At 48.5% G+C, this 72,089-nt stretch overlaps 1 protein-coding gene across 1 annotated transcript; it reads left to right on the plus strand.

The window, feature by feature from the left end:
* The first annotated feature begins 18,949 nt into the window (after positions 1-18,949).
* LOC149350839 (uncharacterized) lies at positions 18,950-32,806 on the plus strand. The gene is made up of 2 exons (XM_089575571.1): positions 18,950-19,169; positions 26,052-32,806. Exons 1-2 carry the CDS (start codon positions 18,950-18,952, stop codon positions 26,543-26,545), a joined length of 714 nt encoding a protein of 237 aa, XP_089431697.1. The 3' UTR covers positions 26,546-32,806.
* The last annotated feature ends 39,283 nt before the right edge of the window (positions 32,807-72,089 follow it).

Genomic DNA, 72,089 nt, shown 5'->3' on the forward strand with positions numbered 1-72,089 from the left:
ACTGTGCATTAACTGTACATTAAAGCTTTGAAGCGCAAAAAGTAATATTTTTTGTGCCTTACTTGAAAAGCCATCGTCACCGCCATCAATTCCGAATGACACTTTATTTTTCCGCGTAGCAGCACGCCCCGAAAGTGTCACTCGTTCTGGAGAAGTGCACTTCGTTAAAGTGTCACTAAACTTGCCCGTGTGACAGGGGTATAAGCTTTCATTTTTGTGAAAAATGAGGCTTGGCTCTTAAAACTGGCACATGACGCAAGTAGTGCTGTCTAGCTCAATTGGAAAGTTATCACATTCGTTCAAGGATTCTTGGACCTCAGTTTTAATTATGAGGAAACTCTGAAACATTGCAAGACACTGTTATGGAAATATTGAACGTGATGATCCATTCTTCCTACGCATACCAAAATCTTTCTTTCAAAGTTTGTCCCTCGCTCGCACCGAGTAGTGAAGACAGCCATAGAAAAACAATGAGGAACGGTTTTGACGATAGCACAACGTTACTAGAAAAAAAATTCGAGCCAGCCAGGGAAGATGTGCGAATATATTGGCTGTTATTGTGGAATCTTAAGATATATGAAAAAAAAAATGCATTTATAATGTAAATGCTGTTACCCAGAATTTCTGGGTATGTTGTTGCTAAAATAAACCGTGTTGGAGGAGTTTAGTCCGACCAGGTTGAGCCTGAAGCGATCACCATCAAATCGCGTTAGACTGTACACGAAAAAACAGGCAAGCAGCTGCGCAGACTATGGTACTAATGCAGGGAATGTCGTATATCACGCGCTCTTATGCACGATACCTGAATCTGTTAACTGCAATTCGACTTCAGGAAACTGCGACATCCGAGATACCGAAGTAGCAACGGTACAGCTAAACCTTGAGCAAGGTTTAGCTGTACCTCAGTACCCACCACATGCGTTTCGAATTCATGTCTGTAAGGACAAACGCATCTGCCACCGCAGTCGTGCAGATAAATTGTTTACGCGGCAACAAAGCAGGATTGCTCCGCCGATCAATATCTTCGCGGTGTTGTCGCACGCGGTATCTGTTGCCCGCACTGTGGCTTGCAGCGCGCTGCTCTGAAAAAGCAGTCGACGACGAAAATAAAATGCAAAGGCAGGGACGACAGCCACGGATGCGCTCGAGTGGAATTGAGGAACACCTCGGGCATTTAGTAATTAGTAATGGTAATTGCATTTGTCTGCCAGCGACGAAGCAGAGGCTTGTGACCTGCCCTCTTGCCCTCCGCCTCCTTGCTCCTTTGCGCGAGACGAACGAAGCGATCGTGTCCTTGGGGCGTGTGGACCACCACGGTGTCCGACTGCCACTCGGTCGTCGATGCCGCACGTGTCGTTCGTTTTCTGCGGATACAGGTTGCATTAATTAGCCGGTTCCTCTAATTATCGCCCCCGCCAGGGCGGCGCTCAGAGCTGCGCCTTCGTCAAGCGGGCTGTGCGGTTCTGCGGGTCACCCCGGGCGCGCCTTTCCGCGGTAATTAATTGGATTAAGGCGAGAAAGAAGACGGCCGTTAATTTGAATATATAGCGTGTCATCCCCTCTCCTCGCGCCGCCATCTCTCGGTTGCTCAGTGGCACGCGCGAGAGTTTGGGCACGCACTTATGCGTGAACCCATACTTCAGCGCTGCAGTTAGGCTTGCTGTGCCGCGCGTTCCCTGCCTGTAGCGCTTCGTTCACAGACGCACTCACCTCCAAAGGGCCGAGGCTCTCTCCGGCTAGATTTCCGGCTTAAGTAGCGGCAATCAGAAGCCGTTAATTCATTTGGAGTCTCGGCGATTAGCGAAAGTCTATTAGCGAAAAGGGAAGGATTGGTAATGAGCGACCTTACTTAGCGCGAGAGGAGCGCTCCCCGTAGCGGCAGAGAGCTGAGAAATAGTAGCTGGAGAGACCCCGGCTCGAGCCTGCTTTCCATTGTTAACAACGATCGCAGGCAGGAAAGAGGGCCGGACTTACCAGATGTCCACGGAACCCCCTTTATAATTTCGTGCACGGCAATTATCGAAACGTGTTACAAATTTATACTTCAAGGCCTTCCCTCTTCGCCAACCAGCTGTACAGCTACTTGACGTTCTCCTTCTTAGCGTGTGCCTCCTTTACGCAGATCTCCCCCGGAAAGAGAAGTTCACCTGAAAAGTCGCTTTGTAACAGTTACTGGTATCGCGAGGCGCATGGCCGCTCCAAGCGCAGAGATGCTATTTTTAGGCCTGATAATCGCTGCAGTGAAAAAGCGAACTCTTTGCCAAGCCTGCAAAAGTTACTTAAAGGTGTATAGACACCAAATTTTAGGTTGCGTGTTTTTTTCTTTGTGATGAGGCGCCGCATTAGTATATATATATATATATATATATATATATATATATATATATATATACGAGATACTCGCCAAAGACCGGTAAATAATTTACCGTTTAATTCCTTCTTTCACCTTTTTTGGTTTCCGTTTCAACAGCTGAGCAATGACTATGACGTCAAAAGCCAGTATAGGTCACGTGAGGCACGAAAGGAACTGCAATGTAATCGCCGCTTTGTCGTTTTAATTGACTCGAACGCTAAAGCCAGACTGCTTCAGGAGACCGATCACAATGAATGAAGACGCAGCGAATATATTGGAGTTCCTTTCATGACTCAGGTGACCTTTACTGACCTTTGATGGCGTAGTCATCGCTCAGCTGTTGAAACCGAAACTGTAGCAGGTGAAATAATAAATATTACTTTTAAATTATTTAGAGGTCGTAGGCCAATTAATTCGTGGTGATCCATATATAGCAAGGCCTTACGCCCTATTATAACGAAGAAAACAGGCAACCGAAATTGGGTGACTATACGCGTACAGCTTTAAATGGCCCAGCTGGAATGACCCCCACTGTGCTTTGGTTTGGTTGCAGGGGACATAGCGCAGCAGATTTCGTTTTCTCTCCCGATAGAATGCGAATGATTCAAGAAGCGTTTTCTGCGAACGAGCATGGTTTTTGCTTTGTTTTACCTTTCATAGAGAAGGAAAACAAGGGCAGTTTGGTAAGCGTAAGATGGAGGCTTATTAGCGATACTTCGGCTGTTTATTCACTGGAACCCGCAGCAAGCCGCATAAAGATGTACGTATACACACACGCGCGCACGCACATGCGCACATCGGAGCGGCATGTTCGCTAAGGCGAATGATTTAAAGCTACAGTCGAGCACAGCGCCGCGCGCGACAAGTACATGTCACGTTAAAGGACCCAGCGGGCGCTCAAAGCGAGCAGCCGGGCAGCAACAGTTGCTAGTAGGGAGGACACGGAAAGCTCTCCTGCTTCACGCTTCTGAACCCTTCATGACAGTTAGAATCGAATGATATATGCAGCTGGCAGCAGGCTTCGCAAAGAGCACACGTACGCTCAAGCGCACCGAGAAAGAAGAAAGCAAACAAATAAAACAGAGGGTCTCAAAACAGGCGCGGAGCAATTAGCTCCTCTTACATTTAAAAGAACCGACAAGCAATGGGGGAAGGAAACGAAAGAAAGAAGGGGGAGGAAAGAGGGGCACATAGCCGGCCGGGAAGGGGAAGAGGCGTGCGGGTGTTGAAAGAAACGCGCAGCGTAACCAACAAGGGGCTGCGTCTCGCGCTAAGTGTTGGGCGACCGGGAGGAAAGGGAGACGTCGCCAATTAAAGCGGCACGAACAGTTTGTCCGAAGCAGTGTGCTCGCGCAGTGTGCTAATTATTTGAACGAGCGCGTATGCGCGTCGCGTCGCCGTCTCTCGCCCCGCTCCCTGCCCGTGTTTGGCCTTTTGTCTCGCGGACCCCATCGAGCGCGACTGCTCGCTGGTTATTTGGACACGGCGGAACAATGCGCGACGCCGGTAATGAACAACACGCGTCGGGCTAAGCTCCGTTTAAGCCGCCTTGGCGACAAAGGCCCTGCCTACGCTGCTCTTGCTGCCGCTGCTGCCGCTGCTGCTCGACCCGCACTGTGTCCTGTTCTCTCTCTCTCTCTCTGCCTGTCTTTATTTCTTTTTGCTTTCGCTCTTGGCTTTGATTGCGGCTCGCCTGGCGTTGATACTGTTTGGGAAGGTGCGGGGCCCGAGAGGGACTACCGATCGCGTGCTGTTTGCGCGCAGTTAATTGCTGGCCGGACCCGCGGCTGGGGAGAGACAAAGGGCCCGAGAATCGATAAGGGCGCGGGAGAAAGGCCGCTCGTGAGCGGGCGTCGAGGGCAGACGGCACGCTTAATTGATCGGATCACGCGGATTATGGCCAGGTGGTAGTTTGCGGAGGGCTTGTTTGTCAGGAAACCCCGGCTGCGCTGCGCACCCGGTCGAGGGCCAGAATTGACCGGGAGGAAACGAGGAAAAATAAAGAGAAGCACTGGCTTTGAGGGGCCTTTATAGCGGATGTGCTGTTTAGCGCCGCTCTTTCTCGTCGCGGAGGTGAAAGGTGTGCGGACTCTGCGAGGCTGCCTTGAAATCGGGCGCGAGAGTTTCTGGCTGGACCAATGAGCCCAACCACGACGCTCGAATCAATCTCATCGCGGGCGGATTAGTCGCCCCTACAAAGATGGATCCTGCAGGATGGTGCAACGCAGGCAGCAATGCCTGCTGCGTTTCCTTCACGACTGTTCTTCCACTGCAGGCTTTCGTGAACGAGTTGAATTCGAGGTTTTTGGTACGGTACAGATTTGAATGCAGCCGAAAGAAAGAGACTTTTGTTCGCCGTTGGTTCGCCATTCTTTGCTTCGCCACTTTTTTCTAAAAGAATTTGCGTCCTTATTAGTACCGATGCTGGAGAGAAGAGAATCAAGGACGGGAGACAAGCTAAACCGCTGATATCTACGATACCAAATATGAAATCCGTGAGGCGAGATAACTGGTATGGCGCGTGCTTTTCAAGGTATACCGAATCCCCACCTATGCTCTGCGAGATGCCATAGTGGAGGGCCGTGATTTGACCACCTAGGGTGCTTAACGTGCATTGACGTAGCACAATAAGCGGGCACTTTAGCATATATCGCCTCCATTTGAAATGCGGCCTCCGAGGTCGAGATTCGGTCCGCGGCCTCACGATCGGCGGCAGACCAGCCTCCTCTCCTTCGCGGCGGGTTCTGGTGAAACAGCTGTCCCACATCATTGAATGTAATCAGTCAGCAAAGTTACGCTTATAAATTTGAAGATCAGAACTTGGCTTGCGTTATGTGTTGGAAAAACAGCTAGCTCTCTGATTCACAGCATAACTATGATAAGGCTCACAATGAGGCATAAATAACATTGTCAAATATACTCTGCGGTCCACGTAAATGGAGATCTGGGTGAGGGTTGTGAATCCTCGTGGTTTCACGCTTACTTAGCAGCGTGCAGTTTTGACAGATTTGGTTTGCGAAAAAGAACAAAGGAAAAATTTCACGGGAGGATCATACATCTGAAGCGATAATTCTGCCAAAGCAGGCAGCCCCCTACCTAGAGGGATGGGGTGCAAAGGCGGCTGGTGGGGAGATGGCTGGGGGTGGTGCTTCGGGAGGGTGGAGGCTTTACTCTCTGAAGCTACAGACGCCGGCTTTTTCGAATAGTGACAATAGTACTGCTTCGCAGTAAAAGGTATCAAACAGGCGCCAACAAGGTTAATGGTAAGAATACATGCGCGTGCATGGCACCCAGTGAGTGACAGCCTGACTGCCGACCTTGTTTTCTGATTAATGATTAATGATAATGATGATTAATGATTAACCTCTGCGCACAGCCCTTTTTTTTTTCGAAAGAAAGTACGTTTCCAAGATATTAACGCTACACTCACGACGAAGAACTAAAGGAAGTAAATGACAGTAAAGGAGGAAGAGATAATGCTGCAGGCTTGGCTGAATAGATTTAATATACTAAATGATATTTGATTGACATGGTGCGAAAAGCAAACTGAACTTTTTGGGCTCAGTCATCGCAGCTTGTCATGCCCGAAAACGGCGCTGTCCGGCCGACCTACGACGTGGTCACGGGCCGACTCGACGGGAAGTCGCGCGCACAAAGGTCGATGCGGCAAGAGACAGGAACACAAAGGTGGATTGAAGGGGAGGGGACAACCCATCAAATTAATTTCTAATTGTGTCGATATCGCAGCCGGACATCGCGAAGCGCTGCTCTCGCTGACAATGCCGGTGATTATTTTTAATTAGGCTGAGTAGGCTAAGAGGGGGCGGGGCGTTCGTTGCCCGGGCTGGTGCCACAACGGTGATCTATGGGCGGTCTTCGGTCGGCCGCATTCGGGGTTTACCAGATGAGCGGCTGCAATGCCCTTCAGCTTGCTGACCGGCAGCTACGCGTGGCTGCCCTCGCCTTCGCTCGCGTGTCAGGCTGTGACGCGTCATCGACAGGCGACATGCATTACCAAGAGCGCAGCCTTCCCCGCCACAAACCAGAGCGTTCAGTCACACACACGCACTCACACAACGAAACCAGTTTTAATGATCACCGTTACCTGCATGTGTACAACTGGTTACGAGAAACATCGTGCCCCCTTCAAACGGGACGTTGCGCCTTCTTATAACGCTTGCGCTCCCGACATTTGTATTAAGTAATTGCGCAGAGTGAAAGAGAGAGCGTGAAACATCGATCGCATTAATTCCTCTTTATTACCTTCCCGTTATCAGCCCAAGCGCTGCCGTTGTCCCTCGCCGGGCGAGCCTGCCCGAGATTCATTACTCAAGCGTCGCCGTCCCTCACACGCGAGGCGCCCTACTTCTCACGACGCTCTAGAAGTGCGATAGTGTATCCATGGAGTGAGAGCAATGGAGGCGTTCACGCAATACACTCTGCTCTCCACACCCACGTCTTATTTTCTCATTGTTCGTTAAGCTCACATGATCAGGGCCTCAAGCTGCACATGGACGGTGTTAAAACACGCCACTTGACATCCAGCGCTCTCGCTCAACGAGCAAAAACCTCAGGCCGCGAGATAAATTAGCGCAATTGACGCACACTTGAAAACAAAGAAGAAAAACCAGAACAAGAAAGCGCTTCTTTACCTCGAATTTCTCTCACTGAATAAATACGCCCTCGACAAGTATATCGCGCAGGCGACAAGTGGTCAATCGCGCGAAGTGGTAGCCACAAAAACAGGTTTCCCTCTTTGGCTGGCGTGCCCGTTCGTCATTTCGGCAACCTCATGTGTGACGCGTTTCCGGGAGTGAAATGTGGCTACGAGTGTACCTTAGTTCTAAAGTGAACTGTATACCGTGCAAGTGTGGGGAACAAATACCATGCGGCCGAAAAACAAACATTACAAGACCGTCACTCTGATATGCCGATATAGGCAAGTAAGCCGCGAGTGACCCTTTCTGGTGGGCTCGGGCCAGCGCGGAGAAAGCAGGAATGAACATTTCAGTTACGAACCCAGCAAAAATAAATATGGAATGAAAAGAGAAAAAGGCCCTTGGAACGTAATATACTCCTCGGGGTGTATAACCATTTCACCCTTAATGAGTACAGGATAATGAAGAATTTGAAATTAGCACGCCATCTTTCCTTCGCCTCGCTGCCTTGGCGCTGGCAGTGAATGACGCCAGTCATTTATAGCTTCATTACTCTTTGTGATTTTTAATTAGGGAATGAGTGGGGCGTAACGCTATACTTAACGCCCTAGTGGTGTCTTCGTTATCTTTTTTATTTCTTTATTTATCTAATCATGGCGCTGAAAGACACACCTAGTTCGCTCAGTGATTGCTTCAGGTATGTAACTTGTGATTTCAACACAGGATTTATAGGGATTTTACATTAGAATGAAGTCAAGGCAGTATGCCTTGAAAGAGAAACGAGGAAAACACCCGCCCAAGGTATAAAAGGCGTGGGAGAAAGAAGAGGGAAGAAACGATTTCACTTCGCGGCCGTATAATTTATTCGTACCGGCGTCGTCGAACTCCGCGCCTCCAGTTCCTTTTCTAGATGCCGTAAGCCTAACATTCGCTTAAGGACGCTCAACGCCCTCGGCATTGATACGGCGATGTACAGGTCATGAAAAAGCATCGAAGTTCCGAGAAACGATTCTGACCCAAGTGGCGGGAGAACGAACAGACATTATCAAGAAGTAGATGTCAAAACAGATGCTTTGCAGCAGAAGCTGAAAACTAAAAAAAAAAAAAAAAAAATTCGCGCGGTAAGCGTCTGCTCGAAGAATTTTTGTATATACTGCTACGCGTATGAATGATCGTTGGAAAGAATGGCAAAGTAGACACTGCTACGATCATATTTATAGATGGATCCTTGCTCGTATAGTTTCGGATTCAGTGGTGAATGCTTTCAAGAAACTTCATGCTCAAGGCACGTTATCATTCTAGCTTTGCTGCACGCTGCCACTTCGGTGTGAGCTGCGGGCGGCAGTAGCCTCTATGTGGTCCTTTGGATAGCGTCTGCGGCCCCAGCATTCTATAGAGGGCTAGAAAGAAATTCTGCCGGAGTCACAGCTAAGCTGTGCCTTGTACAGAGCAGCTGACGACATATCTGGACCGAAGGGTGAAAGGTAAAAGACTGCCAACCGAGCTAGAGTGGTACCTACCACTCGGCGCTTCTCGGCCGATTGTGCACCACGCAGGTGATGCTTGAGCACTGCTGTTGTTTGGCCATGTAGCACAGCAGATGCCGCAGTTCACGTGCAGTGAACAGGCTTCTTACTGTCACCCGAAGTAAAGAACTCCGGTAGCTGGAGCTACCGAAAAGGCGTATTCTTAAGCATGAATCAGTCTACAAACACTATTCTGGCTCATTTGGGGAGAGAGCTATGTCTTCAATGGTCAGGATATGCTGCCGATGGACGAAAGCTCCGCCAAGATGGCGGCCAGCCTGATCGATAGCAGCCAGCGCTGTTTACTTTGTTCTCTGGAACCATAACGACACTACGACATCCTGAATTTTTGTGACAGGGGTTGGCAGGGAAAGGGCGTGGAAGCTGCCCTGTCGCCACGAGGACGAGAACGTCCCCTGTGTTGTGTTTGAGCATCCGACAAGTATCACATGACAAGCCATCTACTGCACCGCGGCTGCTGGCTAAGCCGTAGCTGACCAGCCAGCTTGCAAGGTAACTAAACGTTGGGAGAGGGACATTACGATGATGGTTTCTTCTTGCGCCGAGACACATTGCAGGCGTAGATGGAAAAGGGACACGCATGGCACATCGGGCTAGCCCTGTTTGTTTGCATAGACAGCTCTGTCGCTGCTTTTAGTTTCCCGAGTCCTTCTTGTCATCCTTTACTTTCGCTTTGTCTTTTCCCAAAATGTGAACCGAAAGGGATAGGGTGGCGCGTGGACCACGCGATTCGAAACCCGACGTACGTATACCCCCGTCAAAAGTATACAGCCCAAGGGGTTTGCTTCGAAGCTTTTTAGCGTGGCTCCCTGGCGCATCAAGCAGTCCGAACCTGGAGAGGATTGAGTACGCAATGCCTTTCCTCTTTCGACTGATCACGTTTGCTGAGGATGCATAAATGCTGCAGGCCTTGGGTTGTATGCTTTTGACGGGGGGTGTACTTGAAGAAAATCAGCATCTCAGTACTTCAGTCTAATGAACTTTTCACCAGTGCTTAAAGACGAGTAGTTCTGACCGAATGTGCAGGTTTGAGCGCACCACAGATAGCGCTGACAGTGCCTCTCAAACTAGTCTCAAGCGAAGGAGTTCGTAGCTACGCTAAGTGTGCAAAGCAACGACTGTGTGCCGTTAAGCGAAGTGCTGTCTTGTTTTTTTCTTTGCGTAGGGCGTGTTTACAGCCAGAATAAGGAAAAGAAGGCGCCGCTAAGTAGAGAATGCTCTTGCTGATGGAGATTTATGAGCAGCATTTCACTGCGCGCAGGGAAGCCACAAAATGGCAAGCGCATCCGGCCGCACCCTTCTCTTCGAGATGTGCTCCGCTCTTTGTTCAATAACCGGTTGAGCGTCGTGCGCCACAAAACCGTGAACGCCTCCTAGCAGCGTACTCGCATTTAGTTGTTCTTTGCTGGACAGAAAACAAAGACGAAATACTTTTTCAGCACGCAGTCGTCGCAGTGGAGCGAAGTACGGCTTCACCTTTACCGTGCACAAACGGTATCTTTCAAGAATAGGGGACCGCTGAGTTAGGTACGATACGATTAAAGAGTCTTGTCCCCATATGTTTGCAAGCCATTTTTCTGCGCACTTAAAACAAAAAAAGGCGAAATGAAGTTAGGCGGCAATCGTGGGGTTAGTCTTGTTCCCTCTCCCTTTTCCCTTTACTGCGTAGTTGATGCCTGCTTCCATCTCCTCACTAAGGGGCGGCTCCCACCAATTTTTCCTTTTTTTTTCGTTCTTTTCACCTGCGGTCACGCGCAATTACGTCCTCTTTGAGATGCGAAGATGAATCGATGCTTTATTAAGGCGATGCAGAGCGCTGCGGCGTTTTTCTTTTCTTCATTATTTATTTTTTAACTTCCTAGATTCTCCGCTTGGGTTTCAGAGGGAGAAGAACCCTGTTTACCGCGAGCTGGCTAGTCGGCGGTAGATATGCACCACGTTATGTGGCCGCGCGCGTTGTCCGGGTAACCAGACGCCACTTCGTAGAAGCGCCGCGGTGGTGCAACCAAGCCGATGCCCCGGCACCCGTGTAGCAACGCGTCGGTTCCGCCGAGCGTCCCCGGCGATTCTCCGTCATAATCACCGCAGCCGTTTCATGCCCCGCTCTCTGCCTCATTCACGTCGGAGCCGGAGCCGCGCATCGTCTCCGAGTGCCGTGGTCGGCGTCGAGCGGGCGCTCACGTGCGCCGGCGCCCTTTGTTTGCGCGTGGGCGGGGCGGGAGCGACTAATGAGCGCCCCGTTAATTCGCCCCCTAACGAAGCCCCGGCGAGAGGCCGCGCGTGGCATCGATCGCCCAGGGGCGGCGTCGGTGTCCCCATGCCGTGTCGCCGAGAACAACAATGGCTCGTCCGGCGCCTCCCGCCAGCGCTTTCCCAGATCCGGTCCGGGGGCAATTAAACTCGGCCGAAGACCGACGCCTGGGCCCAGCGGCCGCGCTCGCTGGCCGGGATAATTGTGGCGTCGGCAATCACGGCCGCCTCATTATGCGGGCCGCATCGCCGCAATTAGCCCAGCTGCACCCTTTGTTGATCCCGCCGCTCGAGACGCGTCCTTTCGGCGCACGCAGGCGCCCCACGATCGGCCGCTTAGTCCCTTTTAATTGCGGGAAACTCGAGACCCCCTGGCCGCCGCGATGATCTGCGCGGTCCGAATGGCGGCCCCGCCGTCTGCCCCCGGCGGAATCACTGTCCGCGTCACGCCCACGGTGGCAGCGCGGCTGCTCACGTGCCCCCCTCGGCCACGCGCTCGGCCCGCGCCGATCGATGGCCAGCCCTGCGTGACTGCGCGACCAGACTCACGCCACTGTTTTCACTCCCTGGTCATGTCGGGCCGACAACCAACATGACCACCGCCAGCCATTACAAGCGGCCCTGCTCCGCATCTGAATAATGCCTCCACGCTTGGCGCCTAACGACTCGGACCTCCACAAGTGGCGCACTGCTTGTCCGCAGTGACAGGGGCGATGCTGGAACGTTAGCACCCCGTCTTCCCGGCACCGGTGTGGAAGCAGATTGCTCTGGCAGCTACAGGGAGAATAAATCGCTTCTATTAAACTTCCGCTCGCACGATATAGACACCGATGCGTAGCCAGAATATTGTGTGACACATTTTGTACTCGCCCTTGTGCAGAGTGGAATACGGTTTTCTTCAAGTATTTAACGAAAAAATGGAGGGGAGACTTAGGCTCCGTCTTAAGGGTACGAATGTCCATATATACTTAATTGGTCATTATCTACTTTACATTCATAGATCCCTGGAGTCCTCATACCACTCCAGGCGCAGTATATTGCAGCGGTTAAGTGATGCACCACTGCCCTGCGATGGCACGTGCTGTCACCGGTGGGGCTTGTGCGGCCCAGATTGCTCTTCCCGAGCAACCTCTCGCAACCAATCGATAAATTTAACTGCCACCTGCCACAGTGGTCAGTTTGCTTAGAATCCGATGGACAGGTTGTGATGACGCCACAAAGTAACGTCACCTAGGTGGCCCACCTAGGCTGCTTCTCCGGGGATTTTTCGCTCACAACACCGATGACGCCGACTACGACGACGGATTTTCTGCCGAAAGCGAGCCTTAACGCTACCGCGTTAGAAGGAGCCTGAAAACAAGGGCCTAGTGAGAAGCCAAGCTACTGCGCACGTCCTTGAGGAACTGTGCAGAAAAGCATTACGTTTTGGAATGTTTGTTAGGCTTCAGTTTAAACAAAAAAGAAATGCCAATAAAGCTAAATTGGGTACGTTTGTTGCGGTGCCGATTAGCAACCCGAAAGCCCACCGAGTATTTAGACAGCCTAACGCTGGACGCCTAATGCTGCGGATGGCCGCTTGTTACTCCTTGCTGTGGACAAAGAAGGATGATGTGATGAACCGTGGTTGAAAAAATTAACCCCCGATTTACTTCGCTCCTGTCCTTTCTAACTGTACCCTCACCCCTTTCATTTAATTTCTACACACTGCCTGCTATCTTTTTATTTTCGCTGCCCCAGCTCAGGTGCTTCCCGTAGCGATAGCAGATGCTGGGGCTAGCAAAAATCTTTTCCTTCCATTTATTATGTTTTATTAAACCACTTACTACTACTACTTACTACTTCGTTAAACTAGATGGCACGTAGGTGAGCTTGCACAGTAAGTATGGACCCTTCGGACAAGTTATTATCAGGGTTTTACAGACAACGTAAGCGGCAGCTGACGCGATGCGGCTTCTGCATTTACACTCAGCCGCAGCTGCCGCGAAAGCGGCTGCAGCAGACGTGCTACCCTATGTTCTGCTTTGCTGCAGCTGGCATGAACGGGTTTCGTCCTTTCCACGTGGCTGAAGCTGCCGCGAATCCGGTTTTGTTCCCTAACCAGGACAGCACCAGGTTTCGCCAGGACACATTAAAGCTTTTTCGCTAGTGACCCACCTAGTGCTAGAGTACGGAAAGGAAAGGGGATTTCCCTGTCTAAACTTTGCCACTCGAAACCCGTCGCCTGTCATCCTCTCTTTGTCTTCCCTCCTCCACTTGAATTTCTCCACCTCTGAAGAGCGAGATTGCCCTCTCTCCACTTTGCCACCTGCCAACCGTGGCAGCTGGCAGGTGGAGGCTCCACCAGGACACAAACGGCTTTTCCCCCAGCGAGGCATCCAGTGCTAGTGCACTAAAACAAGCTGTGTGACACGGTCGTTGACCTTATCCCATCTAGAGAATCCGCCTTTTTCCCGCAGGCTCATCGCGCAAGCACGCCTCTCTTCCTTTGTCCTCTCCTGAGGTCCACTCGCTGAAAACAAACCACTAGCATGCGCATTCATGCTGTGAGAGGTGCAAGCGACAGAAGGCGGCGGCTGTCAAGCACGCACCTGACAATTCGTATGCGCAGTTGGGAGCGTTGTGGAAGCGGATCGCGCCCGCGTCGCCCGCGTGCGTAATCAACCAGTTTTCTGGCTAACAGGCGCATTTTTGCGCACTCACCAGAGGGCGCCAGGTCTTGCGAAAAAGGCGGATTCAGTAGCCGTAGTTTGTAGGTACCAAGCCAGCCTTTTGTTTTTGAATCTATTAGAGCGCTGATACAGGGAAGCGATTTCCCAATTTTCCTCTCGGGGATGGCCGTGAAATACGATCGCGGTGAGGGGTGAACGCTTAGAGCGATTTAGCGTAGTGCGGTCTGCTTCCGCGGGGAGGCCCTACGCCTGCGCAGATCACCCTTAGGGCGCCATCTGGCTCATAAGCGCGTGTGCACTGGCGGCGCGCGGACGCGGATCGCGCTATAACTGCCCAACATACCGCGTTCGCTTAACCAGGGCCACTGTCACCGCTTTCATTGGGAAACTATGGAACCAACAGCATTCTACAACCATGTCCCTATAGCGAGGTAAGCGGTAGGTAACTTGGAGAGGTTACTTCTAATCTGTTATCATCATTACAATTATCCATTCCGAGAACCTGCGGGGGAAGCACATGGAAGGAGCCATTAAAAAATACTCTGAACGACTGCCAGCATAAGGTGAACGACGGCTGCTTGGCCCCATTAAAAACTTGCTAAAAAGCCACACAGAGAGAGAACGGAGGCACAAGTCAAAGGCAAAGAAAAACAAACAAACCGCATGACGGGTTCGATAAGCTCGGCAATGCTGTACACGTGGCAGTCCTTCTCGAGTATTTCATCCTTTCCCTCTCTTGTATCTGTTGTGCCAGTGAACTCCTTTGTAATCAAATGTCCAAACTCGTCGCACTGTGTTGAAGCGGAAGTGTATTTTTCTGGACTTCGTGTAATGTCATAAGCATAAGCGACAGCAAACGTTAGAAGCTGGAACTGCCTCGCTTAGAAGACGTTCACGTCCATTTACGGCACTGAGCACCGAGTAGTCCTGACGGGGACGCTCGGTTTGGTCTCGTTGTAATCCACAGGTGTCTGCATTGACAGATTCACTTTATTTTTATTTGGCTCCGCGCTTCTTTTTTTAGCCTCAATCCTAGGGCGCTCAGTACCGCACAGGAAGAAAAGAGCCGCTGTCCCAGTGATCCCTTCCCCTCCAGGTCACTTCCTCTTGCACTTTCTACATCTCGCCAGTCCTCCCGCTGGGGCTGATATTCTTTTCTTCGTTGCTTCATGATGTGTCGTTTTCCTTTTTTCCTTGCCACTTTAGTCTGGGGCCTGCTCCTGTGCGAATTGAACGATCTCACGATATAACGCCAGTCGCAGCAAGACCGCGTTCCATAAAATTGATATATTCTCCCGGCAGGACACGTCATCCCGTGCTGGAGGGAAAGAAAGGCAGCGGGTGGGGAGGACGGGAAACAGCTTTCTTTTTTCTATGCACTCGTTGTGTTCTTTCTGTTTGGGTTTTACCTCCCCCCCGTCCCCTACCTCGTTTACTTTTTTGTTTTGCTTTCTCCTATTATTTGTTCCACAGCGCACCCAGCGTGTACAAGGAGAGCCGACGCGAGAAGATTGGGGAGAGGAAGCCCTATTTCTGGGAAAAAATGGCGTATGAGACAGTCGGGGGCGGTGTCTATGCTTGGTGGGCTTTGGCTAAGCTCGGGAAATACTTGCGTAACGCGTTCCACTGCGCGCGTTTCCTGCTGGATCACTCATAGTCGTAGATATGTAGATGTGTTGCAGAGGGGAGAGGCGCGGCGTGTGTGCACTTTAATGTTCTACGAAGTATAGGAAGCGATTATAGCCATTATGTTTGTCGGTCTCGCTTCTTTTTCTTCCTTTTGTTACGTCTAACGCTCCCTTTTGACTATAACATCACTAGAATGGGGTCTCCGAAGCTTGCCAACGTTGACGACAGGCATCTGTACGGGGCACGGACATTTACGCCCGATATCTTTGCGCCAGCAGAGCCATTTTGTACTCATCTCTCCTTTCTGAAATGTTTTTGGTTTCCTCCCTCTCTTGGAGAAGTTAATGGAGGGAAGCAATAACTGGGGCCTTCATCTTCATATATAACGCGTAGATAGCACTGATCCGTTCCTTCTGACGTTTTTTTACAAAAGGCAATCGATACCGAGGGGGAGCGAGAAAGAAAGCAAAATGATTAATAACAAAGACAGTGGCGCTCCTTGATGCAGTCACCAAAAAATTGAAACAGCGGTTCGAACGAGGTACCACTTGGCAACACACGAGTTTTTGCGACGTACGGATTTTTCTCCTGTGCCTCACACAAAAAGTAGGTGACCCTTCACAATGTCGACGTTTGACGCATGTGGAAGGAAAGAAAATACTACGAAACACTAGCGGCTACTGTATAGATTTGAGGGAAGAGGACTGACACTAACCCCACCATCACGAGGCTAGCTGGAATCATCCCACAAGCCAGTATAGGGCATTCAAAAATCCCCAGCTTCAGACCGAGAGCATAAGGTAGCGGGTAAATATGGGTAAGGAAACAGCGGGGGCGAGGCTAACAACTTCCACATACTAAGGGGAATGCTGGGCAGTGGGCCGAGAACGCGTCGTAAGCATTCCCAAGCATCCGACCAAAGGTCACCGGGAGGAGTATTGCGGCTGCGCTTGTCCGAATGGTGAGCTTCAGCGATAGTCGCCCTTGGTATTTCACCGTGAAACCGGCTTGACGACGCACTGTAGCTCTCGTTTACTCCCAGTATCATTGCTTCCCACACCCTCAGTGGACCCTTGGCCATGACGACGATAGTCGATAGGTGGCGGTCGCATCGTTTAAAGACTGCTAATTACATCTACGCCCCCACCCTCATAACGCGTTGTTTGCCTCTAACCAGCATGTCCACGCAAGCTACAGCTATGTGACGAGGTAAAAGTTTCACGCGGCAGATTCACGCTGGAAAGGACAAACAGAATGTACATCAAGAAGTAGATGGGCTACCGCGCTGCGTTGCAGACGCTTGCGGAGCCTATATTCCACATAGACGTCGCCAAAACCTGGTGAAGGCAGCGCTTGGGCGACGAACCCCGCGGTTTTTCTTGCCGCTTTCTTCAGACCTCCCTCTAGCCAGCCACATTTTTTAGTGGTTGTTGCTTCTCAGCAACGTCTGCCCGCTGGGCCTCCATTCTTCTTCCGAGCGCTGTACCCCGAACCCACCTCGGCCATAAATTACGGCCAACGCGGTGACGTTTTGGGGAGGCGCTGATCCACTCGGGTAACAACACCACCGCGCAGGTAGTCGCAAGGTAGGGGAGGCTCGCACGATGCGCGCGCGAGATGGGCGGCGGTGGGTGGAGCGAAGTGGCTCTCACCGCGCGCTCCCGACCGCACGGACAGACATAGGCCGGCTCCTGTACATCATGAATGGCAGCGCCTTGACCTCACTCGTAGGAGCGCTTTTCGCCACTTGGTATCGATCATTTGCGCCCGTCAACGAACTGTGGTATCCGACTATGCAATTTTAATAGTCTGCTTTTTCCAGCTAGCCGAACTTATTCGACATGAATTCTTTGCTTGTTTAATATTAGTAGGTAAGGAAAACTGTTCGCGCCATCGCTTGTGATAGCAAGCGCATCCTCTTTTTCCTGTGCCTTATTGTTATGTTATTATAATATTTTGACCAACATAAAGCGCTGTATCAGCCTGTCAGTATCACAGTGGAACCTTGTCAACTGTTTTCGATTGCCGAAGTCGGACTGCGGACTGAGCTTTAGACAAGTGGGTAACAATGCCGTCAGGAGTAAGTCCCTTTTATCGACTTGATCTCGCCTCTGTAACGCGAGTGCGGTGGTTCCTTAAGGTTAACAAGATACATTTTGTAACTGTTCTCGTTTGCTTTCGAACGTCTCTATGCCCTGTTCTTTCTTAGGACCCGTTGTCCGCAATCCCAGCGGACACCTTCGGTCATGTCGCGACAGCCGCACCGGGGCGCGCACGGCGAGGGTAATCTGGAGATCGGGAATGCGACGGCAGCGCCGCCGCCGCCACTGGCGCTACATTCCGGCCGCACACCTGCCCCGGCGAAAGTCGTCGGCTGTCCTCGGGCAGATTTGTGCCCCGGCGCAGGCCCGGCGTCGTTATCTGGGAGCCCGACACGACAGCGAGCAGCGACAGGAGCGACGACGCCGCCGGAGGGCGGCCCTTCGATCCGTCTTTTGTTTCTGCGGGGAGGCGAGTCCGAGGCGAGGAATACCGCCGAGGCATCACTCATCCGGCCGACGGACACGCGCGGCCCTCCGGGGCCGATGGAATGCCGTTTGCGTGTTTGACAAGTAACTAATGGGAGGAGGGCAGGCCAAGTTTGTCCTTTGCCAAGCAAAAAGCGCCAAGCGCAGCGGCGAGGAGGGTTCGTCAGCGCGCCGCGCGGTGGTATATTTGTACGCAGCTCGTTGGAAAACGGGCGAGGGGGCCGCCGAGGGGTGGTCCATAAATCTCGCCGGTCCGAGAGCGCGACAAGAGTTCAGCGATCGAGCGTTGTCTCTCCGAGAGCCTGCCGGGGTCAGCCCAGCCGGTCGCCGAGGTCAGGGCCGTATCGCCTGCCACGGGACGGCCTGCCACGCCAATTAACAACCCGCTGAGGTAGCCAGCAGGAATTCTGCCGCTCGCCCGAGGTGTGCCGGATGGAGTCGCCTGTGCGTGGGCTCGCTCGACTTGCCCGCCGATGGATTGGCGCGCGCGGTCGTAATTGCGGAAAACGCCCGCTGCTGATCGATTCTCAACTGGTGCTGCCCAGCATGGGCACCAGACTCCTCTTAATTCCGAGGCTGCATGTGCAATACCGGCCGCCTGTCTCGCCGGCCCGGCACCGACGTGTCGCCTGTCTGCTCGCGCGCAACGAGAGCATGCTAAGCGAGGGCTCGCCCTGCTCTGCGCCTGACCTCACTCGCCCTCGCACTCTTCTACCGCTGTTAGCTGCTGCCTTGCGCCAGGCAATCGAAAAGATGGCTGCACAACCGAATGCACCAGAATGCGAGATTATTCGGTGCTCGGCATTTTCACTACGGCTCGCACACTTCTGATTGCGCCCGTACCATGTGCTTCCTGTCATGTGCGTAAGCGTAACGTCATTCTTCGCCTTGTTCTGCCTCCCACTTTTATCCCGTTCTTACCCTCCGCCTTTTCCGGGCAGCCAATCGACAGCCGTTGAGATGAACTTCCTTGCTTTTCCTTGCTTCATCTTTTTTCTTCTCTTTGCTTTGGTGACCGGAGAGTTAGATGCAAACGCGAAGAAAGCAGGGAAATAAATGCTACAGAAAGCCACCGTAAGCGAGGGCTATTTCGATAAGGATGTAAAAGATCTGAACCACCGCGATGCATCGTTGAAGCGTGATGCCCAACAAAGCCACTAGAGGGATGCAACACAAACGCTCGTGTTGCATCGTCCCTCTTCTCATGTAGTTGCGCTTCGGGCTTCTTCAGAGATGAATGCCACCCAGCTCGCACACCCTTCCATCCTATAGCACAGTCAGTGAGCTGTTTTGCAGACATTTTTGTCACTTGACCATGGTCGACCATGACGAGACGCGCGTCGTGGTCACGAACCAGCCAGGCGGAGCACACGAGGGGGGCGCCACTGTTCATGGGCGCCTCCCCCCGCTCAAGTGGCACGAGCTTCACCTGAGCCGGCTAAAGAGACGTCGGCGGCCGTGCGCCGTGCATGCTCTGAATACTAGTTTTCATTTCCTGGAAGACCAGGTGAGGGTGTCGGTGGCGGGCGCTTCAAGTGGGTCGTTGGCCGCATTCAACCACACTTCTTTACCCTCCTTCACGTGAACTTCTCAAGTGATCTCCGAAGACAAAAGAAGCCCGATAATGGAGCTCGCGCTTCCGCGGTGGCGCGCAGGGAAGGTGGCCTCGATGACGGAAGAGCTGCTGCTGCTGGCTGCGCCTCTTTTTCTCCGCTGCTGGCGCCCTGCTCGGCTTTCGCTGCTTGGCTCAGCGCCTTTTGCGCAGTTTTTTGTTTGACCCGCTCAAATTTATCTCTAAAGCTGCTTAACGATCTCAATTAACAAGTCAATGAAGTTTGGACGTCATTTACGGAGAGCAAATCTCCCGGTATGGCGATCTAATTTGCAGAAATTAATGATTTTTCTTGTGCATCTCAGCCACGACGCAGGTACGGAAACCTACGTCGTTTTTTAGAGGTATTTTCCTTTCTTTTTACCACTTTGACGCGCGTACTTGCAAGAGGTTTTAATTGCTTCCATCCGCGCGAAACAATAAAGAAAGGGTTCGACGTTTTGGGAGCAGGATAATTAGAGTTCTTTTTTTTTTGCCCTCTTTCTCTCTCTCTCTTTGGCCCTTTCTCTCAGGAGAAGATGAAAGAAGACAGAAATAAAAGAACCGAGAAAAGCGCTTTAATAAATGCTCTTTACAACTATACAACAGCGAAGTGCAGCATTCAATATGTAGCACGTTTCCACTCTGGTCGACCTTCAAATTTTTTTTTTGCTTTGTGTTTGCCTCGAAGATATCTTTTTTTTGAGCTACTTTGTGACGGCTTCTGCAAAGAGGGAATTTCAAAGCAGTCCCATGGATATTTTGCTCCAAATTTTATAGCTCTTATTTATTCAGCTCTTTGAGACACCAGCGTTTTTTTTTTAAACGGTATAGATGAAGTGGCTTCTACGTTGCATGCAAATGAGATATCACCGAACTTTTTATGACTTCCTTCTGATATGGAATCGCATGACAGCTGATGCAGTCTGCCTGTTCGCTCTGATACTGTACCAACAGAGTTCTCTAGTGGTTAGATAGATGTTCTATCTCTCTGTCTCTCAGCACCCCCCCCCCCCCCCCCCCCTTCCCCCGCACACACACACACACAGGCACGCGCGCGCGTTTGTGGAGGGTTGGTGGAGGGGGGGCGTCTGTGCGGTACCAAAACTTAGAAGTAATTTTTTTTTTCGCAAACAGCTTTTGGTTTGAAAAATACTTACTGGCATTCAGACCTCAAGCTCCCAGCGTCCCTTACTACCACCCCTCTTATGTAACTGTTCTTTAAAGTACCTCCATATATTTGATAAATAATCGTTGGTTTTCTAAGCGCAATGGTTGATCGCATTTTCTGCCGGTTGAAAACAGGCTAGGATACCACGGATTAAACAAAGACTCTAGCTCGCGCACCTGCGGATATACTATATGTGGCGACCTCTCTCTCTCTCTATTTTTTGTTCCTAGTCGGGGTAACTTTTTTCTCTCTCGCATCACGAGGCTGCCATCTCCCAGTTGTGCAGGTTAAAGTCTCATGCCAGCCTTACACGGCATCCCATCCGACCGCAGAGACGCTGGCAAGAGGGCGGCGACGCGGAAATCCCGATCGCGGCTCGCATTCCAATAGCGCCATCGGACACGATCGTTTGGCGTTCGTTCCTCCCGTGGTGGCGTACGCGCGCTGGCCGCATGCAGCTGCGGCGGCCAGCGACCGCGGCGTCCTCCGTTGCGGCCAGTGGCGCGTCAGCTGCCAGGGCTGTGCTCGCGTCAGTCTGCCTGAATTTAAATAACTACTTAGCTTACAGATAATTACAAACTGGGCAGAGGAGCAGCGCGCAGGATGACTGTCGGCCGGCTGCCAAAAATGCAGACGTCTTGCTTCGAGATGCCTTCGCGTGATGGATTATGACGCATCACTGGGCCACTGGAGATGCTCCGGCGAGAGATATCTGGACGCGTATAATGTGGAGCGTGCTTATTGCGGCGCCGCCTCTCGCCGACGACGGGCCGACCTTCACGCCCGCAGCAGGTGGACACGCTCGTGGGGCGTTGAAAGCGACGGGATGCCTCAATTTCACCTCCGGCCGCGGCGGCGCAATTAGCGGGGCTGGCTCATTTACATGGTAACGAATTTGGTCCGATCGCGTTCCCATATCCGCTTTCCGCGGCCGCCATCCATTCGGCGCCGCTGTCACTGGGTGTCCGCGGCGGCGAGCGAGGCGCGCCGCTCCGCCGCTGCTAAACAGGATGCTTCATTAGTTAACCCCGCGCATGGTGCGCGGGGGTAATTGATTGGGCCGGCTCCTTGGGACCGAAGGTGAGGCCGAAGTGATTAAGCGTCCCACCGCTCGCCGCGAACTCAACGCCGCCCAGCGGGCTTGCGCGTTATCCTCTCGGGCCGCTCCAGCACGTGTCTTCGGCTCCTTCGGCTGTTTGTCTTAATTACAGGACCTCGCACCAAGGGTCGCGCACCGATGGGTCGCGGTGCTTCCGCCGGAGTCGTGGCGCGTCCTCGGCGGCCGCACTGAGGCTGCACTCCGCGGGGCTCGACTGCGGCCGAGCTTCATTTTGGGCGTCGGCTGATTCGAAGACAAAGGCGAGCGGGGGCTAAATCGAGATGCCTCCGTAGCGGGCGTCTCGCGGCCGCTGCGTGAGGCGACAGCTGAAGGAAAAAAAAAGAAAGGCGCCCGAAATGGAAAGAAGTAAACACGGCGGCGGCGGCGGCGAAATAATCGCGGCGGCCGAGGCAGCAAAAGGCAAAGCAGCCAGCGACATTCCCGACGATCGGCATCGTTAAAGCAAATGCTTCGTTCACGACTTTCCAAGATTGCCACCGACCGTTCCATCATTTCGAGCTCATTACGCTCTCTATACGAAAGCGAAGAACGTAGAAGAAAATCCCTTGTCTCCGCCTTTTGTCCGTCCGCAGAGGACCGGTTTCAGACTTCACGGGATCCGCCGCCGCGCTGCCGGACGTCTTCTCCTGCTCGCCCTTTCCTGCCGCGCGCGATGCCTTTTGCGTGGTACCGCGTTTGCCGATTTGGCATGCCCCCGCCTTCGCGCGTATTTGCTGCTGCACGCCCGCTGAGGGTGCGTTCTTAATTCTGGCCTTTTCCCGCTTTCTCTTTTACGCCTTCGCCCTCTCCCCCAGGCACCGGTGTTTTCGCGTCACAGCCCTTTCATCCCCGTCTCTGGTTTGAGTGTCACTAGGTATCGAAGAGTTCAGTGCGTCGATGGAACGACATTACATGTTGCAATATGACCAGATGCGTTCGCGTGTTTCGAGATTGTTTAAGAATCAATAAAAGTTCACTCACTCACTCACTCACTCACTCACTCACTCACTCACTCACTCACTCACTCACTCACTCACTCACTCACTCACTCACTCACTCACTCACTCACTCACTCACTCACTCACTCACTCACTCACTCACTCACTCACTCACTCACTCACTCACTCACTCACTCACTCAATCAATCACTCACTCACTCACTCACTCACTCACTCACTCACTCACTCACTCACTCACTCACTCACTCACTCACTCACTCACTCACTCACTGTGAGTGTCTTAGCGACGCTCTAACATCTCGTGCTTCACTTGCGGTTAAAAAACGGAGAGCGAACGAATGCTGCTGACATAGTTGAATGAAATACGCCTGCCTTCTGAAGCTGTGGGCATGCTTCTAGAAAATAGGGATGATGACAGCTTGCATGGTCAGATTCGCAGCATGAGGACAGAGGAAAAGAGAATCCATAATCATCACAGCCACGCCTGGTAAAATGCAGAATATATAATAAATACTGAGTTCACACCTTTTCCTAAGGAACACCCAGAGAACATTTCAGTAATTTATAGGCAACAGGAGACACAGCCACGCGCTAAGTACTTTTAGGCAGCTCCTGCGCCTAATTGATTTGACGCCAAATCACGACGAAACTGTTAGCGCTTCTGGACTTTGCCACAACCCCAAAGTTCCGGTTCAGAATCGATGAAAGAAAAAGCACAGAACAAAACCGCGGTCGTCGCAGATGGAACGACGATGACGGCCAGTCTTCAAGCTCCATCTGCATAACAAAGCGAACCGAATGCTCACTGTCCAAATAACGCGAGGTCCGAAGAGTGCAGCGTCAGACGAGAAACCTGTGGGAGGAGAAGGATCGATCACGGCTAATTTTCATTACCTTCTGGGCCAATATTATCCGGTCCGTGATCGTTCGTTACGGAGGCGAATCGGCGGCCGCGTCGTTGGGGCCTGGCACAATAATAATGACAACGCAACGGGCACCATTTTTTCCTTGTTCGGTTCTGTTTTTCATCTTAATAGCTTACTCATAAGGCCGTAGGGATCATGTCTAATGGTTCAATGCGTACGTAATTGATTCTTCAACCGCAGCGAGGCTGCACTTAAGGAACGCTTTAATGGACGAAGGTTCCTGCCTTAAGCCATTATCTGTTCGTCAAATTGGCTAGTATCAAGTAAAAGTGGAAGGAAAGGAGATCTAATGTTGATGGGCGATTATTTTTCAGCCAGAATTACGAGAAGGGAAACGAAAATGTCTCTTTCGGGGCGTTTTCCGAGTTCAAGGAACCAGCTCCGTCAGTTAAGCATATACACAGCGGTGCAATATCTACGCAGTGTGCTATATGCAAAAGATATACTTATTGCGTGCCTAGAAACACTTTAGGCGCCCTAGTGAAGAAACGCCTGGTTGATGATGATGGTGATCAGTGGAGAAATGCGGTGGCATCAGCTGAGCTGCAGTGTCATAGAAAGCTGTGCAGTCACGTGTCACATGAAGTGTGACCGTGCATCATTCTACACTCTGATTTTGTCGCTTTTAAACGCTCGATTGTGTGGCCCCGTTGGTGTTGTCGACCAGATCATGAAGAGTGACCAGACCTCAACACTGAACTGTTTCAAGAAGAATCCAAAATCAAATAAGCTGCTAACTTAGTATACGCTAGCCGAAAGAGCGAGCTGCGGACCCCCCCCCCCCCCAAAAAAAAAAAAAAAAAGAAAAACGAACACCCCGTGCTAAGAAAATGGAAGAAAGAGGGGGAGGGAACGATCTGCGATCAGCTTCAGGAATTACAGTACGCAGTGGACCCAAGCATGCGACATGATTAGAAATTACTACCAAATAAAAACTTGGTAAGATAGTGCGTTTAGCCGGACATACGTGGTCTGGACGTGTCGAAAGCAATCTACACCTAAAAACGAAATATTCCTTGGTGAGGCTATGGCGATGATGACATTGCACACCAGTTATTTTGCGCACTGAGGGTGTGCACGAAGAACTAATGCCCTGCGCCTCCAACGCGAGTTCGGCCATTATAGCTACGTTTGAACTCGAGCCGCCGTTTGCGTCGCATACAGTGCGACAAAGTAAGCCGTAATAAAGCAACTCAACATTTTCAGGCACTCGCCCAGTGCGACAACGCGCGCCGGTGATAAGTCTTGTTGGTAGCTTATTTCCGCCGACACTCTGAGCGTGGCATGCCGTCAGCGTTCCTGCCAGCCCGACACCGCTGCGAATGCGACGGCCCCCGAGAAAGCCGCGGTACGAACAGGCGGAATGCATAAGCTTCCTGTCGTGTCACGCGGACTGGAAGAGGGTGCTCTGAAAGTGCGCGAAGTTTCTCTGCAGCATTGCCCGATCTGCTTCCATTTTTGTTTCGACCAGCTATTCGCCGGCCGGACGGCGGCCCCATGCGAATGGGCGTCCGAAGAAAAGGAGCAAAAACGACCGTCGGCCTGCCGGCCGGCGTTTGTTTGCGCCAACTAAGCGCCGGTCTTCTCGTTTTCTTTAAATCAACGAGCTGCCCGGTGTGCCACCTCGGAAATGCAGAGGCGGAGGGAGCGCGACAGACGGCGCAGCGACAGTGGCGGTCCTCGCGGCGCGTCACCGCCAAAATAAAGAAGGGCAGCAAAAGAAGGAGCCCAGGAGATGGCGGAGGGAAAGAAATGAAACGAGCCGGGCGGCGGTGTGGGGGTTCGCAAGGATGAAACCACCGGCACATTTGTCATGTTCGTGTGACTGTCATATCAGAGAAGGGAGCCTGGTAGACAGGGACAGCGGGACGCAAAGCAGCCGGGGCTCTTCGCGGCCGCTTCGGCGGGGAGTTGGACGCACGACGTTCTGTCGTTTGGCTGGGGCGCATGATCTTCTCGGTCCAGTCCCTCCGCCGAGTAAGGCCCCCCTCTCACCTGGGAGGCCCGTGTCAAGTGCTTGACACGTTCAGCCCGACCGACGTTGTTGTGGCCAGACAGTGGCGTCTGAACGCGATCGGTTTCTCCCTTTTACGTTGCGTGCGATCTCACGCCAGCGGTCCTTGACTGCTGAGAGGGTGCGCGCCAGAGCTTACCCGGTGTGTCACCGACGCCGGCCGTCACCAGCGTTGCGAGTCGCTAATACATGCTGCTGTTACAGATAGCTCTGCTCCCATGCCTCGCCGCGCAACTATGCCTGACATGCTTGCCTGTGCATCGCAGCCTTCCTGGTATACTTGCGGACTCGTAATGTGTCGTATGCATGGACCGAGCCCGATGTGAATCCCTCCTCGCCCCTACTCCCTGTTTCATGCAAAAAACATTTGCCACATAGAGCTGTAATGTTCTTGAGCTACAGAAGCCCCTACTGACTGGTAGGGCGCACTGAAAAAAAAAATCATAAAACAAAGAAAGAGACCTAATCAGAAGCACAAGTCGGTCGTATTAATAGTTCCTTAAGGAAGGACAGCCCCGTCAAGTGGCGATCGTGCGCCCAGGTTTTTGCTTCTTACTGCAGTAAACTTTGCCCGATCGAGGTTGTTCACATGGTGCAGAAAAGAAATGACCCTTCAGAGCTTTTCTCGGTGTGACGCCTGCCTCTCCTCGTTCGCAGCAGCCAACAGCGCGGCGGCGCCCTTCTACGAGGCGGGCGGCGTGTACGGGGGCACGCCGCTGTCGCTGCTGGCGCTGCCGGCGTCGTGCGTGCCGGACGTGAGTGCCAAGGCAGCCCTGCCGGCGGCCGCCGTGGCGCGCGTCTCCCCGGAGCCCGGCCCGGGGTCCCGCGACGAGCTGCGGCGGCTCGTGTCCGAGCCGGACCTGCTGCTTGCCTCCGAGGTGGACGTGGACGTGGGCTTCGTCTGCAAGAAGTGCCAGCTCGTGTTCCCCGCCGAGCCGCTGGTGGTGGCGCACCAGCGCGCCGCCTGCTTCGCGGCGGGCAAGCCGCCCAACGTGGGCGCCGACTTCAAGCCTTTCCTCAGACTGGTGCAGCGCGCGTGGGAGTGCCGCCGCTGCCGCGACCGGCTCCACACGGCGCGCGAGTTCAAGTTCCACTGCGACACCGAGCGCCACTGCGGCAAGAGCCCCAGCAAAGAGGCTGGCCACAACTAGCAGCGCCTGCGAGGCGCTCGGGTCTGCTGACACGTAGAGGTGTCGCCCATTCGTCTGTTCCCCTCTACAAAGTAATGCGCTAGTCGCTCTAGGCCTCCGTGTGTTGTCAACGATGACCCTCGTCCCTTTGTGTTCGTTCGAGGAAGAGGCTGCCACGTAGAACGTATCCCGAAGTTGTACAAAACGCGTATCCAGAAGAAAGACGAGTTGCTCTCCTGGCTGTAAACGGGTAACGTCGTTTTATTCCTTGCTATTTATTTGCGAAAAATTGCTTTCAGGGCGTTCTTGCTTTGTCTCGGGGCGATGTACGCGAAATAGACATCGCTCTGTTCTCCAGTGTCGTGCGTTGCTCGTCAAAATTAGCCTGTGAAAAACCCAAGTGCGGCGGCACTCGTGCGAGTGAATGTGTCTTTCTGTGTGCATACGCGAGTGACCCTCGAGCGGTGGTGTGTCGCAGGAAACGTACTGTCGTGTCGGTTACGTTTTCGGGCCGGCGCCCTCTGGCGCTATCCACGGCAACTAACGAGAGGCTGCCTTCCCGCGCGTTCTCGTTCGTGCGCATGCCAGTGTATGTTGGTCGCGGAGCAACACTTGCCGACTACCTCCAAGTATCGTGTGTTCGTGCGTGCATGTGCCCTTGCTGATACCGTGTGTGTTGAGTAGCGGCAACTAATTTGTTAGACCGAAGGCCGGCGCGTGGAATCACGGGAACTATTTGTCCTGTTTCTTTCCTTGCTGACTTCTAATGGCAACTTTTCGCCTTTGTTCTTTCCTTGCTGGCGTGTTTTGCCCCCGGAAGGGCTCCCGCGTTTTTAGGTGTGTACAAAGCCACGGTGATATGTTGAATCAAGTGTTGGTTCGAAACTTTTGCAATAACTTTTTCGCGACGAGTAGTTGCTAGAAACAGCTCGGCCCGCCCTGTTAGCGGGTCCGAGCAGTTAGCGGCCCTGCTCGCTGAAGGCGCGGCGCGCTCTGCGCTCGGGTCGGAAGCGGCCGGACGCTCGTACATGGTTCCTATCTATTGCGAAATGCACTGTTACGTGTGAGCAGCATTTCCAAAGAAGAAAGCAAAATCACTGGTCAAGAGGCCAGGTTCTCGGAGTGCTTACAAGCATTGCCCTCTTCGCCATAACCACAGATGGACCTCGGCGCTGAAGGACGCCGAGGGAATTTATTTCAAACGCCTGATATTCCTGAGAACTCATTCGTTCGCGTTCTGCTCCTGGGCGGCTGCTCTTTCCCTAGCTTAAATTTTTTATGTTAACAGAGTAAGCCATTTATAACTGCAGTTACACCGAAAGCGAGTTTTCTCTGCAAATTACTTGAGCTGAAGCATATGCTGATTCTGAATAGTACCAAGTCCATAAGAACACCGTTACGGTCCACAGGCCCCATGCCATCATCGTTAGGACGCGAATATTGGCTAACCGGAAAAATGCAGGGAGCTCGCGAAAGCCTGTTTACTGCAGCATCGGCTGCATCTATACCTGCTCGAAGAGGGAATAGCTAGTAAATCCGAGAACCTCCCTTGAGGTCGGCAGACAAACAAGCAAAAGCAAAATATATAGTATATATAAATATATATAAAGCACATTCATTGTGCTGACGACAGTTCCTAACTCAAAACAAAAGAAGCATACTGCGTTTTGTATGTCCACATATTGTGATTATGTTTGAAGCGAGCAGAGGTGTGATTCTCCTGTTGTTGCCGAAAAGGATGGACCTGTTTATACGTGCCGCGTTGCATCCTGGGACAAGCTAAAGAAAGGACACACTCGAGGTTTCCCAGTTTTTTGTAGACGCACAGCAAGAGCGCGAGGAAACCCCTGCACCACGATGACGTCCCAGCGAAGGCCTCGTCCTTGCATCCCTTCCCGCGTGTGCGGCAAACCCGAGCAGCCCCAGCGCTGACGTGGCGCGGCTACGTCGGCAGCCGAGCGAACTGCTCGCCGCGCAGCGCACTGCCATGCCCGACACTCACCGGCGCTTTCAGTTGCGGTGTTGCGCGATTCGCTATACTCAGTTGGGGCTCCCGAGATCTGTTCAGCTTGCTCGGACTGCAGCTCGCGTCGTTGGCGTTTTGTTCCCTGTCCATCGAAGAAACAGTTGCGAGGTATTGTGCTGTTATATACACACGTAAAAGTTCCTAGGTGGTCGTCGAAACCCCCTCCCCGAGTCTTCGCCGGCGCTTGCCAACGTTTTGTTCTTCCACACACTGAAACACACACGTCAAGAGACCTGTACATACCATAGTCTTGCCGATCATGTCTGGGTGATGTCTGAATGAGGCAGTCTGTGTGAACGCTAGACAGCGTGATTGTCATGTAAGTGGAGCATGCTTCTTTCTCCCCCCACTACGAGCAAGGACGCAACAGATGGAAAGGAAAATATTGGATGAAAGGGGAATCGGCGGAAGTCCATGAAGAAGTAAACCTTTGTTCTGGGCTTAAGATCCTCAAGTGTAGGTTCGGTTATTTATTTTTCCAAGTGCCCCTCACGAAACCTTGCACGAAGTGGCTCACAACGCCACAGATGAATTTCAAACTAAGTAAACGGATTTCCTTGCTGAGTTACTTTTCATTAAAAGCTCGCTTCCGTACAGCATTATGAAAGATGCAAGCGTGTGGCTACGCTACGGGCATATTCGTAGGGTTTTCATGTAGCCTAAACTGGTTTGCTTGAAATTCCTGTTTCTTTGTATTTGTTTTGGCTACTCACATAGGTCAGCTTTAGTAAAGGAACACGGTGTTAACGAAACCCTGATTGTGAAACCCTGATGCATTTTGACTGCATTCAGTATTTTCGTACTGGAACCAAACTGCTACTATCTTTTTTCTCCTTGCCTACTTATGGGAAATATGTTCATCTTATGAAATGTGTGGCAATGCTACGGAGTTAGTCGATAGAGCCGCTAATGAAATCGGGATGAAATGGTGAAACTCACGCTTCCTAAGCCAATGTGTATTACTACCCGCCCGCAAGAGGCTAAAGTATTTTGCCTTACAGGATAACAGACAGCTCAGCCTGACCTACATGCATCGACAGCTTCCCGCAAAATAAACTGGCACTGCAGAATGTTAGCTAATGTTTCACCAAAGCATTAATAATTGCTTGAGAACGAAGTGAAGGTGGAAAGCAATGACAAATTATAACCGCGCCTGGTATTATCAATATGCATTTACATTGTACACAAGTCATTGCCCACATGAGTACTACGCAAAAGTCGAAATTGCCATGAGAGTACAACGTACCTGTGATTTTTTTTGTATAGCGTTATGGTAAAGGTGTGTGTCAATTTTAGTGCACTCTTCAGGTACGTGCACGCGTGGAGTGACACTTACAATGATATTGTGTCAGAAACACGTGTATTCATAGCTTATTCTAAAGCACGGAGATTATTTCACCGGAAAAATTTCAGAAACAATATTTGAACGTTTCAACATTCCTATCCATTGCTGAGTAGACATTCAGTTCGGTAACACTGTATTCGCTGGTGTAGTATCCCTTGAATTTAGCGAGAAAAACTATTCGAGAGTTGATATTTTATTTTCCAGATATTTTTACCAGGTGTTACCCTTGAATAAGTGATGCGTAGAAGACTCCGCCTTACGTCGAACCAACTCTTATGTGAGACCTATCTGACTCGCAAGGTCGCATTTAAAAAACACAGAAAACGAAATAAACAGTGAAATGAAGGTGCGTAGGGGGTTAAAGAAAGTAGGCCTGCTCACGTACTCCAAAAGTTGTCTTCGAAATTCACACTCGAATCTCTCCTTCGAGAGTCTCATTTGAGCCACTGGTCGTTTTCGGCAAGAAACGCCGTTCAGCCTTACCTATGCTGGGCCGCAGTGTGTGTATTCAACAGGTGCAGCATTGTCGTGATACGTACAGCGTGGAGTATGTGCTTGTAGTGCATGTTGTTGTTCATGAATGACAGCCTCACTCAAGGGTGTGAAGGTACCAGAAACAACTATACAGTCCAAATACAACGTCTACCTCTTTGGTGTTTCAGTTAGTGGGTCGAATATAGAAATTCCTCTGTGTGCAGGCAGGCGGAAGCTTTCCCACGGCATGTGAAATTCACAAGAACTACACACAACAAATGTATTTCCTTCACCAATGAAGGAAAAAAAAAAGGAAAGTCGTTTTATGTGTGAAACTGCTGTGCCGTTGAGTGGATGGCCAAAAGCGAATTCTCTCGCAAAAGAATGGAATTTGTACTGCCGAGATTGGGACGCCTTCGCCGTGCTAAGCTATTCACGCGCCTGCAGAAAGGACACTTCAGGGAAGTTTGCATTGATTGCTTAGCTGCCGAGTAGCTTGCCGCATTATATTTTCTTGATACACAGGCATACACAGCTAAAGAAACACGATCGCGGCCTCGGTGCGCCCTTTTGCGCGCGTGTGACGTACGGGTTCAGGCGGAAGTCGCAGACGCAAGCCGGTGAAAATGAAGACAGATTTCGGACCTCGCGCGTGGGCTTGGCGCGCGCTTCATGACCGACGAATACCTCAGGCACACGGGTCAACAGATACGCGCGATGCCGTCACACACAGACACCCTCATTCACGCCTACTTCATCCACACACCGCCATTCAACAGCCACCTAATATAAGTCTTTTCGGAGACATTTTAAGACGAACACTGTAGGTGTTTTTATCCAAGACAACCTGTGAAGAGACCAAGGATGCACGCCAAGGTGTACATACGGCCGTCAGGATTTGCAGGCGCCTAAACGTGGAAGCAACAGGTCTGAACCAACTTATATACGTATTAAGCCTGACTTAACGCAGCGTTAAGTCAGGGTTTGCATCCGGTTTCTATCGAACCCCAGTTCCCGTCTCCCATCGTATATCTTCGTTTCTTTCTTGCAGTAGCACATTGTCGAGCTAGTTGGAACAGGTATGGTGTCTTCGTTTTAGGTTGCAAGTGTCCTTTGTTTGGGCTGCGGATCAAGCGGTGCGCGAGCAGTTAACTAACAGAAGAAACAGCCACCCTAAGGCCGCATTGATTTGATTTCCGAATAGGTAACCGTCGGGCCTGCGCCTGAAACCTCCGCCCGTTCTGTGGGTTTGTCAGCCCTGAACGCCAAGCAAGTTTCTACTACCTCAAACCCAAGTAAAGAAATAGTATCTCGAAGTTCCTATGTGCATGTATATGCACTAAAACATGTATGTACATGTGTCGCGTATATATGTATACATACGTATATGTATATACAGAAGCATATAGTATAAGGTGTAGGATGATGTCGACCTCAACATTTTATTTTCTTTTTCCTCAAAGACAGTTTACGATGCCTCAGTCTTTTGAGGAGAGGAGGCGAAGACGTTGCGTATCGTCAGACTTGCATTGATCTTAACCACCACTCGGGAGTTTTCTTTCGTTAGTCTCATAAAAGTGCGCCCAGAACGCACCTTTGACGTTGATTATATTGTCAAAACGTCTGATTGAACCGCGGGTGCTTGAATACTGCCCGTTGCCTACATGTTACGTTTTGAGTGGCGTTGTGTCCCACTTTTTTTTACATATATATATATCTTGATCATCACAGTGTTTGTTGTAAATAGTCCTCAAACTTTTTTTGTGGTGAGCTGATTACACTATAGTGTGTCCAATATTGGAAGGAGAACCACAGCCACACACCAACTAACTACAGCCAGCAGCTGATACTCGTTCTGCTGTGAGCCCGTGAATCAGGAGAAAAAAAATAGACAAGGAAGCGTTGTGCAAACGTTTCTCGAGGAGTTCAAGGACTTCACAACTTTAGTCCCGGTCCTGATTGTTGATTTCTGTTGTGTATCCATGTTGTTTGTTATGTAATATATGCCCTACCCTTGCTCGAATGTTTCTCAGTTCTTGATCGAATAGTGTTTCACCCTGAAGCGTTCATATGCACCTCAATTGTTTCAGTTACCATAAGAAACGAGTGGTTCGAACCGTGTGGATTATGGTATACAAAATTTTGTTCCAAGCTACACATTTCAACGTCATCATTTTGTAGTGAAAAAAGGAATTTTCAGGTTAAAGTATTGGTCACGCTCTGCTCCCGTTTTATTCTTGAAAAGGTTGCCAATGGTTTTTCTGGGATACGTAACCACTGCAGGTCTATTTTTGGTATGTCACGTAGAGGACGTAATAACGATGACAATAATGTCAATAATAACTACTGCGATGCTGAGGATGGTGAAAGGGTTCTAGGTTTTTACATCACAGCTCATGTAGTTGGCTTGAAGTTCTGGAATAAACTGTCTTATGTGAGAAAACTACTGTGTCTGTGTCTTACTACTTGAAAGAGAATCTTTTCTTTTCATTGTGCTGCCTCTTAGTTGAGAATATGCCGTACAAGTGATGAATCCAAGAAATGTATGGCGACTTACTTCATTTTGCCGATATGCACTGCACATGAAAACTGAACACACGTGAACAACTGAAGAGTAAGGTAAGAGGAAAATTCAAGAGTCAGTCATGATGTGGAGCCAAGTATACAACAGACTACCTGACAAGACAAATTCGGAGATAACAATCACTTAAACTGAAGATACTGTCCAGCGTTTATTTTCATTAATCATGCCAGAACATGCTCGAGTCCGCGTTGTGAAAGCCATAAATCTAAAAGGACAGGATGCGCACAGATTACGTTTATTTCGTGTGCATTCCACGCACCGCAAGGCCAAGCAGAAAGCGTAACAAACATGGCGATGTTTTAAGAGGATGCAGTGCCTGCATTGCGCAAATTATTTACAAGCTGCAATGCTAATTGCTTTCATAAAAGCCACTTCACTTTCGCATCATCACTCGCGCAGATATTCGGTGGCATGAATGGGGATTTAAAACGTAAACTTAGCGGTTTATTTATTTAAATATAGGACATTACCGAATAAGACTCATTTGATAGTTTTTTTCTGAATCTGTTCCCACCAGTTTAAACACACGCGGACTAGCGCTTCACTAATGTCAAAATTTATGTCATAAAGTACCGCCTTCAGAAAACGCCACCTTCAAATACTGACATCCTGTGCGCTGAGTTACTTGCAATCATGAGATTGTTTTAAAATGTGAGGTCTCCCGTTATTCAAGAATACTCTAAGCCAGCACTAAATAATGCTCGTGTTTTCTGATTGCCTTTTGACCGGTGAGCAATAGTTTAATCATCTCGAATAAAAGCTGAGTTGTTCCATGTTTTTCTTTTCTGGCGTGGGCCTCTAGGGGGTTAGCCACCTTGAACGCCGCGCGTTGCGCTTCACCCCATATCCTGCGCACCGTCTATGCCTATTCATGCAACTCGAAGGGTCTGCGTGGCTTGACATGCCAGCCCGATGAGAATCATAGTATCATAGTATCGCCACAGCAAGCATCCAACGTGACCAGCTATGCGAGGAATTCAAGAGGAACACAACCCACTACAATGGTTACCCTGTTTCTGCGTACTCAGGTTACAAGCCACTGTATCTTCATCAAAAAGGTAGGAGGAAATATTTGAATATTTGGATGAAATATTATTACATTGCCGGTAGTGATGAAAACTAGGAAGTAAAACGCTTTCAGGAGCAAACAAATTCCATTCAGGAATTTGTTTGCTCGTCAATGCGAGTACAAAAATTATTACTTTTTTTCCCAAGTGAAATGCGGGCATTACAAAAACGAGCCAGAGTACATGAATACATGAATACATGAACTACTGGACTATGGGGAATTCCATGGCCATATTTTTCTGAACAGGCTATGTAGCCAATTGCGGCGGAGATTTTGCGTACCAAACCAACGTTATGCAAGTAGGTTTTCAGGCATATTAAACAAACAACGGAGCCTCTAATGAGATAAGCTAAAAACAATTTTAATAAATATAGTGTGCGAAGTTATAGAGACACTCAGCGCCACACCTTCACCTGCGCATAGAATAGACTATTATCAGCTCTGCACCGACACTGCCAGTCAGCACGTTCTTGGTAAAAAAGATATCTATGGCCTCCAGCATATAGAGGGAGACTCCCGTAAACAACGCACTTATTCTGGTCGCCGTAGTTCGCCATAAATTTAAAAATAATGTTCAAAACAATCGCAACATTACAGACCCATTTGAGGACAGTCGAAGAGTAAGCAGTTTTTCTTTGTGCTTTCAAATTGGACACAACCAAGTGGGCGTTTTGTGTATGTTCTTTGGACAAAATATCAGAACCGAGGGCTATAGCAGTTTAAAGCATTCATTACTTCTGCTTGAAAAAAAAAAAAAAATCTGAATCTTTTGCAACCTTGCAAATCAGATGAACCGACATCCCTATTCTTACGTGCCAAGTTCCTAAGAAGCCGGCGAGGACGGTGGTACCCTCAGGTTGCCGAGGAAGTTCAGCCACTTGGTCATGTACGCAGGGAAACTGTAGCGTCCATCTGAACATAAAATCAAGCGTCGCCTAAGCGTCATAAACCAGGGAAGTTTGGTGTTCCTTAAAGCCCAAAGCAGCTGCTCTGCAACGCTTCCCACCCTCATCTCGAAATTTCTAGCATGCTCTGTGTAACACAGTCCAGCGCCAGCACGACCCAGTGTGGCGCAACGCACTCGCTTCCATTGTTTGATTCAGCACCACAGCTTGCTGCGTTACGCCCTAAAAACAATGAACGCCACAAACACCTGTAATCGCTCCACGTACATCTTTAGTAAAAAAAAAAAAGCAGTAATTATGCGAACTACGTGCATCTATAGTTAAAAAAAGGAGTGATCATGCGAACCACGTGCACGATTTTTTTTTCCTTTCAGTAAAAGTGATCATTTCGGTGTTATTTCAGAGCAAAGGTTTCTTTTCTTTTAGGTGAATATTAATTTCCGTGGAAGAATTGCAGTATATTTTCGGTGATACATGTGGCATCCTTCTGCACTCAAAAGTCCCGCGTAGTTTATCATGGGTGGTTTATGTGCAAGAGCAGTTTATGTACGAGCAGTTAACGCACAAATGGGTGTGTTCAAAGTGTGGTTGCTGTATGAAATACTGTTGCCGAACAAACAAACAAACAAACAAACAAACAAACAAACAAACAAACAAACAAACAAACAAACAAACAAACAAACAAATAAACAAACAAACAAACAAACAAACAAACAAAACAGTGTTTGGGCTGTAGAACAAAACCTTACATTGAAGTTTATTTTTGAAAGATGCATTACCCGCCGCGGTGGCTAATGCATTTCAGGTGGTCGAAATTACAAGCACACTGGTTACAGGAAAACACAGCACAGATCATCGTAAAAGAAGATGCTTTGAGACTTGCAACGTTTTTTCCTAATGCAAATTTTATAACATAATGCAGAACACAAAAAGACGTGAAACTGACAAGAACATTTCCCCATATGACGTCCACACAAGTGGCCAGTCTGCACACGAAGCTAAAGTTCGTGACGTCACGACGGGCATCACAATCAAAGCGCAGTCAGCGAAAACAAGATCAATCAATTTTCCCGGTTGAAGAAAACAAAAAGAGAACAGCTTTCCTTACAGAACAAACACGGCGAAAGTGGCGAGGGGCCCAGCCATACACCAGTACTAGAGAAATTAAATGCCGAGGAGTTGACGTTAGAGTCTCTCTAAAACACGTACAACATTTTGTCTTGAATATGGTGCTATGGATCATATAAAAGCGTAGAACCCGTATGAAAGGGCATAGTGTATGTGACGCACAGTGCGACGCTTACGAGTTTGAGGGACGTCGGGCGAACGGAATTCTGACTGCCTGTTGCCGGGCTGCTTATTGAGACAGCACAGTGTCTGTGTCGCGGCAGAAGTCTGTAAAAACCACGTAACGAATCGTGTCTCTCTGATCACTCGGTAAAGTCAAGTTACCGTATTGTTCTTGTTGACGTCACTGACGTCACTGACGTCACTGACGTCACTAACAACAACAACGAATAATAGCAACACTTCTGTATGCTTTCATTGGTTTCAAAGACTGTTTCTTTCACAAAAGACTAGCGTGTTAACTACAAAGCGCAAATGGAGATGTGTCTGCTTTTTCATGGGGACTGGACATGAGAAACTGAACAGGGTGTTAGCTCTACTGCGGAAGTGTGATCTGAAGTTGAGAAAACAGCTAAAAAATGCCGTGTTGAATAAAAAGCTGCATTTCTTTTGACAGAGCTTGATTAAGATATAAGCGCGTCACCAGACCATTAGACATTATCGTATAAAGCCTGGCTGTGAAATAATCTACCTAACCAGTCCAAATAGCTACCCTTCTCAATTATATTCTTTGCCCGCCATGATTCGCCTATACTCCTTAATCACTTCTTCGTACTGTTGCGCCTTTACTCCCCCCCCCCCCCCCCCCCCCCCCCCCCCCCCCCCCCCCCCCCCCCCATCCTCGTTACGGGACCAAAAAAGCGTCTTCGCGAAAAAACGAAATCAATACTGCTAATTTTTGCAAAAAAAAAAAAAAGAGTATAAATGCTTATAATATACAATGCTGAACGCCATCTTCATTGAATTGATGTGTACCAAATATTCTCTAGACGGGAAAAGTCGAACGGCGGTATGATTACGCTAGGCGCAATCTGAAAAGTTCCTGCACTAGATTAACCAACATGTTTACCAGCAGCAAGTCACGATACTCTGAATGGATAAGCCAAGCCGTACCCTAACACCAAAAAACGCGCATTCTTGTATGCAGTCAGGACTACTTCTTTGGCCAATAGGCTTGCATTGCGGTCTCGCACATTATCGAAGACGACAGCGGCTCGTACAGTATGTCGCTACGCAAAGATGAGAGAATGCGACGCCAGCGGGTCTGCGCACTTTGCGGACCAGGCCTGCGGGGCAACGTCGTACGCTGCAGCCAAAGAGGCGCGAGCGTTCAGGAGAGTCTCGTGATATAATCGGATACAACTCAAGAACGAAGCGCCTAATGTTGTTCAAAGGAGCCCCTGCAGCCAATGGCGTTGACCGGTTCTCTGCCTTGACCGATTACCCCCCCCCCCCCCTCCCCCCTGACTGATCCCCTTGTCCCTACTAGCGTGAAATAGCAGGGGGTGTCAGATCAATGGGGAACAACCACGGCTGAAACGGCCTATATAGTCGCGACGTCATGGAAATCGGACGACGCTATTGGATGAAAGACCTCCTTTGAGGGGCATCTGTCTCTTCGTTCTTTAGCTGTATGCGATTATAGTAGGGTTCGATTCGCTGAAGTGAGCGACAGCGATTTTAAATATTACAAGAGAAGTGTGCCGTAAGTTAACCAGGCATGTTACTTCAGATGAGGGTGAAAAAAAAAAAAAGGTGAAACGGAACTCAGTCACACTTAACCCTGGCGCACTCACAAACACACAGGATTTTCAAAGCTTACGTATCAAACTCGTGTCCTCAAGTTAAGTTAGTAGTGATTTTGACCCACGCGTAGCGGAAGCCGCATCACTCCAGAGTCTAAGGCCATGCTCCACACACAGGGCGCCATCCTTGCGGAGACGTTAAGTATCAGCCAGCGTCGTTAGCTAAGGTTTCATCGTAACAGACAGTCACAGACAGCCACAGGGTCGACTTCGACGAGGTCGTATTAACAAGAAATGCTGCGCATTTAGGCTGTAGTTTTGATTTTTCGCAGCTCAGTCGGCTTTTCCCAGTGCCTTGCGACTGCGACGAGAGGCTGACAAGTCACGAAATTGCGTAAGGAGTTTCGCATTGCGGGGTGGGTGTAGATTCAAGCGGATGTCTCTCCCGTAGCCATTTCCGCACAAAAAAAAAAAAAGAAAAGAAAACTAAAGTGATGGTAGAAGCACCGTCAGGTAATCTGGTCTATCCTGACATAACGTTTGTCTTGGGGGCCGCTTCAAAAGCCAGAGAGATAGAGAACAGCGTGGATTAGAGAACAGCGATCATTTTCACAAACACGATATCTAGCTGAAATTGCGGTGTGAAAATGTAGCTGCTTAAGAGACGAATGCACAGAACAGATCAGTGATCGGAGCAATAGGGTGAATACTAAAGGTGAGAAGCTGTCGAGGGTAACACAGAACGAGGCGCAGTGAGAAGGTAAAGAAATTTGCATTTGTAGAATGGCTGGCGTGAGACAGGGCTAATCGAAGATCAACGGGAAGGTCCTTCGTCCTGCAGTTGAGCTCACTCGGCTGATGTTGATCATTTGTACATCTTTACGCTGCCATATTGCGCAGATGAGTAATCATGCATGGTAGGTGTAGTTTAAAAACGCTTCTTTGCTCTTGTACACACGCATGCAATAAGAGGCGATGATCGGATTGCAGTGTACTTTAAACCATTTTCTGTTTTAAACCTATCCTTACAGTTGGCGTGGTAACGGCAACTTACTCTTGCCATTCATATTGAGAATGATGCCCGCACTGCGCCCCGTGATTAGAGCTAGCAAAGGAAAGGAATGTATTGAGGGCGAAGATGCTGAGGTCAATACCAATTCAAAACAGGCAACCTGCACGCTCAGTGAGAATAACCTGGCGATACTCTCACAGGACCTAATGCAATCATCACAGCTTTGATATTGGCACAGTCCACGAGTGTATACCTTCAAACTTCAAACTCAGATCAACCTATAAAGACTACTGTCCGCTCTCTGTGTTTAGTGCTCGACCACGCGTTCGCACGAGGCGATGACTTTGGACTCTCAACACAAACACAACCTTGCGAACGAAGAGTACAGAAGAACAACTGTGTCTTCGAAACAGTCATCCGGTTTCCTGCGGAGGATCAATGCAAAGCTGATCTGACCACAATAACATGCACGGGGGTGTTGCTAATGTTCATCTAACAGGCACACGACGCGCGCTCTGCCGCTCGATCGGCTGAAAGCAAGCGCGGCGCGCTTCCAGTTCGCTTCTGCGCACTTAAGGGAGCCCCTCATAAAGGGGTAGGAGAGACTCGGGGAGGCTGTTAGGCATCGGCTGTAACTATCGATAGTTCTGCATTGTGCAACATTTGGAGCCCCCTAATCATTTATTTCGCTCGGACTCCGCTGTTTACACGAAGCAGACTCGACGGGGAAAAAAAAAAAAAATCCTTGATCGCTACATTCGCCACATTTCACTGTTTGCGCGAGAGCTTTAATTGAATGCGTAATTCCTTCCCGTTGCCAGCGTGTCTGCCGCATGCGAGAAAATAACAGGCGTACCTTGGGCTACCAAGCAAATGACAGCGCTATCGCCGGGCAAGGATTATGAGCACGCATCGCTAGAATGCCCATTTTGACCAGGATTTGTGACGTCCGGGAGCAGCCCTGGTGGTGTATTTTCCCCTCGACCCTTCGCGTATTGCAAAGCCAATCTCAGCAAGAAGAAAATTATAGCTGCTCATAGCACGACATCATTACGATAAAGCCGGAGAAAATCAAGCCCAAAGCCGTCCGGCTGCGCGCATCTTATACACGCACGCACGCACACGCACTCGGTGCGCGCGTGTGCACACAGGCTCGATTGCCAGTCGGCCGCCGCAACCGTTCATTTCGCAGTCGTTTGCCAGACACAGGCATCCCTGACCTGCTCGAGCCCACAGCGCCGGGGCCGCCACTCCAGAGACCTTGCCACTGCCAAGACCCACCGATGCACGCCTCGAATGAGTCGGCGCTTTTTTTGTTGTTGTTTTGGCTTTATCATAAACCCTTGTCGCCTCACTTGAGCTCGTTTCTTTTGCAGCTGGGTGCGTAACGCATCAGCTTCCCCAGTCTAGCGGTGAAGACCTTGTCAACTCAACGAGACGACATAGCCTGTGTGCCAACAAGAGGGGCGGGATTTGTTCACTTGAAAGTTGTTACACACGCACACAATATGGCCACGCGGCTCCGACTAGTGGGCTCATTAGTAGCATTGCATGCCATGAACTGAGTGGTAAAAGAAGTTTGTACGCAGAAGTTAAAAGATGTGTTCCATGGACACAAATCGGAACCTACAAATTTCCATCTTCATAATATTACACTCCTTCAGTCATTCCCTTTATGCTGTTTAGTGTGAAGTAGCCGGACACATACATGCTCATCAGAGCTGTTCTGTAGGCCAACTGGTGACCCATTCGAAGAAAGGTGCGTCGGCGCGGCAACGCGGACGAAATAAACGAGAAACACATCCCAGGGCGCTACTTGCAACTACGTTTATTGAATCCCGCATCGACAGGTATGCTCTTGCTCACGCATCAAACGCAGCATAACATCTACAGCGATGAGAAAACAAACTAATCGAACGTAAGGCACGTGTGACTAGCAACAGGAGCAGTAGTTGTCCCAAAATTGAAGGAATCTAATCGTCAGAAAGGAACTGCAATTATTTGCTAACCAACACCGCGGATACCCTGACGCACGGATTACATCCTCAACGAAGAATGAAAGCAGCCTAAAAAATCTCTTTCTCCATTCGGTTCATCTTCCAGACTTAAATCAGTATATCGCTAAGAAACGAAAAAAAAAAAAAAAACTACTAGCTTTGTAGTGCCCTGCCAAGTGCTTCTCGCCACCAGTATCAACAGAGCTCGCATGCTCTCTTAACCACTCGTTGATACACCTACCCATTTCGCAACGCAAAACTGACCGCAAGCAAACCGGATCTTGTAGATCGCTCCTGCGCCACATGGGACGTAGCAATTTTCAGGCTGTTTACCGCAGGCTATCCTCGCCGACTCACTACTGACTGCCATTGTGCACAGTTTTTCTTAAAGGTTTACAAGGCACGGAAAAAATAACGTCGACACCACGCTTTGAAGACACTTTTTTCAAGTTGTGTGAAGCTTTGTGGATGTATGGTAAAGCCTCAAATTTCATTGCTGTAACATGTTCCAGAATACTTTAGCTTCTTAGACAAAGGCTTTCAGGCTGTCGTCTGCAGTGGCGAGGAATAGCCGGACTCTTGCAGATGCTCTACTTCATACTAAAGCAGGCGTCAACCTTGTATGCGCAAGACTTTTGTAGCATCCCACAAGACCATGTTTCACAAGCTTGGAGTGATCGGAATCAAATGGCAGTCGAGCTTCCTTACACTGCGCAAGAGAAATTAAAAATAAACATGACCACTCCTCGAAGAACAGTCAAACCGAGGAATTGAATGCTCTGCTTGGATAGCATTTTTGCGGCGAATCGGGGCAAGTCGCAACAGCCAGTGAAAAAAGGTGGTTCTTCTTGAGCGAAGCTGCCAAGAAAATGCTCTGGGAGTGAGGGGGGGGGGGGGGGGGGGGGGGCATCCTTAAGATAACTAAACGGAGCTTAACACTTTCACCACGCAGCCCTGTGTCAAATGAAGCGGTTGGCGGTCAAGCCATGCGAGAAAAATCTCACAAAGGACTGGCGCAGCAGATGCAGATGACCTTTTTTTTGATATGCATGCAAATTGGACAATACTTGCCTTGTGATAAAGCTTCAAAATTTCCAGGAAAGAGTCAACCGAGACACCACATGTATTCTGAAACACCAACGGGCCCGGCAGTTCAATCAGTATGCTTACCGCAGCTACGAGTTTGTTACGTAGGGTTGAATAAAAAGTTGCAATGTCCCAGTAACAAAAAGAGCTAAAGAGAAATTCAAGTTTTATATATATCTCATGCGTTGTAGGCGTGATCTACAAGACCCGTTGACTTGTGGCCAGTTCTACGTAAGACAAGTTGAAAGATGCGTCATGGACCGGTTAATAGGGCATGCAAACTGTTTAGCTGCCGGTAGCGTGAAGCACCTGCCAGCGTACTGCAGACTTGAGCAAGAAAGAACAGCTGGCAACGGAAATTTTTGAGGCTGGTCTCATTCTTCGTTCAGTAGCTAATGCATGCGCGTGTGTATCACCCGGGGTATTGCTCAACAAAGAATTGCAAGCGGGTTACTTCATAGCAGAACACACGGCGCACAACACATGCGACTGACAGACGTGCCAGTGTTTGGGCGCGCGAGCATGAGCTATCCATAGAGAACGGTGCAAACGTACAGCCGGCCAAATCTTTAGCTGGCGTGCATGACAGCAGCGTTGTCCATGCTCCTGCAGCTTATGACGGAGCAAACTTGCGAAGATATCAAATCTAAGCACAGGCTCACTAAGCCCGTGCTTACTATTGAGCTTTCCGCAAGTTTGCTTCGTCGTAAAGCGCAAGAGCGCAGAAAAAGCGGCCATCGCGCACATCAGCTAAAGATTTGGCCGGCTGTACATCTGTCCAAGCCCTGAAAGAACTGTAAAGATTGTGAAGAAAAGTTGAGTGATATAAAGATCTCAGGCAGAAGTTGTGATGCCGTGGCACGTGAGCTCCTTGCAGTATTTTTGTCCGAAAGAGTGCCGATCAGTGTATCAGGGACACGTCAGGGTGCCTGAAAAAACAGAAGCACTTTTCTGAGCAACACGTGCGTGATGTTTAGTTTGTTATTATGATGAATGATTCCAAGAATGCATATATGTACAGGTGTGTTTACAGAATAAACTGTCGTCAGTTAGTGCTTGTCCCGTCTATCTGTGTGTGCTGTGCGCTGTGTCTAACGCTACGAAGTAAAATGTATTTGGTCATGAGCCAACTAGATCCAAAGCAAACGCTGCTAAAAGAATTGCAGTTCCATTCTGACAATGAAATTTGGCCATTCTTGGAAACGACGACTGCTACTGTTGCTTGGTCACACATGCCTTGCTCTCGATATCGTTTTCAGAAGCTTTATTTTCGCATGGCTGCACGTTATAATGTTCCTTTCGATTAGCACGCCAAGAACCTATATCTGTCGGGATTCAATAAGAGCAGTTGCAAGTGGCGCTCTGTGTTGCGTCTACTTTGTCCCGTCGGTGTTGCCACGCCGAAGCACCGTTCTTCGAAGAGGCATGTTTTTCGGCTTTCCTGTCGTTAAAGGTCTGCGTCTAATGAAACGCACATACCTCGACAGCAAGCTTAATCATCTTTATCGCTACAGTAATCATTGCGGGACGAGCTATATACGGCAAGAGCACACAAAGTGAGCTGATACCTACAGCGACGACCATCGCAGCGCGGGCCCAGGAAAATATAAATGCTCCCTACCCAAATCTGCTCGTCGTACCGTTCCGATAAGAGCCAGTAATTTCTTGTTTGTTCGTTTGTTTACTCGTTGACTATTTCAGCTGAAACCAAGAAAATGGCGCAGGATAATAAAAGGCGAAATGAAGATGCAGTCAATGAGTTTCAACTACAAGCTTTCCTGACTGCTCCTTTATTCGTACGCCATTGTCAACATCAAGTTACTCGTCATGGGAAATTCCCACACTGTGCATATGTGATCGTAATACCATGCAGCATAACTAAATTACCAAGAGGTTCTCCTGCAGTTCGGACATCGACAGAGTCTGCAAATAACGTGAATTTAGGTGGGAAATTCATTCCGTGAGATTAAGGCTAAAAGACTGCGATTGAAAATTGAGCAGACTCTAAAGCATAGTTGCTTTGACGTACTCAGAGGACACGGGAAATGCAGAATCAAGGCAATTCGCACATACTGAGTTGACAAAAACTCAATAATAAGAATGACCACACAAATACTTGTGACAGAGCTCACAGAGAGGCAGAAGTGAAGGGAACAAACATTCACCAGAGACAGGCATAGAGCTTCCGTTTGCCAGCAGTCAACTCTACAAAAAAAGAAGCACAGTAGCAAAAAAAAAAAAAAGAATGAAAACGAGCAATGCCGATCGAAAAGAAAATTAGGACGATTTAAAATTTTTTGCAATGATAGTAGCCGATTCGAGATAAACTGCTGCATGTGGGCGATGATACTGTCCTCGTTAATACAAGTAACATGGGATACCTGTATGCTTTTCTTGTCTCAGTCTCCTTTGTTATTGTAGCGCGATAACTGATATAGTGTATTACTAACCGACTGAACTTGAAGACTTATATTAACGTAAGCTGCATTGCTGACAGTTTTCGGCAGCTAGGTAGATAGACAGCCTATTGTCCAAAGCTAAATGCGTAGTACACAAATGTCTTAAGGTTTAAGTCAGTAATCTATTCGAGGCTCACCTTGGAAAAGGAAATGCGAAAAGTACGAAGCACAACGCCCGTAAAATAAGCCAGGTTTTACTCAAGCTACAGTGCCGCAGATAAGCGCTTTCTTAAGTTTGGGCACGAACGATGGTCTGCGGCAAGATTGTTTACATTACCTGTGATGCCAAGTTGGTGACACAACGGTGCTATTTTGTGTCGTTATTACTCTTCTTAAAAACAGACACATCCGGATGGAGGAGGTATATCCGGCTCCAAGGTCATTTTATAAGAGCGGGATAAGGCGATATCTAGTTGCTGAAGTAAGAAGTCAATGTAATTGGTACCTTTCTCACTGTTACTAAAATTATGCCCTACGTCGTAATGAACAGTCACCCGCCTTCACAATGAAATGTATAAAAAGCAAAACGATTTCTTGAGTTTCTCTATGACATATCAGTGCGATTAACATGCACCTTGGGCACGCTTCCACACGGAAGCGTCAGCGATGACGTGGCTTCCCATGACCAGTTTGAAGCGACCTTTTCTTTCCTGGAGCACGTCATAGCGGCCCTCGCCTTCTCGTTTGCTCTCCTCGTGTTGGTCGAGACAACCATCCGAGGTGCTCCAGCCGGCATTGCTTGAACTGATGTTTGTAACAGCCGTTTTTATTTTTTAAGTAGTAACCATGTGACCTACACCTGTTTGCAACTGTGTTCTATCTAAGATTCTTGCATACTGAATCCACGAAGTAAATGAAGAATCATTACGCTAAACAGTAATCATTCAAAGTTTTGTAGGGTTACCTTTTCCTGAGGAGCTGGTGCGAGTTTTATGCATGATCGAAATAACTCCCTCTGATATGAAATTACATCTTCTATTTCTTTACTCACTCGAAGTATATTGAAAGGTTGGCTAGTACGATGTATACCTTTACCAACTTTCGAAAGCAGCGAGGCTTAACAGCGAAAACGACGTCGGTGAACTGAAATTTGGTGCAGAAAAGAGAAACAATGTTCACCTGAAAAAGAGCTTTTTTTGGTAGAAGCTTCAACGAGCTTATTTATCAACTTCCTGATGAGAACTATTGGTATGTTATGTAGACCGGTGTTCTTGTGTGGAGATCAAAGCTATTATTCTAACAGAACAATCTCTGCTTCTTATTTATTGCGTACAGACGCATATGATTAATAATTATTGGCAAAGCAAACTTACGTCGTAATGAACAGTCACCCGCCTTCACAATGAAATATATAAAAAGCAAAACGATTTCTTGAGTTTCTCTATGACATATCAGTGCGATTAACATGCACCTTGGGCATATTTATTAACACTGCTTCTGTATAAAAAGTGAAACATTACGCGGTAAGAAATGATTGTATAGATGAAGATTCACTTTGTATTTTTGTATAATCGTCGAAACCTTTTTGCTTTCCAAGTGTCACGCCCCACCACTGTAACGGCCTCACGGCCAACAGTATTTAAAAAAAAAAAAAATAATACAGTCAAGAACTCTGCCAGTTTTACTTCCACACGGGCTTTATTACAAATACTTCCATCCCCATCAAGGCGGACTAACGGGTGACGAGTTTTTGAATCACGCGCCAAGCTTACACGCAACATCAATAACCCGCAAGTAGAAGATCGTACAGCCACTGCCGTAGCTCAGGTGGTAGAGCAACGTACGCGAAATTCAGAGGTCGTGGGGTCGGGTCACACCGGCGGCATGTGGTCGTTTTTTTCTCCTACTTTCGAATCAATCATATTTCCGCCATAAAATATCTGCGCTAGCATTTTGCCGTTTATTAACATCACAAATTTGAAAAAATAGAATAGATAGAAACATTCACCAATGCCTTTCTTGGTTTCGGTCATTCTCAGCTTCCTTCATATATGTATGTCACAATGAGCCCCTCACTCAGGTATAAAAGTGGCAGTTTTTATGTGTTTGTATTAGTAGATGAAAAAATACAGGCGCCTATCAGAATATAAGGTGGCAATAGCCAGTTGAACCACATTGTCTCTAACCCCAAATGGTGTCAGATTGAAGGGGGAAAAAAATTGTGCTCTTAAGCGCAGCTCGCGTCTGATGTGTTTCTTGAAAATAATCGACAGAAATGCCACGTTGGATTTGCCTAAATGCTCGAGCAAGTCGATGAAGTCAAAGAATATTCGGCGTGGTGACGCAGCTTCGGCTAATAGTTGGACTTAAATCCGAACTGACGGAAATATTCGGCACACATCGACCAAGCTGGCAGAAACGTCGGCATGTGGTAGTACGGCCCCCGTTCCTGCCCCATCAGAGCCATACGAGGGGGTACCCAAAAGAAACCGGACTAAATTTTTTGGTCGGCAAAGCTTCTGTGGTAGCGCGTTTTGCCACTAGGAGCGCATAGAACGAACATTCCAGAGTCAGTTAGCCGAGTGCCGTAGTTGAAGGAGGTCAGACTAGTTTAGGCAGAGTTTTAGAGTGACGACTGTTTTGTGTGAATGTCGTTTTTGCAATGGCTGATTTTCGTGAACAGCGTGCGCCGGTGAAATTCTGATTTTTGCTCGGAAAAAGTTGAATGGAAACTCTTGAAATATTATGAAAGGGGACAACTCAAGTGTTCCTGAATCGAATCCTGAATCAAAGCAATAATCATGCCAATGGAAAACTTCAAATTCACCTCGCCTCAAGAAAGCTCGTCAGGTGAAACCAAACCTCAAAACAATGCTGATTTTTTTTTTCGACGTGGGAGGAGTCGTCCATTGAGAATTTGTTCCGCAGGGTCACACAGTTAGCCAGGCTTTCTACTTGGATGTTTTGAAAAGATTGGGCAACAGTGTGAGGTGGAAGCGGCCAGATTTGTGGCGGTCGGGTGACTGGTTTTTCCATCATGGCAATGCCCCTGCTCACACAGCCCTATCTCTACGACAATTTTGGACCAAAAATGGCATGACCCCTATTCCTCAACCCTCATACTCTCCCGACCTTGCCCTGTGCTACTTTCTTTGTTTCCTAGAATGAAAAAATAGGTGAATGGAAAGTGTTTCGCTGATGTTGCTGAGGTGAAGGAAAAAACGACGGAGGCACTGTCAAGCAGAACAAAAGATGAATTTAAACAATGTTTTGAAAAATGAAATGAAAGATTCGACAAGCGTATCATTGGAAGTGAGGAATACTTTGAAGGAGATTGAAAGTCTGTGCTTAAAATGTGAACAAATAAGTTCAAACAAAAATAAGTCCGGTTTCTTTTGGGTACCCCCTCGTATATGTCTTGAAGGCGCTGTACAATAGTCGCATTTCGGGCCACTGAGCTATCTGCACACGCAGAAACTCATCCGAACCGAACACAAGGGAAATACAGCGAGGGACAAACGCAACAGGAGTAGGAGAGACGCCATCGCGTTGTGCTGCACCTGTCGCATTTTCTTGATTTTTCTTTTGTCCTTGCAGCTTGATAGCGCTCACCCCGTGCCTGTGTTACTCTTTGTCTATCCACTAACTTTGGTTGCGATAAGTTGTATTTGAACAGAGAAAGAACTGACGGCTCGCTTTTGCAGCTCTTAAAGAGCACACGTTATTTTCATCACAAAAGTTCTATTCCCTGTCCGGGCTATTTTCATTTAATCAACCCTCGGTGTACGATCGCCGGATTTACCAGAATTAACCGTGAGGCGTAACTGATTCGTTTGCACGGGAGACTCAGTCATGTAATAGCTCTGCGTTTTCTGATGGGCAAACGCGTCCCATCTTTCCGCTACAGGGCGCAGTGATCGACGGTGGATTGTCTCAGCATTCCACTACAAAGCGCCCGCATCAAGTTCATTAGGGGAGCGCACTAACCAACAGCACCGAATTCCCTGCGTTGGTCAGTGGAGCTATTATTTGTTTACTGCGCGCTAGCAACATTTACACCAGAAAATGTCCCTTGATTAAAGCCTGTAAAATGCATGTAGCAAGATAAAGAATTAACGCCTTCATCATCATAAGTAAACTTCATCCTTTTAATAAACTTTGATAATGTTATGCTGGTATTATTGAACTGAATGCCCAAAGAAAAACAATTTTCAGTGATAAAGAAGCCGTGCATTACACGAGGAAACAGCTTTTTCACGCAAGAAAGAAAAAGGCCGTACTAAAAGAGGAACTCCAGCCTAAGAAGCGAGTAGGTCATGCTGATGACGATATATGTTCAACTAAATATTGCCATCGTACTGTCCATTAGCGATCTTCAGAATGTTTCAGCGACATTCGGCACCTGGCTCGAAAACAAGGTACTCATGAAGTGTGTCGCAAATTTACTCCATATCAAACATTTTTTTTTTTTTTTTGACGGAGAGCGCAGCGAAGGAGTCTACAAATCAGGTTACAACATTTGAAGGGTTTCTTTTCAGTAACAACACTTTTTCCTTTTCCTCCTTTCCTCAAGCAGTGAGCGAATGTAGTACACTAGATGCCTCAATTGTAATGCAGCCCCGATGACACAAAAATACTTAGAGCTTGCTGAACTGACTGTATTTACATCAACCTGATGGAAGTTGTGGTAAAGCATCAGTGATATAGGTTTTCCATTGTACAACTGGTAGATCTAGCATTTGGTGTCCTTCTTGTTTTAACTGCACCCACCCCTTTAAAAACTCCATATTGGGGTTGACGGCATACCGAAGTAAAGTAAATATAATATACACTCCTTTCCTCAAGAAATGAAGCTGTTGCCACAGGGCAAAAATTTAAAGCAAAATGAATACAATCTCAAGAACCACTCCTGGCAAAGAAAACCTGCTTCCTGAAACAACAGGCATCGTATCTACATTAAATGTTCAGAACGATGGCAAGCTTTGGTAGGTGGGCATGAGAATCGCAAGTTTTCTTTAAGTGAACGTCATCGGCGTAACTGGCCCGTAATACTGAATAATTGTAGCTAGAATACTGTAAAATGCAGGTTAACGATAACACAAAGGTAAACTGCTCGTGGATTGGGAGATCAGTTTATTCAGGTTTCAGTAAATCCTGCTTCCGTTGTTAACTTGTTTGCTTTACGGAACCAAGCACACCTCCAGGTCAGTCTTAGCCTGAGTTAAGCGCACGCGAAACCAAAGTTGACCTCACATTGATATGAACTTTATCACCGCGTGGTTTTCACGATTCAAAGCACGGATCGTGAAAACCACGTTAGGTAAAATGTGTCACAAGTTTGCAGAACTCCACTTACGTTTCTTCTCGAAGTTGCGTGCACTTTTACAGCAGCTGGAAGCGCCTGAAATGACGCTTTATTTCTCGCTACATGCATTCGCAGGCGTCACATGGGCATAGAAACGCTACGTTGTGAAACAAAGAGCACCAAGAATACTACTTCCCGAGGTGGCATTGTTTCGAGTCAGCAATGCGTCGGATTTCCTGGTCGCCAAACAAGCTGTGCTAGGGAGCGGCGGCGCGCGGCACGGGACGCACTTGGAGCGAGCGGGATGTTTGAATCAGCGCCACCGCCGTCGTACCGCCCTTCGCCGCATGGTAGCGTGAGCGTTGGCTTTGCGAACATGCAGCGCCATCTATGTACTAGCGCGGACACTTTGCGGTACAACTTGCTCAAAAAACACGAAAAAGAAGCGGACTTTCGGAAAAGAGCAAAGCAAGCGCTTTCTTTCCCCCTCTCCTATTCTCCATTCAGCCCTGTCGTGCGTTCGTTCACTTGGCCGCATGCAAGCACCGTCTCATCTTGCGACTGGTTCGCCCGTTTGAATTGGTTTTGTACGTAGTCTTTACCTTTTTAGTCACAGTGCAGGCAAATAATAAACAGCTGACGTTCACTGCATGGAATATTATACCTGTGCCACACGCGCACATAAAATGGCAGTAAATGCTTAAGGCCTTAAGTTTGTTAATGTCATTATTTTCGGAGTTGGTGCTACACATCCACATTTAATGCCATTATCGAAAATGACTATGACGATAACGCTTGCAAGGTAGTCAGAAGTTTCATCTGAATATAAACATTCCTAATGAGCACAATATATCGGGAATGTTGTTCAAATGTAATGTAAAAACGATTTTCTAGAAAATACGGCTGTTCCTGCTTTACAAGTCGAAAAAGTTGCCATAAACTCGCATGTCAACACCCAAGTCGAGAGTACCTGTCAATAAGGCTGGTTAAAACGGCGCTCTTCGCATCGAAAATGCAGTATATAAATGCCTCATCTGACTGAAAGTTAAGAATTAACCATTTCCTACTGGTTAGGAAGTTGTTACTAACAAAACTGCATGCTTTTCTGCGTGTGGAATGGGAACGAGAGTACGCATTGCACGGGCGAATGAGTTGTCGCGAACTCAGTAGGTCGCGAATGGCAGTAAGGCTAATGCCATTAAATTTACGCGTGTGGCACCAAACGAATGCCATTAAAACTTAAGGCAGTAAGCACTTAATGGCATTAAATCTGTCCGTGTGGCACGGGTATTAGTAGCATAAAGGAAGAATGCCCCTATATGGGGGGTGCGTTGCTATCCGAGATATACCGGAGTTGGATCATAAGTTATTGACTACTGTAATCCAGTGTTAAACACTGCGCAACACTTTTCTGTAAAAATGCTTCGCAAGACCACTCTGCACGGTTCATGTGAAGAATGTTTCGAACTCATTTTCTGGATATCACTTAAAAAGTTCAGAGCGCAAGAGCTTGAATGAGCAGCTGTCTACTTGCGGTAGAGAACTGTTTTTGATTATTTCATGCTTACGAATTTAGAATCAAGTCACGTACGCATCAGCGTCAATGCTCTCATTAGGTGATGGAGGCTCAAAGGGATAACGTTTTTTGCCTCAGCATTTTTTGCAAACAACAAAACTGTCGTGAGAAGTGGCGATGGCAAAGACTTTCATTCCAATCGTGCGCCTAAAGTGGTAGTAACTATGCCTTTATATTTGCTGCGGCACCTAGGGCCCCTCTTTCCAGGGTACCCAGTGTCCGGTAACACTTAGCCTCGTCACTTGCTAGCTGTTCCAAAACTACTGACGTCGGGATGGGAGCATGACATTCATATTCGCGTCTTTTTCTATGTGAAAAAAAAAAAAAAACAGTTCGCCAGGTAGAGATTTGAGGGTGGTCTTTAACACAGTGCATTGCTCTTTCTACACCTGGCTGAAATTCTGGCCTTGCCGTAGGTACTCACATATGCCCCTTGATACATCGCCTCTTCCCTAGTAGCACAGATTGCTGCTGGAACATTGCAGCAATGTTACCTATTTAGGCTGCATTAACGTGGCTAGTGTCCTCCTTTGGCAATATCAAGACAACATACGTGAAAAACATGGCTGCTACATTTCCCACGATGTTGTGTCCACATATGTACAGTCGCGAGTAAAAAAGATTAGCACGCACGACGGAACACCGGAGCGCCGGAATGGCAACGCGTAGCGCTGCGGGTGGCGGAGAGGCTGATAACGAGAGTGTCGGGCCGTTTCCATTCTACAGTATTAGGGGGGTTCAGCGGACTGTCACGGACCAGAAAAATTACTGGCTAAAAGCAGCGCTATCAACTATTGTTCCCGAGAGTTCCTTTTGACAAACCATCGCGGACATAAAAAAAAAAACAGTAATAAAAAGAAGTCATCTTTGCTCCTGATAACCGAGTCAAAATAACTGCCGCATGCGCAGTCATGTAGGGTCGGCACTTCGGCGCTCGGGCGGTGTATGCTTTATAAAGCTTACTTCCTGCCGTCCCCCCCTAGGCTGCAAACATGGAAACGGCCCGATAGGCAGGTCTGCGAACCGCAGCGCCGCGTGGTGAGATATACCAATTCTGATAGCCAGGGATCTGTGCTAATATTTTTTGCACGCGACTGTACAACATTGCTGCAACGTTGCCACAATGTTTCATAACATCAATGTAACATTCTTGAAAATTTTAGCAACCCTGCACAAGCATGCAGGCCTGCCAATTGGTAAGCTTCACAACATATCATAACGCTTTTCGAGGACCAACGAGAGCGATCGACACTTGAGCTCCACAATACAGTACAACATGTAACTCATACACTCACCTCCGAGCGAATAACATAGAGTCAAGCTTATATAGCCGTTCCTGAAGGGTGTCCCAAGGGTGACAGTGGCGAATAGGTAATAAACAAAGCTTTGCGACATATCAATCGAGCTGTGCATGCAATTTATAGCAGGCGCAACAGAAGAGGTTTAGTTGCAAAGTACTGCTAGTTGAAAAAAATGTTTACTGTAGCAACAGTCAGAAAACTTCTGGAACTCTGTGCTTGAAATATATTTGTAACGTTGCTTTATTGTTATGATTCAAGCATTATAATAACGTTCATCAGGCTGTATTGCCTCAACGTTGCTTCTCGATGTTGTTCCAGAGATGGCAGATGGTATGTTATCCTAACGAATTTCTGAGCATTCGGCTGCAATGTTAGCAGAGAGTTTCATCCTGACCAACTTATGGACATGTTGCTGTAACGTTGGAGTATGTTGCACAACATTATAAAACATTGGCGACATTGCCATAACGTTCTGGCGACATTTTGTGCTACTAGGGTTGTTACTTGGTGCGTGAGGACCAGCGGCGTCTCATTTTCGCGCCTGGCGGGCTGACGATGCCTTGATCGGGGACTGTCATGCACAAATGCTTGTGCAAAATATGGCGCTCTGATGAGCCAGTGTCTTTGGTTGGATGACACCTAAAGGCGCGCGGCGATGTTCGCAACTTGTTCAGGCACGGCTGTTTGAGAGACAAACGTTGCGTGCCTGAGCCATTGTGAATCGGCGCCTGAATAGTTTCTGCTCTGGTGGCATAGAAGACGCTCAGTATTCATACATGTACTAGCTTTTCCTGAGGATATAACTGAGCACTTTAGAAGCGAATTAAATTCCATTGCTTATGTGGGGAGACTTAAAGGGGGGGAGGGGGAAATCTTGGTGAGTATAAGGACATCGAGATGAGCCATGGAAGGAGAAAAAAAGATGTACCGTTAAAAGGGAATATATATGAGACGTCCAACTTGAGTTTATGACAACAGACCTGAACTTAGGATTAGGAAATGGAGATGGGCAGTACATACAGTCCACAGAACAAATAACCAGTGGTCTTTTTAGAGTGATGGAGTAGATGCCAAGGGGAGGAAACGGATGGCGGCAAAGAAAAGGGCCTACGGATTCATATTACTACTTTGTCGGGATGGGATCCCAGAGCTTGGCGCAATAGGCGGGTAGCTGGATGTCACAAAACGAGGCAATTATCCTGTAATGGAGATAACCTCATGATGATGAGGATGATGACGGTCATGTAGGTCGGCCTCATGAAAGAAATTATTTCGTCTAGAGCAGCTGGAGTCTGTTGCAGCCGTATCTCCTGCAAACCATATCACGTGTGTCCAATTACGTCTGTTCCAAAGACTGCCATCCGAAAAGTGCTCTGAGCCACTCTGAGGATAAAAAGTACGAATTAAAATTAAAATATATTAAAAACATTGCATCATATCGCATAAATGGGATATTCTCGTTATTACGGTGCATAAAAGAACGTGTTCCAGTATGTCATGCTTGTTTGGAGCTCATTATTTAAATCTAAAGGACTGTATTAATTATTTCAGAGTTGTAGCTGCAGAGTAAACAGTAGAAGTGCATGTGCGCATAAAGATGCTTGCTTAGTTGACTCAACTTTAACGCAAATGCAATGATTTCATCGCTTTGAGATGGCTGCAGCCATACAAATCCGAGATGACACTTACCTCTTCGTATAACTTAGTTACGTTTATTTAAGTACATAGCCACTGAGAAGTAAATTTTCTTCCCTGGTTTGTAATCCTGGCTGTGTGCACTTTGAACGGAGCTAATGTACCGTCGGGGACGCAAGTCTCCAGGACGCGAGAAAAGCTTTTCAGACGCACAGGTGCCATGTCTGCAAACGATTACATTTGACTACTACACATAGAGCACCTGAGACTAACTTTCACCTCCTTAGGTGTGGTCTGGAGGCACCGGATAATAACGTAGCTATCGGCTTCGGTTTAACGTAATAACGTAATAACGTAGCTATCGGCCCTTATAGTATGTAATTGTACACAACTGCTCTTGCAGGAAAGAAATTCTGTTTTCAAAGCCGGTTTCTAAAGCTTCTCTAGAGTCAACAAAGTATAGACGATCAGTGCGATTCACGCGGGAGAGTTTAAGTTAGCATTAGTTCAGATCGCGCATGGTTCAGCACGGTTCCGACCGTGCGAGCGGGTAGCGTGATACAGACCATAAATCACCGTGTGACACGCCGTATCACTGCTCCCCTCTAGCCCACCCACCAACCGGCGCCTCCGAACTCTCTTCCTCTCCCACTTTCCCTCGCCCCTAATCTACCCTGAAAGTTATTTCAACACGCTCTTTCCTTCTTATCAGTCAGAGTCATGTTCTAATGCGTTAGCATGAGAACCCCCGTGTCGGAAAATACGCCCGTCCGTCCTTCTGAAGCTTCGGTTGGCAAGTGGCAAAGTGGACAGAGGGAAATTTTCTCTCCTCTGAAGCAGGGGATTACCCTTTCTCCACCTCGTCACCAGCCTACCCAAGCTTCAGACGAACGGACGGAGGTATTTTTCCAACACGGGTGTTCTAATGAACATTACTATGTCAGATAAGAGACAGAATAAGCGTTTCGCAAGCGAAGTTGTAGTTTTTAATTTTTCTGTCCATACATGGCATTCACAGTGGTTTATAATTCGAGCTTTGGGGACCAGCCTATCGCGCCTCACATGAATAAACACTTGCCAGAATTCTGCGATTTTGAGATCTCAAAGGTGTGAAGCTGCAGGCGCTTCTTCATTGTTTGCTCTTAAAGAGAACAACGAATATTTCCAGACCAGTGAAGTACGCCAGATGACCCTGCCGAGTCGTAAATCTATATACCTATATTTTGAGCATCCCGCGCTTAGAGCGACGGACAGAGAACAGTCGTGTCTGCGTTTTAAACGGTTCCGCAGCAGTGGCTCGGTAGCCATGGAGTTCGGCTGCTGAGTCCAAGGACGCGGGATCGAATCCCGGCCGCGGCGGCTGCAATTCGATGAAGGCGGAATGCAAACGCGCCTCTGTGCTGTGCGATATCAGTGTACGCTGACATCCCACATGATGAAAATTAATCCGGAGACCTCCACTAACGTCGCCTCTCACGGCCCATGTGCACCTTTAGGACGTTAAACCTCCCATACCATATAATAAGCCACCCTTGTAATGGCGCTTGGCAGCAGCCATTGTTGACTGCACAGTTATTTCCTGCTCCAAAGTTTGCCTTTTTCTTGAAACTGCATTTGGACTGGAAACCACTGAACTGACCTGGTGAAGCACCGGCAAAGAGCGCAGTCATCGGTTAATCATGCGCCAAAGTGCTGCACTCATTCTTGTCTTCTGTGCTGATGACACAATCGTAAAATTGAGTTCGTCTCCTTTTCCATAGTAAAAAGTGGACAGTGGGGGCCTTTTCAGAGACGCACGTCGGCCGCGGTGGCCCCTAGGTGCGCCCCGAACGATGGCAAATGTATGAAAAAAAAAATAAACACCAGGATAAACACAAGAACAACAACAAAAAACAGATATTTACCATAGATGTAGCTTTACATGTTAAATGACATGAACATAAGAAATTATATAGCCCTTCTGGCTTTCCTCGATTTCGAGAGAAGAGACTACCATCGAGCGCACTTGTACAGTTCTGTACTTCTACACTTGTGCAAAAAAAAAAAAAAACTTTTTCGGATCACGCATACTTTAGCATGAAAAGGAACGAATTTTACGTCTCGTGACAACTGGAGCAATTTAAATGCCGGAATTTCAGTGCGACCGCGCCACCTCTGGTAGTCCTTGCTGCTCCCGCAGCCTAGATGCGGAGGATTGCTGTTATGGATTTGTGCTCCAAATTGTGGAAATACACCAATTTTCATGCCACCGTGATCAAGACGATCTGTATAGGGGTGTGCGCATTTTGCAAGTTTCAAATGCATAATCGAATATCCTCCAATTCGCTTCGTAGAACGAATTGAATAGTGCATGCTCAAAACTCTTCGAAACGAATAGAATATGCTTACAGGCGTTTGAATACTGGTTGAATAATTGGCATAAAGTTCGAGTAAGGCTCAATGTGTTTTTTTTTTTTGCGACAACTATTCCAAAAACAGCGCCCACATCAACGCCGCGTACCATGCTGGTGCGACCGGTATGAACGTAATGGAAGGTTCAGCATGATCCATTCTTGTGGCGGCGTTCATAATTCTCATTCATGGCGACCGAGATTGCACGGTCACCAGGCCTCAGGCCGGTTCAGCAAAATCAGCCATTATTGCCAATATCGGAAGCTATAGTTCTATATAGCAGCTCTCGCCAGTCTCATGTACTGAGATGTGACAGTTAGTTCTCTTTTGTCGTCAGCCGCCGCGGTCTCAGTGACTCATGGCGCTCGGCTGCAGACTCTAAAGACGCGGGTTCGATCCCGGCCGAGGCGGTCGCATTTCGATAGAGGCGAAATTCTAGAGGTCCGTGTACTGTGCGATGCCAGTGCACGTTAGAGAACCCCAGGTGGTCGAAATTTCCGGAGCCCTCCACTACGGCGTCCCTCATACGTGAGTCGCTTTGGGACGTTAAACCTCTTAAAACCAAAACCAAATCTGTATTTTCTCGTCAATAACAAAAGGCAATTTTCCTATGCGTATGACTTTGCGGTCACAGTTAATATACGTACTTCGCGTTCCAAGGTTAATGTTGCATCTTTTAACAGCACTGACTTATAACTAATTCCATAAGTTATAGCGCCGCACCACAGCGCCATCGCTACCACTTCGCTGTTTCGCACTACTGCGCGTTTTGTACGAATATTTGGACTGGTAGCAATATCAGTGCATATATTTCATTCGTAGTCATTTCGATTGTATCACTATTCGAATTGTATTCGATTCGGTTTTTAGCCACGTTATTTGTACTCGAATCGGTAGCACAAGCTGCATTGTTCGTATTCGATTCGGTTTGGAAAAAGTAGTATTCGCACTCCCCTAGATGTATCTTGTTCACTGAGCGTAAGAACTGCCAAACCAAACTGCCCTGCTGTTTTTTTTTCCGTAACTTGAAAACAACGCCAGAGGCTTGTTCATTTGAAGAACTATACAAAGGTTCTACTCGCCAGAGACGCCGAACAAGGTGTGAATAAGAAATTATTGTTCAAGAAGCAGCGGAGCGATTATCAGAAAAAAAAAAAAAAGAGAGCGAATAACGCGCAAATCGTGGAATCACAAATGCCTCGCCTCCTTTCACGTGTTTGACCTGTTGCTGCAACATCAGAAATGTTTTGTTGCGTTTCCACCTAACCAGCACGGGGCATGCGAAGCTGAGATAGCCGGTAGCCAGCACTGCTCGTCTCCGTCGGGTAGAGCACGGTTTGCCTTGCCCGGCCGCTATCTTGGCTCAAGATGAGCCGGCCGACACGCTTTCGCCGTGGTCGACAGACGCGTCTTGTATCTTTCACCCAGGCCGCGTAGTTTGCACAGCCTGCTGCCCCTCTGTTTGCGTGTCGTTGGCGGGGCGAGCTTAAATGCCGCGCGCCCGTAGATTAGCCGCGGGTACGCGCACCAGACTGGCTCCTATCTCCTTGAGTAGGTGCTCTACATGCAGCTTGTTTCTTTCCGAGACACATCCCAGAGTTGATGGGCGAAGCGGGAGCACTGCGGGAGATTAACGCAATCTCGGCCGGCACGGCCTCGGAATAAATTTGAATTTCCGGGCAATCAAAGTGCAGCAGCGCCGCCAACGGACGCACTCAGGCCGGGGCACACTGCGAGCATAAAAGAAAGAGAAGTAGCAAAACAGTGTAGACGGGCAGCTGGTCTCCTTACGACTGCAGATCGTGTCCTCCTTCGGGCAGGGAGTGGAAATGAGCGGACGAGAAGTCGCCGGCCGCCGTATACACCGCGCCATAGACCCCGCGCGGCGGCGGTCGCCTGGGCTGGTCCGCGGATGGTGTTCCCCTGTTTACCTTTCCCCCAGTATATTCCTCCTCTTGGCAAGGATGGCGCGTGCGTGCGAGCTTGGAGGAGCCCTCCTTCGCCCGCGCTGTGCGCGCCCGCGTCACTCCCATGGCCGGCGTTCCTTTGGCCGAGCACGCCTCCCCCACTCACCGCACAGCCAGCGCAGGAAAGAAGGAATGTAAAAATAAGGAATACGCAGGGCGAAAGAAAGTTTGATGTCCCACTCACTGGAGGGACTCGGGGAAACAAAAGGGAAGAGGCCGTAAAGCGCCACCAGTGTAGTTTTTGTGATAGCAGAGACGACATTGCCGCCCTGCTCGGCGCACGCGTCCGAGTGATAAGGATCCCGCGCTCGGTGGCCGTGCTTCTTATTTTACAGCCTCCCGCTGCGCTGTGTGCGCTCCGTCTGGGCGTGAGAGGGCGCGCGTGGAAGCAATATCCACACAAGTGCGCGCGAGCACATGTAACCAAACGCCAGCGCCGGGGAGTTAAGAAAGCAACGAGGGGAAGCAAAACTGAACCGCCGGTGAGTCTTATTGCGCAGAACTGATTGGAAGTCGCGCCACTGTGGCGGAGGAGAAGGGGGCAAGGCTTGTTTCTTCTGCGACGTGGCTTTGTCGGGTGGCGCTCTTTGGCGGGGGACGGACCTTTGTGTGTCGCTATTTATTTGCGCTTGAGCGATGGCGTTCGACGGCGGCCCGGGTTTCATGAGGCGGGCGCTGTTTGTTCGCCGGCACCCACTTAAGCTTCACCTCCTCGGACGGCCGTCCTTCCCTGAGGAAAATTCGTGTTTCGTCCGAGGCTGGCCGCGATTCCTGCGCAGAGAGAAAGTGAATCCAATCCGATTTCACTCGGGATGACAGATCAGGCACACTTTTGATCAGCTGGCTTTAGCTCCGCGGCAAAATGTCCGCTGCGCACTTTATTATTTCTGGCGAACGAGTGGCCGAAACGAAGCCTGGAGTGGTCGAACGAACGCACGAAGCCTGTCTTTTGATTTCGATATTTTTGTGCTGCTGCGTCCGATTGCTGCTGCGTACCGGATGTACCCTACTCGCGTTACACCATTAACGGCATTTTATATTTGCCTTACGATTGGAGGTCATGGTCTTAAGATTCTGATCCCAAAGACTTGTGCTCTCCTAATGATAACGTTTGGGGATGTAGCATCCCTACCCGAATAAGGGACGAAGCAACAGTCACCAACTTATTTTCAATGAGAAGTAATGGTTAAATTATTTTGAAGTCAGAATGCAAGGTGGTTGACGAGTGGCTATAGCATAGCTACTGCATGCGCTTCCTAGTTTGTACCTTGACGAGAATACCATGCACGCGTTTTAAGATGCGAAAAACCTTAATGACGCACGTGTAAGCAGGTTTGAAGCTTTCCAACGCGTTCGCGGCTTCGGGCTGGCCATCACATTGCGACATTCTGTCATGGCTGCGCCGACCAGGCCTATGATATCTCAAGGGATGATAAGGCAGCCTTGCTTTCCAAAGCAAACGGCGTTGTCGCCAACTTTTGGTTGCCGTTTGCGGCTTTCACATGATTGACTTGACGACGAATCAATAAGCCGTACGCGCTTTTAAACCCGCGACATTTGTGACACGGCGATGTTGCACGCGAGGAGAAAAAGAAAAAAAAATGTCAAATGGTAAATCATGGTCAAAAGTGATGCCACGGCTTTTTTCTGCAACACATGTGTTTTGTTTGCTAAAACCTTGGTCGTATGTCGGCACTCGGACGAGAAAGAGGAGCGCCCGAGACTGCAGTGCGAGAGGATCACATGACCATACTGCAGCTCTAATTGTGACGTAAGAACCCATGACTTCATAAATACAGTTTGGTTAGCAGCCTTAAACGTAATGAGCCAAGAGCATCCGCCTACAGAACGAGCTCCTAGAAATTAGTATTTTATAGCCCGGGACATGATTAGTTTACAATAGTAGTAGCAATTTAGTCGTCGCTGGCAGGCTCAAACTAGCCCTTACAAAAATGCCAGTTTTCAATTGACAGTTTGCAGAGTACTTTTGCAGTCCATAACAATACAATAAAAACCCTCATTTCACTGAGTCCATTGAATCTCAGTTGCATTTCCCTCAGTAATAATTTGCTTGCAGCTTAATTATCATGAAACACTCAAGGCAAAGCTGATTATCAGTGTTGAAGGTAGAACGTTTAAGCACTATTAGTGGAAACATTTCAGAGACGTATAGAAGTCTACGACAAACATTGTTTTCAAGCACTATATTCTTTTTTTTATTTTTCACTGTTCATATAGCAAAAACGAACTGCAGCTCAAAGAATTTCGCATTTAAACCTCTTTGTTTGTGCCAACAATAGACTGCGCACATGACGCCGAAATTGTTTTAGAAAAGTGCGCTTATTAACAGCTCACTGCAAAGACTTGTTGGTGCACCCTTCGTAGCCGGTATATAAGCATGAGCGCGGGGTATGAGGCAGGTGAGTGCATCATTGTAGCACGTGTTCGCACTGTGTTGTAATGACCTGGTCACAACCTTGTTGTCACTTAATTGCTCCTTCCATACTGCTGATAGAGGGTGCTTGCGCACGTTTGGAGGTTGTGGAGGTGAAATATTTTTTCAGCGTTTCAGCGAAAGTTGTACATACGTTGTTGTGTTCGTGGATGTTGAAGAAAGCATTACCTTTGCGTTCATGCTTGATGTTAGAGAAACCATAGACAAAAATACCATGCGTTTTATTACTTTTTAATGAAATAAATAATTTTGTACTGTCTTGGTAACAGCTTGTACTGAGTTGGGCGAATAAAGTTTAAACTGCAACTAAACATAACCTGACATAGAGGTTCATTTAAAACTCGATGACCAATTTATTCTGGAAACTCAATACAAACAGTTATTAAAGGTTAATTTATTCTCACAAGGATATATTGCGAAAAAATAGCCCTCTTGAGTTAAGCGAAGTGGCAGTTTTTTCACGGGAAGCGCCCTCGTGTTCAGTAGCAGCATATCATAGCCGGTGAGCCCCCGGGGTGAGAATCATTATTCAATGCCACTGGTTTACGGACAGCAAGGACTGTACAATCCGTGGTGTTTTTGCGTTACTTCACGCGTGGGCCGCCCAGTCGCTCGGAGACAAGGCACACAGGCTAGACTAAGCGAAATCGGCTGGGGATGTGAACGTAAGAATTCAGGAACCTGAGGCAACTCTGGCACATTATCTGCTGTTCGCAATGACTGCTGGTTTGACTTGCTTCCGCGAATTCAGCCTTTCGGTCTAAGGGCTTCCTCGTTTTTTTAATTTCTTTTTTCGGGCTGCTGTCTCGTTCGTGCGTGGCACAGCCCAATGCAGCTCCTGGCACCGCGTCGGCGGCTCGTATTTCTCGCACGCTGCTACTTGATCGCGATAATGTTTGAACAGGCGCCGATTTCATTTTTTGTTCTTCGACAGCTGGCAAATATAGCTGAGGTGCGCACGCGACGAACGTGGAATCCAGCGATATACGACTGCCTTTGCACGGGCCGCTTCTTTTTTATTCTAGCGACCACGCGGTACTCATTTCCAGAAGTAAATATTACGCGTTTTTGCCTAAAGCTTGCGCAGTTACCATTGGGGCACCCCCTGAACCTGTGCACTAGCAATGCTGTCCCAGTGCCACGGTTGGCAGTAGTCCGAGCAGAGAGGGAAGGAAGTCTGCAGAGATGAGAAGGCACAGCAGCTTTTCGTTGAAAGAGAGAAAGGAAGCAAGAAAGGGGGCAGTTAGAAGCAACCGAAACGCCCTGTGTATTTCCATGTGCGGCTTTGATCAGCACTGCTGAGTAAGAAGACCTATACTCCATCTCAGTAGTTCCTTGCCGCACTATCAAAGCTGCGATGAGTGCTGCACAGACAACATGCTGACACTGCAGAATGTCCAATGTAGATGTCCCGGCAAATGTTCCCCACGTTTCGCAGATGTCACCATCCTGGGCTACGGGAAAAACACGGAAGGCTCGTGAAATCTTTGAGGCCTTTCATACTGCTAAACATGCAGATGCTTGCGTCAGTTCACAAAACAAACAAAACAAAACAGACGACAAAAGAATTTGATTATTTGAGTGATCATGTTTGAGTGTTTGACTTGGCGCATGCGTGGTGATTACCTGGCGGTCTGTACTCAATGAAAAATTCAGATGTTAGTCCAGTCGTTGTCCTGTGTCGTTCTCTTCTTGTGTTTTCGTTTTTTTTGGCTGGTTTTCTCCCTTGACATGCCATACCAACAGGCCCACCATTCTGCCGTGCTGCAGAATGTAGTGACAGTATAAAATAGGCATACGGGTATATTGGATAGCGTGCTTTAAATGGGCTCTGAAACGCCTTCCAAAGAGAGGTTTGGTTGGTTTATGGGGATTTAACGTCCCGAAGCGACTCAGGCTATGAGGGACGCCGTAGTGAAGGGCTCCGGAAATTTAGACCACCTGGGGTTCTTTAACGTGCACCGACATCGCACAGTACACGGGCCTCTTGAATTTCGCTTCCATCGAAATTCAGCCACCGCAGCCGGGATCGAACCCGCGTCTTTCGGGCCTGCAGCCGAGCGCAGTAACCACTGAGCCACTGCGGCGGGGCCTTCCGACGAGAGCACATCAACTTGCTCAATTACTGCATTGCGTTATCATGAACACCTGACCCACATAATACACTTCTACACGAAGCAGAGCGCCCACAACCACGCGCGAAAGTTGGCGAGCCCTTTCCAGCGACTTTTTGATGCTCGCAACCTACTCAGTCGCACCGCTCCTGCGTATACAAGTTCAGAGATGGCTATTGGTTAGATTATTTCAGACACCAGGCTGCTGTCATGGCCACGGCCAATAAGCGGCAAAGCCCCGGCGGGTCAGGAAGCCTCGCCCCCGGCGGTGAGGCCGGCGGAGAAGAGCCTACCTTCCAGCGTGCAAAAAAGTGATGAGAGGAGAGGGAAGGGCGCGAAGACGCTGAAATTCAAATTTTGACAACAGGTAACTCAGATTCCGTAAAGCGTATCAAAAAAATTCTTGCTGGATGATATTCGTGAAGCGGCGTCCTTTAACATCACAGGCATACCGCAACTTTGTTACAGACGCTTTCAAAGCCCCTTTAAAATGAGCATGCGCCAGACGCTATTTCTTATGGAGTATTCACGTGCTCTCGCGTTATGTACACAATTTACCGAGTTTAGCGCGCGCGACTCTTAAGTACTTTCAAACCAAGACCTGCTGAAGTACAGAGCTGCCCAGATTTGGACTGCTGCGGCGCGCATGTCCTAGTTCGTGCCTTTTGTTGCTTGGGTAGAAACAATACTGGCGGTGTGGCACTGATATATCCCCGTTGGCAAAATGTCCTCCCGCATTATTTTATTTTAAAGCGGACATTTTTATCGTTTGTCGATGTGATCATCACCATCCATTTATCTATGTTAGGTGCGATGGTGCCGACGAAGTGCAAGGGTGGAAAAGGGAAGACGCTTTTTCAGTTGCCCGAGAGTGGAAAAAGTTGTCATTATAGCTGTTTTCATTTGCTGGTATTGAAAGAGAAGATAAAAACAAAGTAAATTCTCTTAAACAGCACGCACAAAATAGCAGACGGAGGTGATAGTAGCAAACGAACAGGACAACCGAGCTCCCTCAAAGTCCAAAAAGCTAACGAAAGTTGGCGTAGGCTGCTCCATAGGACCCGGCTTCTGTGCAGGTCTCTAGTTCAGTAGGTCTTGGTTTAAACATCGTTGCCAAAATGGCGGCCTCCTTCCCACAAGTCCCCTCGGCTCGGACTGAATTCGTCGTTGTTACTGCTGTTTTCAGCACGTTCACAGTCCGTAAATGGCCCACTAGGGGTTTCGCTTCATCTCATCTTGCCCATAAAAAAACATACGAACGGTCAATTCGCATTATTTTTTATTTAGAGTTACGATTCTGCGGCCTCTTCGTAAGAGGAGCATCGGTTATTTTGCCAGAAATGGCTCTTGTTCTAACAACCAGATGGCGCCACTGGGCTGAGCTTGTCGTTACGTCTCAATTTGCATACGCTGAGCTAAAATCCGAAAATACAAATGGCGTATCATCCCGCAAAATGCTTGCGTTTAGCATACGTAAGCATGCATCCGCTTATGATACGCAGACAGCGTCGATTTAGGCTCTTTTCTAACCACATCAGAGCACTCCTCGAGCAGCGGACGATTGATGCAGACATGTCTGATGCGCTTTCCTCTTTGGCTGAGGACGTCTCTAGCTTCCGTAGCGCTGCAAGGAACTTATGAGATGGAGTATAGGTAATATTCGAACTACTGCAATCTTGCACACGGGAACAAGACTGCGCATTGACGGATGCCACTGCACAGCGATTCACAGCAATTTTTTCACGCACATTTACTTCGCGCTCTGTTGAGCCTCAGTGCAGGGATGCTTTTAAACTCCGGATCTATCAATAAGCTGCAGAGTTGTGACCGCTACGGCTGGTAATCAAGCCTCGCAATATCTTCATCAGCAGCAGAGCCCTTAATTGAGCCACAAGGACTGGCGGCGTCATACAACACAATCATTATTTTTTTTCGCTAGGTAGCCTCGAGACTTCCATCATACGTGTGTCTCGCCAACTCCGTAGAGTGCCGCTACATTCAAGTTTTCGCGTTTCAGGTCGGTTGGTCAAGATGAACAGATTAATATGGAGAGGTAACGGTGGCCGTTAACTTAAAAGTAAATAACCAGATATGATACAACATTTGTTATAAATATATATTTTTATGGATCTTTCTCTCTAGATGTGTATATTTACAGAGAAAGTCTTATTTACAGTTCGTCTAAGTACTAATTTGCGCGTCCCTACAGTATGCTATTCACAAAATTCTACTCCGGGTTCTCCCCGCAGCCCGGTCGCACTCACTGGTGTCCCCCTCAGACTTTCTTTTCTAGTTCGCAAACGCGCACAGGCGCGCACAGAAAACACACAAACGCATGCACAAAACTCGCGCACGTGCTCTGCTTGGTTTCTTCGAATGGTGGATCCCGCAGGCTTGTTCAGGCCGTTCCGTTCTAATTGGGACCCTAGTCCCGATGCAGAACGCGCGCCCCACAAAGAGCTTCGCCTTCCCAGTTCCTGAGCGAAACGCGCTAGCCACCCTCGCTCATCAAAAAAGGGGAGGCCTCGAGAAAAAGGAGAGAACATTTCAAAAATCAGAAAACAACGCTCGGTTACGCATGCTTTTAAGGAACTTAACAGTGAACCTTTACTTTTGAGAATCATGGCATAGATCAACAATTGGGCGAGTTGAAGAGCATGGCCATAAAACACTAGCTCAACTAATGCTTCAAACCATGGTGTCTCGCCGCGGTGGCTCAGTGGTTATGGCGCTCGGACGCTCACCCGAAAGACGCGGGAAGGTCTAATTTCGATGGAGGCGAAATTCTAGAGGCCCGTGTACTGTGCGATGTCAGTGCACGTTAAAGAACCCCAGGTGGTCGAAGTTTCCGGAGCCCTTCTCTACGGCGTCCCCGATAGTCTGAGTCGCTTTGGGACGTTAAACCCCCATAAACGATAAACCAAAGCTTCAAACCTTGGCAGCGACACAGCTTACAGCTGCGCGCCCGAGTTTATTTACTGCTTTAACAACAGCCACTAAGTTAGTGCATTATAACCTTAGCGCGCATACTTTGCCACCCCCTGTATTTTCAACGAGTAAGAAATTTAACCTCCATTAAAAACCTATGCTGCCGTGCGCTTTTATAGTTCTTGTCTTCTAAGTATTCGCAAAAGGGAAGGATTTCCTTCGAAAAGAATACGTTAGGTGGATAAAACGAGAGCGAAAACTTTTTAAGCGTCAGCTCGTAACGGCGGTGCCATAGAGATACTGGCGATACGGTTAACGTAATCCCTGCACGTCTGGATGAGCCTTTCTTCTTCGAGCGCCTGAGCATGCAAGGTTGCGGAACATTCGTCGCGAACACTCTCCAGAGGTTCTTAATCGGCCCGCAGCACCCGCGACGTGCTCTACTGCGACGTCGGGGCGCCGCCAAAAGTGTGGCGCCGTCCGACAATGCGCAGAGAACCAGAGAGCGGCGGCGCCAGCTCGCGCGTGCGCTCGTCTCCGCTCCGGCTGGTGGGCGTCTCTGCTCCAGATTAAAACCGGACGCACCGAAAACGGCACGTTACTACACACTCGCGCGAGGCGCTTTTCGCGATTCGCCCCATAAAAGCGGAAACAAACGACGGCTCGTTCTTTACCGTCCAGCCCCTCGGCGTTATCTCTGCGAGGAGTTGTTGCCCTCGATGCCTCTCGCGCGAGACGCCACCGCGTGAGAGGCATCGCCTTCGGGACGGATGATCCCCTGCTCTTTTATTCGGGCGATGAAACGCCACGCTGCGTGGGCGCGTCTGCAGCCAAATGTATCGGTCACACTTAACCCACGCCGCCGAGGCTGCGCTCGCTCGGCGACTGACGAGCGCTCGGCTATAAGTTGTTCGCGGGCGCTATTTGTTTTAGCCTGGGTGTGGGGCGCTTGTCGTTCACTCATACGCGCTGCGGCCGAGTAGCGGGGGCATTTATTTCTCGCGGCCGACGCAACTGCGAACCACTCGCAAGCGGCCCGTACCAACGCCTGAATAGCCGTTTCCGCACTTGCCAATACCATCCCCGGAAAACGCCCCGCGCACGTGGGCTCTCGAGTTTTGAACGCATTATCGTATTTCCTTCCGTGGCAGAGTGTGGAGTTGTTAATATTATGCGTATGCCAGATTTACTTAGCGTGTCGGCATGCCACGCTACGAACAATTGAAAATAAAGAGTGCCGAAAGAAACCACGGATAGTTTTGTAGCGCCCTTGTCAGAGTATAAAAACATGGTCCGGCAAATGGTCGGCACAACTGCACCTAACCTTATTTGTTCAGCTCTCATCGCCACGAGGGGCGCCGAAGAATAATGCGGCTCGGCTTTACCGCCGTCTTTCGATGCTTAGAAGGAGTTCGAGGTCTTCGAGTGTGAATTTAGCACAGCTGGTCCCTTTTATTTCTGCAAGTATCTGATCAAGGCTAGCAACAGCTTTACGCCTGTCCACAGGTTGACAGAGTGTTTTGAGGATGATTCTCCCGTTTTCTGGCAGAAACGCGGAGGAGAAACTGAAAAAAAAAAGACAGAAAAAGAAAAGAATGAGGCTTTGAATGCGTGCTGTGCAGTTCTATGCTGTGCATATCGGCCGCAAGTGGATAGAAGCTCATTCGAGCTACCTGTGTTTCTTTGCGGCTGGGGTCGCGTCCAAGTTTGCGAACCACTCTTTCTTAAGAACTATAGACACTTAACTTTAGTTACGTGTTTTGTCCTTTCAAATGATGCGTTAGACATTAGAAAACACGGATCACCGCATGGTGTTCGCCTACTAGTGGTAAATAATTTATAACTGAATTTCTTCTCTCATTCTGTTTCGCTTCCGTCAACTGGACGATGGCTGTGACGTGTAGCTGACCTTTAGATCACGTGAGGCGAAAAAAAAAAAAACCTGCAGTATAAATGTTAATACATAGTTTTAATTCACCACAACGCTTAAATCAGCCTGATTCAATTGGTGTTTTTTTTTTTTTATCTTGGGACGATACATCTTACTCTGAGACACCTGTCTTGCGAAGCCTGTGTGAGCCCCGACGTTGGCTTGACCACACCGGCTCAAGAGCTTCCGTCTGCCCGATCTTTCGACTCGTATAGTTCGTGTAAATTAATAAAGCACTGCGGTAGCACAGGCATCGGTCCAAAAACCAGACTTGGTGCCAGTCTAGAAATACTGTATGATAGCAGCCTTCAAAACGCGGAAGAGCTCCAGGCATTCACGCACACATCCCCGCTCTTGCGCTGTTGTGGCCTACCGTACCGCGCTCATTCTTGACTCACGAGACCGCTTGTTGGTATAGCCCCTTTGAAGCTCTAAGGAATTAATAAGGCCGAGGCGCGTTCTCTTCCTCGGACCGAAAGCTGGCGCGCCGCGTGCCGTCATTACGGCCGCCGATCCCTACCCGTCCGGTGGATCAGCGGCGCACTGGCGCCTTCTTTTCGGGCGCACGCACCAAGCGCCGCCGTCAGCGGAGCACAGCTGCTCGCGTGCGCCCCGAGAGCTGCGCCCCGCGCGCTTTCAGCCTGACCCAGTGCCGCCGCCGCCGTGCTTCCCAGTCGCAGGCGCACAAAGGCGGTAAAATTGGGCATATATCATTGCCCGTTTGAAATCCCTCTAATGGGAGCGTAGGAAGCGCTCGATGAGGTGCGCTTCTGGAACCCCTCCAGTTGCCATGGGTACGGGCACATTTTCCCTTGGTCCCGATGCCCCCCTTTTTAGAGTTTCCAGTCCACGCTCCTCCTTTGCGTTTTATGTGCGACAAAGGCGCCGAATTTTTCCCGCGCGCTTTCCGTATTTCTGCGGTGCGGCGTTTGTTTTGTCTGCGCATTCGTACTTTGTCAGTTCCCCTCGCGCAGGCGATATTATCGAACAAGGTTTCCAGATTATGATCTACCTTTGAAAGTCTGTCTCCTCCGGAGACGAAAAAAAGTACGAGGATGAGTGGCGGTGCGCCTAAGCGGCTACAACATGGAAACAAACCGTTACGCTACACTCATCCACCCTACGAGCGGTTCTTCATCTTTTCAATCGAGTTATGCAGGGCCGCAGAAGTTAACGTCTTCTAAATGTAGCCCCACATGATTATAGTTCATATCTTGTCATGGCGTGTACACCAACGTGTTTCGTCAGCATTGGACAGAAGCTGCGCGACCCTAAACACGCTTAAACTGCTTCAAGATAAACGGTTGTGTACCATTTGCGAGATGGAAATATTTGGAGAAAGGTGCTCGTTTCTCTAGAAGTTGTCGATGAGTGCGGATGGTAATAACGCAGTAAAGCTTTCGAATCGCCGGGTGATTTTAGCATGACTAACTTCATTTCAATTTAGTAGGCAGTCCATACATGTGGATTGCAAGGGCAGTTTTCACTGTCTTTACAGGAAGTTGTCAGCGAGCAAACGAAATAAGATTTCAGTTTCGAGGACACATGTATAGGAACACTAAAACTGGAATATTCGTGCTTTCTGTTGCCCTCGCAACGTGAAGAATAGTTGCATGTTACTCTGATCAACCTCCCCGCCCTTTCTCTATGCATGTAGAGAGCGTTTAAAAAGGCTTCAAGAGGCGTCAATGAAACAAAGGGCTCTGGAATGTTCCCGGGTATTCTGATGGAAACTTTTATAATAAAAAGAAACAAGAATCCGATGGATTCTAACGAATAACGGATGAAAACAAAGAAAGAGCAGGTGCGTTATTCAGATTAAATGTGTGCAAGTTACAGCAAGCTGTTTATATATCTAACGTGCTTTTTTACTTTTTGACCATAGACAAAGTTGCTCCTCAAGCTTTTGTTCCTAGCTTTCGTTAAAGACTCGCACTGCTGCATCTTATGCGGATGATACAACCTTACTAACCTCTGATAGGGCATTAAATTTGTTAAATTCAAAAATTAGCATCGATATTTATAACACTCATTTTTGGTGCCATTGTTACTGGTTATCAATAAAAGGTTCAAAATAATTTCCATGGCCTTCACCTTAAGTCACAGAATTTTGCCACATAATCCTGTAATCTACATTTCTTCCCTTGCCATACTCGCGGTTAACCAGAGTACACTCCTTGGGGTAGTCCTCCATTCTCAATTCGAGTACACGGAACATTTATCCCATTGAAAACAAGAATGTCGTCCGAATGATACTGAAGGTAGAACACTATTTTTCTCTACGAATGTTACTTTCCCTGTGCTTTACTATCATTCATAGCCACATAACATATGCCAGTACATCGCGGGGAAACACTTATGCAACTAATTTAGCTCCATTGCAACAGGTCTAAAATTAAGCTATCTGTATCATAGCCTTCATTTCACACCGTAGTAATGTATTTCCACTCCCTCATTTCCCCCGCACTTTCAATATAGACTTGAAATAACTCTTTATAAAGCTGTCACGAACATTTTTCCAATCAACCTACTTGACACCTGGGGGCTCATTAATAATAAGTCAACAAGATTCACCCCTAATAATTTTATTCATCAGGTACTGCAGGCCTAAATACGGCCAAAGCTCTACCTCCCTCCAATAGTTCTTGCTAATTACGTCAAACAAACCAGTCTTTTTTTGCATTATCATTTTGGAATCAGTATCATTTTTACTGGCCTTGCCATGGTAACTGTAGATATAAAATGCATGTCTGTTCGGGTGTTGCTTTCCTTTATTTCCGATTATACTAGCTGACTAATATTTTTCCTTTCAGAGTGTTTGCTGCTGTGTGTTTATATATCAATGTATTGCTTGCAGTTACTGATAAGGTGTCCCGATGCAGCTTTTGTGCTCTAGTACCTCCTTCTGCATATTCATTCATGTATTACTTTTATGACCAAGTATATCTTCTTCTCTTTACTAGAGGCTGCAGGTTGAACAACGAGAAGAAAAAACATGCATTCGAATCGGTCTGCAGACGTCCGCTTTGCAGAACGATACAGGATGATCAGGAAAATTTTGGAGAACGCTTAAACTTCGCCTTTAAAAGTGGAACGCGACAGCTTCTGTCAACGCTGCTAGGGAGTCCACAGAACGCCATCGCCCGTTAGGCGCGACGCCTTGCTTGTCGGTAAATTGGTTTTGAAGAAAGGAATTGGCGCAGTATCTGTCTCGTATATCTCGGTGGACACCTGAACCTCGCCGTGAGGGAAAAGAGGAAGGTGGGAGTGAATGCAGACACCGTACTCACTAGCCGCGCCTTTGTTTATTCCAAACCACCGAGCTGACGTGGCAGAGTGGTTAGCGTGCTCGTCTCTCACTCCGGAGGCTCTGGTTGGATTTCCAAACTCGACCAGTTTCCTACTCGGTTTTATTTATTAATGCTTCTGAGATTTTTCGCTCACGGCCAACGCCGCCGACGCCGTCGACGACACCGGCTTTTCTGCGACACGGGGCCCGGATCAGGAAAGCAAAACTTGCTTTTGTCTTGTAGGTTGTGGAAGTACTGCCTTTATCTGACATTAAAGAGGAAAGTGAGTTTCCGCTATAGAAGGTGTACTTCGGTATAGAGAGTGGAAACTAAGTTTCGGCGAGCAGTGAAAGTGGAATAGCTGAAAAAAAAAATAAACATAGCGGCAAATGATCCCATTATATGTTGGAAATGAGACAGCATTAGAAGCTGTTGATGCCTTTACAGGAAGTTACGTCATTTCTAATCTGTATAGTTGTCGCTTCCGTCCAGATAATGGACGATTTTTAAGACCGACGGCGCATCTTGGCCCCATGGGGATTAGAATGTCAGTTTAATAGACAGAATGCTGACATGGACATGTTATGTGCCTTGTAAAAACAGTTTTTTACCCAGCCCATGCTGCCAGAAAGCCACTGTTTCGATAGTGGGGTATGCTGGCTCCTTCGAATCTGTTCATTACAGCCTTCGGCCGCTGAGTTCGAGTCCGTGGGTTCGAGCCCGGCCACAGCAGCCGCATTTCGATGCAAAGCGCCGGTGCGCCAATATTTTGGTGTACTTAAATATCCGCAGATTACAAATAGTAATCTGGAATCCTCCACATAAGACATGCTCCACAGCCTACAGTGTTGCTTGAGTGCGTAATGATCAACATTTGACCCCTTAGTTTCAAATAGCGAAATG

This window comes from Amblyomma mixtum, chromosome 3 (genome assembly GCF_055824585.1).
Source record: "Amblyomma mixtum isolate Tamu chromosome 3, ASM5582458v1, whole genome shotgun sequence".
Taxonomy (NCBI): Eukaryota; Metazoa; Arthropoda; class Arachnida; order Ixodida; family Ixodidae; genus Amblyomma; species Amblyomma mixtum.

Excerpts from the sequence above, each read along its gene's own strand:
- LOC149350839 (XM_089575571.1), top strand. The coding sequence starts at position 18,950 with ATGGTCGACCATGACGAGACGCGCGTCGTGGTCACGAACCAGCCAGGC. Across the intron at positions 19,170-26,051 it reads GTCGGTGGCGGGCGCTTCAA|CAGCCAACAGCGCGGCGGCG; the intron begins GTGGGTCGTTGG and ends CCTCGTTCGCAG.